Source organism: Sceloporus occidentalis, unplaced genomic scaffold (genome assembly GCF_023333645.1).
Source record: "Sceloporus occidentalis isolate IW3139 unplaced genomic scaffold, rSceOcc1.0.p SCAF_163, whole genome shotgun sequence".
Lineage (NCBI taxonomy): Eukaryota > Metazoa > Chordata > Lepidosauria > Squamata > Phrynosomatidae > Sceloporus > Sceloporus occidentalis.
Window position 1 is genome coordinate 1,611,261 of NW_028317143.1, and position 72,089 is coordinate 1,683,349.

The following is a 72,089-nucleotide window of genomic DNA, read 5'->3' on the forward strand; positions in this document are numbered from 1 at the left end:
CGATTAGAGGTTTATATTCCGAGGCACGAGATTAAACGCTTTTCTTTCTGTTACATAATGAAGCCATGTGCTATGTGTCCGTATCACGCGTGTTCTATTTTTAAGGAGCCTTAAGTAGCACATTAAAGAAATATTCTTTAGTTCGGCTTCTTTTTTACCCCAAGAATTTCTTTTTTTTTCAAGCTTTAGATAGAATTTTAAAAAGCTCAATCGTCTAATAGTATATAATTTAGGTTGAAAAAAGTTTTGGGACTTGATACAAGCCAACAAATTAAAATAAATGAAAAAAAAAAGTATAAAATAATTATTTAAAATTATGAAAAATATCTATATATATATATTGATTTTTTTTTTAGATCAGGAATAAGTGAAGTTACAATATTTTTCATCCTTAAAACAAGTAGCTGATATTAGCACCCTGTTAGACTCTGATTTAGTAATACGTGCTCGACGTCCGCTGGATAAAAACATTTCCAAAAAATATTGAACCCCCCCCAAAAATACATGATCTTGACATTATTAACTATGTATATGCTTTGTTTTTGAATACATTATTAATTTTTTGCAATATAGAAGTCTTGGAAAAATATAAGGTTGGGAAAATTAAGTTGTCACCAGAATAAGGTTTTCTCGAACCATTCTAGAAGTGTGTCTGGAAATTGTCTTTGTTCTTCACGGTATTTGTTCGGAAAGCATTACGCTCCGGAAGAGCATTAGGAATTTACAGGGTGGTCGTATAATGTATCGGTAGGTGTAATATTATCAACAGGCTGCCCAAAGGATATAATTTGACCTTTTTATTGTTTTTATTTAAAAACACTGGAAACGTTTAATTTATTTATCGTGAAGTGGGTACGGAAACACTTTTTTTTTTTAAGTGGGTGGTGAGAAGTAAGACATGACAGAAGGGCTGCAAAATCTATAATTTATTGAACAATCTTTACTATGTGCAGACATTTTTGTTTCCACTCATTAAGTTCCTTTTTTATATTTATTTAGTGTTCCGTATAAAATAAAAACCTTGGACAACAATGAGGGAGTTAATCGAGGCAAGGGGCATATTCTGAGTGGTTTTGTGCAAAAATATTGTGATTTTAGCTCATGCTCTACAAATGTATTTAACTCTGTCAGCTCCTCTCGGGAACGTCATATTATATTATTCAAATTAATAAAATAAAAATAAAAAAATAATAATAAATATAAATATATATATATTTATATAGATATATATATATATATTTATTATTATTTTTTATAGGTTTTTAGAGGCATAGCTACAACCTGCATATGTAGACATCATCGAATATATATATGTGCTAACGTAGATGAAGATAGTATGCCATATTGAATGCCTTGTGAAATTAGGTCAATTTAGAAACAGCTCTTGTGTAAGATGATCTCGAGATATACGACTTTGCAGAAGGAAATATGTAGGCGGGTGTGAAAATAATAGGTTTGATGATTTTTTTTTATTTTTTTAGACTGAAAACAAAAGGATTTTTTTTCCCTGAATGCAATGTACATAAAAAAAGATAGCATCCTATTTCAATTTTTTTTTTTCAATATTTGATTTCATGAAAGGAAGAACATTCCACTCGGAAACAACAACCTTGGCATTCTAAAATAGCAGAAGGGTTATAATGACTTAATTAATTAGTTTAACACTTTAATGGAATCTTAAGCACTTTAACGCAGTTCACAGCAATTTAGGAGGTATTAGCACTGTATAATATAAATAAAAAATGTGAAAAAAAAGGAAGGATAATAGTTTTCAAAACTTTATATTGTTCAAAAAACTAAAATAATAATATCCAATAGAGCTTTGATTAAAATCAGCTTCGCTTGCATTTCTGTATCATACAAAAAACGCAGATATCTGTTGAGACCTGAAAGTGCTGTATATGTGGTATTTTTGGGGGTTTTTTTTTAGAAATTTTGCATGTTAGGTACATAAAAAAAATAAAAATTAAAAAAATTAAAAAAAGACATATTTTAGATATTTTTGGATAAATGGTGGATAGGTCATATATGGTCTTTTCCGGCTGTGAGATGTGTGACTTCATATATTATATGGTTCAAATATATTTCACGGCGTTAGGCAATGGGCATTAAATATTTAGGTATAGCATCCAACTTATAACATATACAATAATTATGTATGTTCAGAGAGCCCTATTCTCTCGATGTTTACTGGCGCACAGAGCAATGAGATTTCCAATAGGAATCGATTAATTATTCTTTTTGACAATTGTTATTCAGAGGCGTACTAATTTTGGAACCGTACGATCCATATACAGAACAGAATAGTGTCATCGGTCATCTCATAAAGACTGGATACCCAATTGTTCTTTATCGAAAGCCATGACGCCCAGCCACCATTTTGATCTGACCACCCAATACTGTAACAAAATGGACGTACTTTCACACGCAATGCCATAAACGTCACGTAGAATTTTTGGCACAACTAGGCACAATTTACTTAAAATGTAAAATAACATCACATGATATTTTTCATTTGATACAAAAATAACGTTTTAATAACTTTTTACCCTCGCTTGAAAATTTTATTTTTATTCTAGTATTTTCCAGTATTTAAAACAAAAAAATTCAAAAATGTTATGTAAAAATACTTGTAAAAATATAATCCGAGTTATGGTTTAAGAATAAGTATTGGGTAGGAAAATATATCTGTTGTCTAACACAGTATCTGAAGGATTTTCAGTCTTCAGCCTAAAAATGGTGACCTGTTACATGCGCCAAGAACATAAGTAAAAACTTGTGCTTTTTTTTAAAGTAATAAAAAGTCATTGATATTGATGAATGTGGACCAATTCTGTACTTTCCTTTTCTGAAAAAATATTTATTAGGACCTTAGACACTTTTGAAAGAAGTTACCTATGTTGTAAATCTATAGGGTAAACCTGTGTCTAAAAATCAATTATTTATATATAAAAAATTTGTAAAATGTATTGTAATAATTTCTTGTTGCCTGATTCATAAATATTATATTATAATTATAAAAAAATGATATTATATTATATAAAATGCTATTGATTTTTTAATATTTTTTTTCATTGTCCAAAATATTTTTTTATAATAAAGTAATAAAACGTCTAATTAAGTATAAGGGTAATGGGTCACGGCGTCCTGATCATGGTATTAAGTAATGCACATTAGTAGTGTATGATATCACGCATGAAGATATTCTTTATTCAATATTTATTTATCTATTACTGTAAGAAATCACAGTCTGCTTAACTTATGTGAATTTTGTTGAAATTTATAAATTTTTATATATTCATTTTTTTTATTGGTATTTCTTATTAACTTTAATATTTAGAAATATTATATTGGTCAGTTGGAGATGAAAAAAAAGATACTTTTCTATGAGAAGGGAGATTTTTTTAGAGCCTTCTGCAAATGATTAACCTTAAAATAGCAAAAAAATAAAAAAGGGGGGAGGTCTGAAACGTGCACAGCCAATCAGATCCGAGCTGCGCAGGACGAAGGCTGGGGCTACTGCCAATATTAATTCCCTTAAAAAAATATATAAAAAAAAAATTCAGGGAGAATCTTGGGGTCAAAGACAGCAAATCGGTGCATCATCTCAAACAGCGGCTTGTGAACGTGTAATAAGAATGTTACGTAATAGTAACAATATTCCATTCAATATCTGAAGTGCTACGGATTCTCTTCAAGGAAAAAGGTGATAAAAAAGACAATATTTCAATTACAAAAGGACCCCTTTAATTATTAATGAACATTCCTTTAATTGTCTCTCGGAGGAAATGGAACCTGGAAACTCTTTAATTTCACAATAAATTGGAAAAAAATGTCTTATAATCTTGTAAAATCAACCAACTTTTAACTTAAATGCTTTTACTTAAATAGTTTCCCCAGTATATATATATATATATATATATATATATATATATATATATATATATATATATATACAGTATATGTCCCATGTGTATGTGAAAAAGTAAACATATCAGCACATTGCTATTTTTATATTCTAGATTTTTTCATATATTTTTTTCCTCGTCAAAGTGCTATTTTTTAAGCTGCCACTAACTAGCAGCTCATATAGTCTCAAGAAATACAATAAAAATAATCAAATAGTTGGTCTATGAAGCTTAGTTGAAAAAAAAAGTATTTTTTTCTATTCCCCCCCCCATACATTTCTACCCCTAAATATATATATATATTTTAAACCAAATAGATTAAAAATATAACAATACGTCATCCATTTTTCGTTAGATTGGTTACGTGTAAATTAATATATTAAACAGAAGAAAGGTCACATTGATGGCTATGGAGGGGGCTTCTCCTGGAGATGGGGTAGAAGTGGGTTCTTGGGGGGGGGGGCTGATCTGACCAGGACATATAGTTTAAAAGTAAATGTATGTAAGGACTATGATTGAAATATATTTGCATGCATATAAGTTATATATTATATATTATATATATATACACTCACCAGTATATCACACATGATATAACAGAAACATATAGGGGTGGCTGGCACGGTTTGGATTTATAGATGAATGATTGCATCATACCAAGCGGATGGGTGTATTCTATAGAAGAGGTTATATATCTATATGGAAGGGGGAGGGGCAGATGGTATATAAGCTGGGGATGTATTTTATAAATATTTAGAAGAGAGAAAAAAAATCTAAAGTATTTTTGGGAGGAAAAGAATGATTCTGGCACAAAAGTTCTGAGCCAAATGTAAGTGTTTATTTGGTATGTATAGATATGGAGGAGGGAGAGTCCATCTTATGCGGCTACTAAGAGGCAGGGACTGGTCATGTGGCACACCGGGCTAACCTGGCTACCAACAAATGCCAATGGCTGGATGCTGCCCCAATAATAAGGGACTCCTTGTGTTTACCTCTCGAGGGAGACCTAAAAACCCATAAAGTTACATTTTCAAACATAAAATTAGATTAAAAAATGGCCCCCGACGCCGGCGCTCTCTGTCCTGGATAAAGGCCATTAATAATATTGTTATTACACAAAAAGCACCAGCTTAAAGGCGACAATGGCATTTTTTAAGCTAAAAAGAATTGTGTGTAATCACTAAAGCCCTACCACCCTCCATTTTTGTTTTCGGTAGATTTCTTTTCTTTCGGTCGGGTTCGGATATTTAATCGTCGATAGACGGGATACATAAATAAGGGGGCAAAAACAGACGTCACACACAGCATGTTTCATACAGGGATACGTTCAACAAAATAAAAAAAAGTACTTATTTAGTTGCAGGTCCCACCCCTGCACGTCACTGATTGGCCCTTGAAGCAGCAATCATTAGCAGGAAAGTGTTCCCATTGAAACCAATAGGCGATAAGAATCATGTGCTGCGGAAAGTAGCTGGGGGTGGGGGAAGGGGCAAGTGCTTATGGGGGGGGATTCTCCAGAACCCTCCTATAAATCTGGAAGGGGAACACCACATATATTTAAAGGGGTCGCTCCATATCTAGGCATTAAAGTACATACGATGGCTGGATACTACATCTCTCCATCCAGCCTCCACTCTCCATACTACACCTCCCCATCCAGCCTCCATACTACACCTCCCTATTCAGCCTCCATACTACACCTCCCCATCCAGCCTCCATACTACACCTCCCCATCCAGCCTCCATACTACACCTCCCCATCCAGCCTCCATACTACACCTCCCTATCCAGCCTCCATACTACACCTCCCCATCCAGCCTCCATACTACACCTCCCCATCCGGCCTCCTCCTTTATCTTACATTCATCTTTACCTTCACCACCAGCTGCTCCTTCGTCTTCTACCAACTCTGAATGTAACTACTGAGTACTTGAGCAGAAAGACCGGCGGAAGAAGAGAAATCTAATTAAGTCCAAGGTTTTGCGCTTGGGGATGGAGGTGATCACATGACTTCACCGAGCTCAACACCCCAGAGGTGATGTCATCAGGCAAAATGCCCTACATTCATATTTAATATGATAGCGCTATATAAAACAATAAATAATAATAATAATAAGAGTTATGACTGCCTGATGAAGGATATGCAGCGTATAGTAATTCTTTCTTAACGATATTAGCAGTCATGCTATTTATAGTGAGGCTTCAGAACCGGACCTGCTCTAGAACCCAGCGTACCGGATCACTTTACAGCAGGAGAATCGGGAGGACTAGATGGGGCCGAATGGGGAGATTCTTGGGTTTCTATAATTGCTTTGATTAAATTTTTTCTGCTATGACACATATTATGGTCTAGCATACCTGCCAATCGTCCCATTTTCTGCAGGATAGTCAGGATTTTGGAGTACTATCTACTAACTGCCCTGTAAAAGCAGGGAAGTTCTGTAAAAAATTATTTTTTAATTTAATGAGAAGATGGTATATAAATGGAACAGCCTCCCAGCAGAAGTGGTAGAGGGTAATACAGTGAGGGTATTAAACATGCATGGGATAGACATACGGCTCCTGAATGTAAGACGAGACCAACGGCTGATTAAGGTTTGAGTCTTTAAAACGGGAAAAAAAAACTAAGCCTAATGGGTCTGATCTGCCGGCAAGGTTCTATATTTCTGTACATCGCTTTGGAGTATGTTGGCGCTTTATACATCAAGAATGACAGTAATAATGATAGGAATCATAGGATTCTGTAATTCGACTAAGTGATGATGCAATTCTAGTCCTTCTCTCATTTGAAATCACCCCTTCTTCAATTTCCTTTCATCCAGACAGAATTTTTACAGATTTTGTTAAATCCATCAAAATGAAGATTTTTTTTTAATGACAAACGCTGTTGCAGCACTTACCTCCTGCCCCCCCCCTCCTGATTTTAGGGTTTCTATGAATGAAGCTGGTCCTTCATGAAAAAGAGAGCTGCACATGTCTGACGGCACGCACTCACCAGGAGCGCTCATGCATGCGCATCCTACGCATTTCCCTTGCATTGGACGCAGATGGCACACATCCGACGGAATGGGGCGGGTCCAACAGCTATACATTGTCTAGAAATATGAACTAGATTCAATATTTTATTAATATTTATATCAAATATGTTACTAATATATATTAAATACTATTTTATATGAAATATATCATATTATTTATTTTGTGTAAATAAAATAAAGATTATTTTTTGTTTTATATATGTATATATATTATACAGAATATTATGTTATATTAAATATACTATAATCAATATTATTTTAAATTAAATATACTATATTCAGTATTATTTTATATTAAATATATAATATTAAATACTATTTTATACTAAATATTTACCGGTAATATTAAATATTATTTTATATTAAATATTTTTTTTTAAATATAGATTTTGGTAACAAACAATATTGCCTTTTTTAATGGAAATGTAAATTTTTTTGGCTTCATTTGTTACGCGTTTCAAAGCAAAATAATGCTTTTCCACAGAGATCTAGTTACGATGTTAACCTAGTTCTTATGTTAATAAATTTAAAAAAAAAAATCAAAATGAGGAAAAAAAAGTTGGAAATTGGAAAATTCAGAAATGCCTCATTCTGATTATTAATCATTATGCTTCTTTCTCTTGAGGTTTCTCTTCCTTTAAGGAAAGATGTGACACTGGTTGCCTTTTCGTAGTTGTCTTTTAGGACTTGCCGTAAAGCAAAGCAGCACATGCGTAAAGTACTGTCAGGGGCCAGTGGGTGGGGCTAAACACTAGCCCTTCTCAGGTTCTGTTTATGCCACGCCCCCATCCTGTCTCTGCTTCCGTATAATCTACATTTAAGACATTTAACATAGAAACATAGAACTTTAATCAACGCCCATCCCATGCATGTCTAAATCCCCTCACTGTATTAGCCTCTACCACTTCTGCTGGGATGCTGTTCCACTGATCTACCACCGCCCTCAGTAAAGTAAATCTTCCTCACATTACATCTAATCCTTTGACCCTCTAGTTTTAGCTCATGGCCTCTCGTTCTAACGTTTCCTCTCCTCTGTATACAGAATATTTCTTATTTACTGAAAATGGCTACAAAATAACATTTACCAAAAATTGCAGCATTTTCTCTTCTCATTGAATGAGCCCGGTGCCTAATGCAGACTGATGGACGGCCTATAACCTCATTTCTGCTGCCGTAGGCACTGGAGCTGGGCTAGCGGCCCACGGGGAGCCAATTGGCTCATCCCTCTATATATATATATATACATACATACACATACATACATATATATATGTATACCTTCAATGTAAAGATTCCAGGGCTTGGAGACGTTACACGGCCATTTTTTAGTCTATATTTTTACATCTCAGGGTAAAAGCATTTATTTGACCCAAAGACGAGAATTTTCACCCTGATCCGTACGGGCTACTGAAATCTGTCACTCTCCCTATACGTCATTGTCATCCTCCTACCCTCCCCCTCTCTGCTCTCCTTCTGATCTATTTTTATGCCTCTTTCACGCGTGGCGTATATACGGTTCTCTCAATCTTTTTATTTTTTTTCTCACGTGCGCGGTTTATAAGCAGCGACTGATCTGGAAACGCAGGATGTTATTTGGGAAAATATTTGATAAAAAGGAAAGAAAATAAAATGAGCCAATGGGAGCTAAGCAGGGCACGGAGACCCTCCCCCATTGGCTGTAGAGGGTTAATCAGCCCCGCATGTATGTTGTAGTCGTGGTCGATAGCTGCTCTATATAATGTCATTTATGTTACGGGCGAGCGTTCCAAATTAGAACACTCAGCAGCCAATGGGAGATAAGCAGGGCAGATATTCCACCTCTGATTGGTTAGCTGCACGGAGTTTGCGTCAAATGCGTCGAGTCATATTAACGTTACAATATAACATACAATGTCTGTCTATAGGTCAGTGTATTCAGCATAAGAGTCACAAAAGTCTCTTCTCTGCCGCAGAAAGGTTATTTTCATTTTTTTATGGAATAAAGTGAATTATGGCCTACAAACCTATTCATAAAAAGAATTACCGCCCATTTCCTTCTGAAATGTAGTTTGTAGGTCCCTGATATATATAGGGAAGTTTTACTTTATGGAAACGGTGGTAGATAAGCGGAACAGCCGCCCAGCAGAAGTGGTAGAGGCTAATACAGACATTTTTTACAGGCTTCCAAGATCCTGTTCAATCCATCAGGACACCAGACGGATGAGATAGGGGTTTGTTTAACGAACCCTACAAAATAATCTAACTTTTTTAGTAACAGGTTTTACCCTCAGGGGAGCTTCATGTAATAAATCAGATTTTCTGGTTTGTGGGCCGGGCCGGACAGACGTGTAATAGGCGTGTTAACAGGAGAAATGATTTCCCCGGAGCAGGGGTTGAGTTTAACCCGTTACATGTCATGGTGAGTTTCCTTCCCATCGCTATGGCAGGTGACACGGCACTCAAACAGGTGCCGGCCAGGTATCCCAGAACAGCCGAATCCACAGAAATACATCAAGGTTAACAGGATTTGGACTTTGAAAATGCATGCTGTAGGTATCTCGGGATGCACCTGTGCTGTAGGTTTCTCGGGATGCACCTGTGCTGTAGGTATCTCAGGATGCACCTGTGCTGTAGGTATCTCAGGATGCACCTGTGCTGTAGGTATCTCGGGATGCACCTGTGCTGTAGGTATCTCGGGATGCACCTGTGCTGTAGGTATCTCGGGATGCACCTGCGCTGTAGGTTTCTCGGGATGCACCTGTGCTGTAGGTATCTCGGGATGCACCTGTGCTGTAGGTATCTCGGGATGCACCTGTGCTGTAGGTTTCTTGGGATGCACCTGTGCTGTAGGTATCTCGGGATGCACCTGTGCTGTAGGTATCTCGGGATGCACCTGTGCTGTAGGTATCTCGGGATGCACCTGTGCTGTAGGTATGTCTGGATACACCTGTGCTGTAGGTTTCTCGGGATGCACCTGTGCTGTAGGTATGTCTGGATACACCTGTGCTGTAGGTTTCTCGGGATGCACCTGTGCTGTAGGTATGTCTGGATACACCTGTGCTGTAGGTTTCTCGGGATGCACCTGTGCTGTAGGTATGTCTGGATACACCTGTGCTGTAGGTTTCTCGGGATGCACCTGTGCTGTAGGTATGTCTGGATGCACCTGTGCTGTAGGTTTCTCGGGATGCACCTGTGCTGTAGGTATGTCTGGATGCACCTGTGCTGTAGGTATCTCGGGATGCACCTGTGCTGTAGGTATCTCGGGATGCACCTGTGCTGTAGGTATCTCGGGATGCACCTGTGCTGTAGGTTTCTCGGGATGCACCTGTGCTGTAGGTATCTCGGGATAAACCTGTGCTGTAGGTATCTCGGGATACACCTGTGCTGTAGGTATCTCGGGATACACCTGTGCTGTAGGTATCTCGGGATACACCTGTGCTGTAGGTATCTCGGGATACACTTGTGCTGTAGGTATCTCGGGATACACCTGTGCAGTAGGTATCTCGGGATGCACCTGTGCAGTAGGTATCTACGGGATACACCTGTGCTGTAGGTATCTCGGGATACACCTGTTCTGTAGCGTCCAATAAACGGCTCTGAACGCCATGGAGGCAGTTGGGCTCAAGCTCGGGGTAGGTCCATCCAAAACTGCCCACCAAGGTTGTTCAGCCATAAGCACTCACCACACCTGTCCAAAGGTGCCGAACTTCTACTACCGCCCTTTCTAGATCACCGGGTTAATCGTGCTGTGGGAGACACTTGTGGTTTTGTATTGAATTAAAAAAGGTGCCTAATACCCTACCCAGCGGCTCCGCTAAAATCCTAGAGGGGCCCACTATACGCACGGACACCGTCTGGGGGCCCAACGAACTTCCCTGCTGTAGATTTTGAGTAGACCCTAAGTGACGGCTTTGACATAAATTTTCCATTACATTTTAAGTGAATTATATACCATATTTATATTATATACGGTATATACAGTAATCAATTTCCCCCCAAAATTACTGTCGATTGCTGATTCAGTATTAAAAATATTAAAAAAATATAAAATAAAATCATAATTTATTATATTTTAAACAAATGACGTTAAAATGTGAGTTTAATTTTGCAGATATTTTTTTCGGAAACTCATTTAATAATAATAATAATTTAATTGTGTTGCAATCCTTCTTCTTGTACCCCGCACTGGGGGATCATGGGAAATGAGTTGGTTTTAATTACTACTTATTCAACAATTTTTTTCAGGGAATGCTCAATTGCCATGTGATACAAAATCAGACACTGATAGGTTGTTGCCATAGAATCTGGAATGGCTTCTTAAACATTCATGTGTTGGGTTTTACAAGGAAAGATTAAAACGGCAGGACTGCTGCGGCTTATTATGCGAGGTAGCAAGTGGAACGGCAGCTTCAAATGACCATTTTTTTTTACTGGGATCCCCTTTTTCCACCCCATGGAAGACGATCAGGTCACATGTCTATGCCTCAAGATAAAATCAGACATTAACAATTTCTTGGCTGGAGGGAATCATTTTCCCGTCGCACCATGCGCTTCCTCTCATTATGTGCTCATGAATTTGTGTGCAACGAGCTAAAGCTTCCCCCTATTTTGGGGAAATAATGTATTTTAGCCACAAAAACCATGCGTGAAGTAAATTTGTGTATTTTTTTCCCCCCTTAGATGCCAAAGGGACGATTCGAGAGATTGTTCTCCCGAAAGGCTTGGACTTGGATCGGCCCAAACGGACCCGGACGTCCTTCACAGCCGAGCAGCTCTACCGCCTGGAGCTGGAGTTCCAGAGGTGCCAGTACGTGGTCGGCAGAGAGAGGACGGAGCTGGCGAGACAGCTTAACCTGTCCGAGACGCAGGTAAGAGACCTCACCGGGGGAACAGCTCAGCGTTTGGCTACCGACCGGCATAATGGCTAGTAGCCAAAGTAGTTAAAAAGTACGCTGCCTCCCCCGTGCTGGCTGAGAGTGATGGTAGTGGCAGCCTGGCATCAGAGCTAAGGTCACAGGTTGCCTAAGGAGCCATAACCCGAGAACCTAACAGCGGCAGCCAAGTGGTCATAATAACGGTCGTTATGGAAACCAGGACTTGTCAGGAAGTAGAAGCTATTCTGAATGGAGTCACCTGCATTCAAGCAGGGATTCCAGCTGTGGAGAAAAGCACCAATCGGCATGCCGAGATATCATTAAATGGGAGGAGAATATGAAGGAATCGGCTTCAGACGGTGTGTGAGAATCTGCCCCTTTTACCCCTGGGGGTAAAAACCCAGAGGTTCCAGGGCAAATCCTGACACTTGCCATGTATGATGCGACAAATATCCTCCCTGTTCGGACTCTACAGTACGAGCGGACAGCCTATACCATGCAAATTTCCAAATGGAGACCCCTGTTTTTGGGGGGAGTGCGGCAAGAGAGGACCAGGAACAGGTTCATCCAGCAGGGCCGTGCTCCTGGGACAGTTGGGAGGTATGACTATACGGCACAGGATTGGGAAGACCATACCATACAGAGAAGGGGGGGTATTTCTAGATATTCCGGACGTAAAGAACATCCCCGTCCTTCGGAAGAATAGAATTTCACCCCCGGGGGGGGGCTGTTGGCAGGAGATCCGTGTTTGTTTATCAGATCAGGTAATTAAACCTCGTTTATAAAAACAGCAACAACCCTAAAAATCCCAATTACAGGAAAACCGAGGCCTTAATTACTCACCGTATAATTAGGGAAACTCAACTGTGCACGCTGCCAGTAATGAATGGGTTAATGGGAATGACCCCGCGCAGGCGCTGCGCTATGTATTTCTTAAATGCCTATTGGAAAATCAGTACATGCCGCCCAACTGTCTCACTTTGTGCGGGACAGTCCCGGTTTTGCTACTCTATCCCTCGGAGCCTACCATTGCAGGACGCGGGCAGAAGTGCCCTCCGACCTTGGTGGGTGGGGTACCGCTGACATCACAGGAAACACCTCCATTTAAAGGGGAAATGGGCGGGGAGCGGGCGTGTCAAGACCCCACGACCCGGGGGGATTCAGGTCAAACCCGGAGAGTTCCCAGGTATGTTTATAAGACTTTGGGCTTTTGTCCCAATTATGTTACGGTTGATATCCCTGCTTGAATGCAAGGTTTCCATGACAACCGGTAGTAGATCCATGTGGGTAACACATTTGAACGCCCCCCCCGGACCCACCACCCTCGGCCAGGACTCCCCCCTGTTGTAAAGTTGCTGATTGTTGCCGATTGGTTCAGGGAGCCTCTGTGAGAATAGGGGCAGGAGAAGCACAGGAAACTATGTAGACAATGCTGGCTTTGCCACGGGCTGCCTCTGACCTCACTTTACCTTTTAAACTAAATACCCACAAAATAATGGCGCAAAAAATACCTAAATGTAAAATATTCTTTTTTCACCGCATTATTTGTAATTAAATTCCAAAATCCCATTTTCTTGGTTCTTTTTTTGTGATGAGCGACACCGGGGCCGGACGGGCATCGACGGGTCGTCCCCGGGCGGTTTAAGGCCAGCGGCCTCCTGATGAGGGCTAGCAGCCCCGCCGAGAATACGCCCCGTGTGCCAGATGGCCGGGACTGTTTGCCGCCTTCGATTCCAGATTACGAGCGCTTTTCCTCCCCATGGGTTGTAAGCCGCATATCTATAGTAATAAGAAGCTTAGAGGCATCGTGCATACATACGTGTATCGTATGTTCCACAGGTCACGGGTAGGTTAATATACTCTTATCGGTTAGGAGTTTAAGGAGGGGGGGCGGGCAGAGCGCCAGCTGGGCGCAGGGTATTTACACCCAGTGCAGGCAGGGAGGCAGCTGCACGGAAAGTAGGTCGGAGAACGTGGACATTCTTCGGGGGGGGGTGCAAGAAAGCCCTCCCCCCACCGGTCGGGGGTATCACTGCTCCATACCTACGGGCTGTATGCGGACATGCGCGACCACCGGCGAACGTGTTCGTTTAACCCTTCGTGCCCCGCCGTCTAATGTACATATTGTAATATCTTGATGGATCGGTGACCGGGAGCTCGATGCGCGCGTGCACGGATATACCTGCAGGAACAACCAGAGAATTATATTTTAGGGTCTTTTGTATGATTATTAAAAAGATATAAATATTTATTTAAAAAAATATTATTTATTCATATGGCGCCAACACAGGCAGGATCGCTGTCCAACGGAATCATACAATCTACGGGTTGTTGGTATAAAGAGCCGATACTATGTATCGATGAGCCGTTTATCGAACCCGTGGCCCCAGTTAGCGGGGGGGGGGTAAACATTGAATATGGGGTAAGTATATATCTGTCACTGTCAGCTCTTGGTGACACATGCCGATACCGCGCATGTTTGTTAACGTGTTAACAGTCACGGCACTGGCTGGGTACACGGAGACACATATGTTGCGGTTAAATTCCCCCCGGCAGAGGGTTGCCGGTATGGGGCTTACAGCTTAGACGGATGAGGTCAGCGGTGTAGCTGCCGAGTAGGTCAATCGCTGGGCTAGAGCGCACCCCGCGCATGTACCGGGGCAGCACAGGCAGATCCATGATGAGATGGGAATCACCCCTACAGAGGGCAAATTACCAGTCCCCCCAATACCCCCAGTGACCCAACCGACCCCCCCTGCCAGCCGCTCACTGTGTGCGTAGATTATTGGGCGGCCAGCACCAAGGCTTTAACTATTTATCCCCCTGTTTAATAATTACAAGCATTTCCTTCCTTTAGAAAAGCAAAAAAAAAAATTAACAAAGATAAAATATTAAAAAATATATAACTATAATATCACAAATATAAAAATGATTAATAACATATTATTAAAACTAGAACAATTTAAAAATACACACATATATATATATATATATATATAATATCATAATATTCCAAATAAAATTATTTACAAACGAGTAATAATAAATGAATAATAATAATTCACATTTTTAGTAGTTTTACATTTTAGTAGGAGTTTTTCCCGTATCTAGTATGGTATATATCACATACGGCTAGTTTTTTTTTTTTCTTGCTTTAAAGGCCTTTTAATTTCTCTGTTTAATCTTTTCGTTGTAAATAATTAATTTTCAAGTTGGAAAAAACGTTACTTTCCTGTTTTAATGTTAACGCGGTTCAGCAGTTTTTACGATATATTTTTACTTATACTACATGGTCTTAAGACGGAAGGCACGTGACTTTATGTTGCAAATAGATTTATTCATTAAAGCTCTTAAAGTGATAGCGTTTACCACTTTAATTGTACTGTAAGGGAGTTTTACTTTAATGAGTGTGTGGTAGATCAGCGGAACAGCCTTCCAGCAGAAGTGGTAGAGGTTAATACAGTGAGGGAATTTAAACATGCATGGGATAGACATACGGCTCTTGAGCCGACTCCTTCCTATTCTACCCCCGCTGTGATCATATATAAGACTCCCAGTTGGTACTTTTACCCCCTTTATGTTATGGTTGATCTCCCTGCTTGAATGCAGGTGACTCCATTAAGTACATCTTTAAATAGTGACAAGTCAAAGTTTCCATGAGGACCGATATTAGAGCCATTTTGGTAACACATATGGCGATTTGTTAACCCGACAGGTTATTAAAGGGTTAATATTTCTAGAGTTTTAGAAAGTTCTGGGGTAATGGGGGTCGTGGAAGGAAGATGAGCCCAGAAATCATTCTATGTGAAAGAAATGACGTCCTGTAATGATTGAGTTTGACTGGATGCATAGAGTGAGTGTGTGAGTGTGTGAGCCCTATCTAGTCTGCCCGTTTATCTGCTGTATTGGCCTCTACCCCTTCTGCTGGGAGGCTGCTCCACTTATCTACCACCCTCTCAGTAAAGTCAAACTTCCATCTAAAAGACTCGTCTGCTCTGTAATGAAAACATCCTAAAAAAAGACAAAAGTAACAACTGGCGAGCGCCAGCATTCCAATATACAGTTTGTAAATTGGCTGCGTCTGATCACGCGTGTTCCGGTCCACGTTATCATGCGCGTGCGTGTGTGTAGGTCCAGAAATAAAAAGAAGCGCTGTTTGTTGGCGTTCCCGCCGACCGGCGGAGGTGAACATAACCAAGCGGCGTTTCTTTCTGTGCCCTCGCTAATGCCGAGATCCGGAAGGCTCCAGCAGGTGGCTCGGTTATAATAATAATTGAAAGCCGGCCAGCTGAGATCGCCAGCTGAGTCATTTGCCTGTTTATAAAAACAAGCCTTCGTTCCCTTCAATCGAGTCGCGAAAAAAAATAAAAATACCAAGCGTCGGCTCTTACGCTAAGTGCTTTCTCGAGACGCGGCGTAATAGCCCGGCCGCCGAGGCGCAAATCGCTGCATTTCCAGCCCTCTTTTGTTGGCGCTCCTTGCCTCGGACGCCATTATCCGCTCTCGGAACGCGGGAGACAGAATCTATAACATACGAATTTACTAAGGAGAGATAAGGTTTTAGTGCCAGACCAATGGCCCCATTTACTGTAAAAAGAAAAGCCCAAAGCTTAAGTCATTGTCGGCGTGTGCCACCTCTGACGGAAGCCTGCTCCAGGCGTTCAGAACAGTTTTTGTACCTGAGCCTAAAACATAACGTGCAGCCGCGCACATCCAGCCGTCGGCCGCACTTACATCTTAAGGGAGCCACCGGCCTTAAAGCCCCAGGCGCTGGTGGCTGAGGGCACCAAACCCATCGGTCAGTATTATGCCAGATGGCACCCCGACCAAGAATACTCTTTCGGCACGACCCCCCAATGTTTTATTTTCTCCATTTTATGTAGCTCATTAAGGGATGCGATGATGAACCGGAGCATCGCCTATCCACCCCTGTATCCAACGTCAAGGAGCAGAAGACCTCACCACAGCCGCCAAAGTATTTCTTTGCTGTCTCTGCCATTGTCCTGAATATTTGCCCCAAATCGGGCGCTCTCCATGCGCAAAAGTGGCTGCAGACGTGCCCCTTAAGCATAGATCTTTACAATGTGCCCACCCAACATAGGCAGACCGTGCTGAGACATCACAACGTGGTAGGACCTGTACAGTTGGGTGTCCTGCACGTTGGGTCCTGCGCCGTTGGGTGTCCTGATGATGGAAACCTAGAAGTTGAAGTCATCAGTGAAAGGGTTCCATTAGTACGTTAGTTACGCAAGGATCCTGTGCCTCCGAAATCGGCCCTTGGACCCCTTGGTCGCGTCGAAACCTATTCTGGAGGATCTCATGAGACAACGGGTCGTCCCACCATCGATTTCAGTGAAATTTCTGCATGTCTGTGCGGTACAGAGCCAGAAAAGCCAAACGTTTACCGGACAGCGAGAGAGTTAATCGGACAAATTTTTTTTATCATTATTATGTTTTTTTTATAAAACCCCGCTGTGCCATTTGTCCGTTGAGTACGCGCGGCCGTTTGTGTTAAAATATTGGGTCCGGACGTGACAACAACAAAAATAAATACAGCAGTAAACGTGGAGCAGAGGTCCCCCGGCGGTCCCTTTGTGTCGAGCCGGCCAAGTGGGGCGCGCGCCCGTCGGAGAAGCCGCTCGGCAGAACAGAACGGCGCGGCGTGGCTCAGCTTGTTAGCGGGATCGGCTCTTTGCAGAAACGCGCGGCCCTCGGCCCCCGTGTAATCAGGATCTCTGCGTGGTGCGGGGGCATTATCCCAACGCTGCGGAATGCTGGCGCCTTTCATTGTTCCGCTCTGAAGTGCGAAGCGGCGCAGGAGATCCAAAATGTAAAAAAATAAAATAAAATAATACACGAGTGCGCACGCGGGGCCCTACTGGGCGCACGAAGCCTAATTTTGATTTTTTTGTGGAGTTTTGCCAACAAACTAAAATACACGGAGCCAGGGCAACGGGCTAAAAGAAAGAACATTGGTATGCTTTTCCTACTAAGTAGACATTTGTTATTTTTTGTTAGGTTCTTCCCCGTAATCCGGAGGACAGCGTGACACGAGACTCTGAAAAGGTCGGCTCGTTAAGACGTGGAGAAAGTACCGGTTTCGCGAAACGCGTTAACTTACAATAGCGGCCCGGGCCGCGTTTTCCAGGCGGGCTGCGGACAGCAACGTTCCGAAAACACACAAAGAAAAGTTTTGGGTTTTTTTGTTTCGCGAATCAAACGGCAGAACTTTGCTCGGGGACGGCTGTGTCTTTAAGGTGTTGGACTCGGAAAGTCTTTCTCCTTCGGAATCTCGCACATTAGGGGGTGTTTTACCCGCCGAGATTATCCGAAATTGCCTCTTTCGAAATAAAGTGTCCAATTACCGCTCAGTCGCTCAATGCTTTTGTCCGTGTCTGTGCAAAGCATCATGGGACATGGTCCTGAGACAACGCTTAGATACCGTTAGTTATTGATCGGCGTAAAAGGGTACGTTCCTAACAACGTCCTTCCCAAACACGGCTCTGGTCCTTAGCGGCTATTTCGTATCCAGAGAGAAGCTCTTGGACCTGGGTGTTGGTGGCCACTGACCACTTCCACCCCAGCCACGAAATGGTACGTTCCCTTACGAAAAATTACTGCAGTTTTTCTGAAGTAATACTGCAGTTTTTTGGACATGAAAAAACTGCAATACTGCACTTTTACTGCACTTTTTTTTATATTGCAAACCTACAGTTGTAATTCAATGTACTGCAGCTTTATTGCATTTGTACTTCCTTACAAAAATAACTGCAGTAAAACTGCAGTACAGTGAAGTACAAATGCAGTAAAAGTGCAGTATTGCAGTTTTTTCATGTCCAAAAAACTGCAGTATTACTTCAGAAAAACTGCAGTCATTTTTTCGTAAGGGTTAACCCCGGCCGCTGCCGACCCAACTCGGTCTCTGTACATAGCAGCCTTTGTGGCAGCTTTAAAAAGTAACGTGGAACCTGTGATTAATAACCCCCAGCGCTGTATACAGTAATATACCCCCCCAGCGCTGTACACAGTCATATAACCCCCCAGCGCTGTATACAGTAATATAACCCCCAGCACTGTATACAGTAATATAACCCCCCCAGCGCTGTATGCAGTAATATAACCCCCAGCGCTGTATACAGTAATATAACCCCCAGAGCTGTATACACTAATATATCCCCCAGTGCTGTATACAGTAATATAACCCCCAGCGCTGTATACAGTAATATAACCCCCAGCACTGTATACACTAATATAACCCCCCAGCGCTGTATACAGTAATACGGTATATCCCCCAGTGCTGTATACATCATAGTGCCGGTAGCGTCCATTGAGTGTATGTGAGGAGGATAAGGATATACGTTCCTCCTGCTCCCTTTAAATATTCGCAGATACTCGGTGTGCCGAGCTGTGACATCATTATCTGGCACCGTTGAGTCTGTCATGGAGTAGAAGAAGTAAGAAGCGTAAATCTGGCCGAATACGGCTGATGGTTATCCATTAAAGCCAATGAGAGGTGATCTTTTTCTTGTGATGTCCACTTCAACCTTACCTAGTAGCAAACACCTGGTTCTTATGACGTGGATCCATAAAAGTCTAGCTTTTCCTTCTCCCTAGATTTAATTTAATGGCTTTTTCCATATGGAAAATAATGCCCCCCCCCCCAGCCCAGCTGTACCTGCCGCCATTGATGGAGCAGTGGTACGGTGTGACGGAGGTCAAAGCAGCCGTCGGCACAGACCTCTTCTTTAGCGTTTGCCAACCTAATGCCAGGATTCAGTATATAATGCTAGCTCCACATCCACTCTTGGAGAGGTCTGAGCCCATCGCCTCCATCTTGTTTTACAGCCTTTGGTGGCTTTTGAGAAGACCAAGGGACAGCTACCCTAAGGTAAGGCCTGTCCCTCATTAAGGATGGACCCGCCATTCTCTTTCTATAAGCTTCCCTATAGAACTTGTTCTGGTCATCCATACGTTGGACTTGTCCACATCGAGAGGTCCACCTTACTCCCGACGATGTCCAGTTGGAGACATAACATCACGAAAAGGTTTCCTCCGTCTACACACCAACCTTCTTTTGTATTTATTCATACGTTGGCAGATTTTTTCCGGAGCTCTTTACGTCCAGCCTGTGTTTAATGCCTCAGCATCTGGGCTTTGGGTCTGCGTTTATCCGAACGTACGTTCTCCACTCCACATTCAATGGACTTAAAAGCCAGGAGGGAAAACTGTAATTGTCCTTTCTTTAAGCCGCATAGAAGGAGTGATTTACTTAAACAACAGAGAATGCTTATGGCAAGAGTTTTCTCAGCGGGCGCCCTCCGTTTCCCTTTGTCGCTGTCAGATTTGCTTAATAATAATGGCGTTTTTTTCCTTAAATATAATGAATGATTACGGCAACCACTTCATTTCCGCGCTGTTTCCCGTAGTTCCCACCCCATCATTTTAATGTATATTTTGTAAAGCGTATTTTACACAGAAAGCTACATTTAGACATGAATCTCTTTATCTTCAGATTTAAATAAGTAAAAAAAAAAAATATAAAAAAGCAAATCCGCAGTAACCGTTTGCAAACGGAAAAAAAGGAATGACATAAAGATTAGAGCGATTTGGGAATCGGAATAAATGCCATTGTCGTCTTAATTGAAATAACTAGATTTAAGGAGGATGGAGGGTGAGAGATGGACCCTTAGGTGTGCTTCAATAATGAGCAGAAATAAGGTAAAATACTTGCGAGTTGATGAACGTGAAATCACATGTTCCCAAAAAAGAGTTTCTAAAAGACTAAAGTATATATATTTTTTTAAATAAATATAGAAAATTGGTAAATTTGTCATGGATTTTTTTCTTTAAAAAAACCCCCATTAGTTTAGACAATTTTTGGTCCATATAACATCTTTCTGCTAAGGTGAGTGCTCCAGCATAGCAATAGTTAAGGACTCTTCTAATAAAAATGTGCTGTTTCACACCAGCATTAATCACCTTAGAGCAAGGGTGTCCAACCTGTGGCCCTCCAGCTGCTGCAGGACTACATCTCCCATACTCCTCTACCAGCCATTGAGCTGAGCATTATGGGAGATGTAGTCCTGCAGCAGCTGGAGGGCCCCAGGTTGGACACCCCTGCCTTAGAGGGAGCACTGATGACCTCCAGGTAAGGTATCACCTTGGGTTAGCTGTAAAGACTCTGGTCAATGACGGTTGGAACCTTCTAGGTGAGACATGGCTGGGATTAAAAAGGGATCACCCCCTTTATTGACTCCTGTCCTTCTATTTCAGGTCAAGGTCTGGTTCCAGAACAGGAGGACAAAGCAGAAGAAGGATCAGAGCAGGGACTCTGAGAAACGCTCATCTTCAACATCTGAATCTTTCGCCACTTGCAATATCTTAAGGTTGCTGGAACAAGGCAGACTCTTATCAGTCCCGGCACCCCCCAATTTGCTTTCTCCTAGTCAAACCACCATAGGAACTTCTTCTGGAAATGGGTCCAGCCTTGGGAATTCAGAAAGCACGTCGCCGGTTATAAGGAGTTCTCCTCCCGGGGCAGGAACCTTCAACCTCCAGGTGCCATCATTAGCTCCGACTTCTCCGCGGTTACCAGCTCCTCTTTGTTTCCCGGGTCCTCTCTTGGGAGGTCTACATGAAATACCCACCGGGTACGGACTAGGGAGCTCGGCTTTCGAGCCCTACACACGCTTGGAAAGGAAAGACTCTACTTCCAGTAAAAAGCCAAGCTCCTAACTTCTTCGAAGGTGTCAAAAGCCACTGTGTTGGCTACCCAGTAACGCGATCCCGGTGACCGGCCGTTGGGAAGACTTTGTCTAGTGATTTGTGTTTGTTTCACAGTGATACAAGGATCTGGATGTGGAGGCCAGGAGATGGAGAAGGTCTTAGGACACGTGTGCAGCTGCTAGCACTGGTACATTTGGATGTGCCCACTTTTTAAATAATCCCTAAGCACTCTCGCCACATTGCTAAAGTATATCTTTCCCATCCGGCTTACCTGGGCCAACGTTGGGCCTCGTAGAAATGTCGGGAGGGTGGGGTGGTTTTATACCTCAAAGGTCAGCGCAAGAAATTGGACCAGTTCTCCCATTATACCCATTAATTACGCGGAATGATACTGGGAAACACAACTGAAAATGATCTAATGCAGAGGACGCCAATAGTCTACCGGGGTCGATGTCCATCAAACGTGGTGGAATTCCCATTTTTCAGCGCTACGGAGTATGTTGGTTCTTTGTATATAACGAGTCTTAAAAATCTACACCAGCAAATTCATCCCCCAAAATTCCCAGTTTCTCTTTTTTTATTTGGACGAGACATCTGACGGTTGATAATTATTATTCTCTATTTAGAAAGAACAATTGTGAGGCAAAATTGTGACAAAATTGCAAAGAATCCCTTATAATAGAATTGTAATCATTGCGCAATCAAGATCATATCATTATTTTGTATAAAAATAATTATTTTACAATTTTTTTTTGGTACCTGTTCTGCCACCTTTATGCGTTAATTTAACTGAAAATAACATAAATTGGCGTACTACTTTTTTTTACCCATTCTTGCAGATGTTTTTTTTATATATTCATAACTTTTTACATATATGGTCCATAAAAAATGTCTAATATTCAAATTTATAACATTTTTATTAACCCGTAAAAACAAAATCAATCTACAATAATGACGTATTTCTGTAACAAACTCCAATTACAGCCCAATTTTGGGTGAGAATATCATTTATTAGGTGTTTAAATATCCCCGTCTCTTTCAAGTGAGATTCAGATATTTTCGGCAGACGTAGAACCAACTGAATATTTTAACGTCATCAAAAACTAAAAAAACAGGTCTTAAAATTTTTTTTTTTAATTTCTAAAATTGAATGTCCTCAGCCACAGAATAAAACATAATCTTATAAATTAAATAAATTTAACGCAAAATGGGTTATTTACAAAGAGTTGGGGTTTTTCTGGTGCAAGGAAAATATTCCATTGGTTGCTTGGTTGCTATGGCAATTGCACTAGTTTTCCTATTTTTAACACCCTATAGCACCATTTTATCGTGAAATATGCTTCAAAAGCTCACGATTGACTTCTTTCATAACTTTGTTTAGTTTACCGCTAAAAGACCCCGATTCATACAAACAATTGGAATTTATTTTTTTTATTTAATATTACAAAAAAAGCGCTGTTGAAAATAAAAAAATATAGTTAAATAAATTTTTTTTTTTACACGTAACTTTTTCCATCCAATTTATATTTCGTTATATTCCAGCATTCCAGCATTTCATATATTTTTTAAGGGATGTAAGTCAATAATATTATATAAAAAAAAAATCTAATAAATGTGAATTGTAGGTAATTAAGATAAACGGCATCTCGTCCCGAAGGTGAGAAATGAAGTGCGTACGATGTCACTTGTGGAATGTGTTTTAAGAGACATCACTCGAATATTCTGTGATGTTCTAACCCAAAGCTGGTCTTTTGCGAGCCGTCAGCAATTACTGGGCTAAGCATTCCCATCATCCCAGGACGTAGAGGATGATGGGGATTGTAGTCCAACCATGAATGAGTGTCCTAGCCCTTTAACCACGGGGGTCCTGCATTTTTAGAACAGAATAAATAAAGCACTTTGGGAGGTGGCTGGGTAATTGGGGCTATTGGGGGGGTGGCAAGGACTTTAATGGAGGTCGGTGATCTGTCTCGATGTTTCGTGGCCAGTCCCAAATGTTCATTCGTCCTTTAAAAATGATAAAATTTATAAAAAAATAATAATAACGTTCTCTGTAATTTTAAGAAAATAAAAGTAATGTTGTGCTTGGTGCTTGGTACTGAAGGTGTTTCAACATAATGTTTTTTTCTTCATTCTCACAAAATAAAAGTTGTCGGCTTTCAGTAACGCAGAGTCCTGTTTTATTGGGGGGGGGGGCAGAGACACCGCAGGGGTGGTATTGAAGCGTCAGAGGTCCTAGGAAAAACTGGACTGTCCCCGCTAAAGGTCCGAAAGCGAGAGCCCATTGGCAGGGGGGACCCTATGGCTACAAACGCCCAGACCACTTCTGCTGGGAGACTGTTCCACTTATCTAGCACCTTCTCAAGTGATAGAAGAAACATTGTATCCGGAGAGAGATTTTGAGATTCAGCGGAGTCGTCTTCTTCACCTTCATCATCTTATTCCCGGTATAAACCGGCCCCGGCTGCCCGGTGTTGTTTACACAAAACTCTTTGCCGTTCTCCGTACTGAAGAGAGGGTTTTATGCAGGAGTTTATTTTAAGCACGGGTCAGACCTGTTCCTCCACCAGCCCCAGGCGAGGGGACGGGACGCGTGCTTATACATGACAAATATCCCCCACATGAAAAACAATAGAAGCCGTAATCTGGGACCTGAATGTATTATTATGCATTTATTAAATATATGGAATTCTAAAAAAACCCAAAAACCCACACTTTTTACATAAAAAGGAAAGGTTCTAAATTATTTGGTTTGGAATTGTCACATTTTGTGGAATATATCATCAGCCATGATATTTTTTTCTTATTAATGTGAAGATCAGATGTTGTTGGTCTTCTAGTGGAATGGCTGGTGGGTCAAGGGCGGCTAGAGGGGTCACTGTCCCTGGGGGGCCAGGCCTGGACTGGCTATCTGGCACACCATCGCTCTATACGCACTCGATCTGCCACTTCAGAAGTCATATCGGGCCGTCAGTCATGCTTATGCCGTTAGGTGGCTGCCGGCCTTAAAGTGCCAGGGCCGCCTCATTATTCTCAGTGTGGCCCTGCCGGGTTCTGTGAGGGGTGCCCAGCCGCAGCCCCCTGTGCCACCCTATGCAGCCCTCGCTCCTGGAAGTGGCAGGAGGTGGTGGAGGACCCGTGGAGAAAGTAGGACAACTTGGCCGGTGTAAGGGAGACAATAAAGGACATACCCTACTGTGTCAGGTCCAGAAGATCCTCCATTATGGCTGTATTTATTGGTAACAGGAACGCTTAGCGGCCCCCGAAGGTCTTATTCAGGTGCCGGTCGGTGTCCAGGGGAGCAGATGAAAGTCTCCATCATCCTTACCTAAGAAAAGCTGCAGCAGAACTTGCCTCGTGATATGTGGACTCTCCTTCAGAACGTTTCCTTCAGTGACGAGGCTGAGGAGGGCTCTGCTTCCCAGTTTTCCCAAATGAAGGGTCGCCCATCTCCTTGCACGTGATATACCAGCGAAGCCCCCACTGTGCATGCGTGGAAAGCCCTCCCATTGATTTCAATGAAGTCTCCAGTGGTCCCCATCTCTGGTGGATCTTTAGGATGTGTAGAGGTGACGGGGCAGATTGTCAGGGTCACACAGTCTGGAGCAGAATCCTTCGTATTCTACAATGATACGATGATACCTGAGTTTCCGGATGAGTAATTTTGCTCCCAGTATGTAATGGTTGATATCCCTGCTTGAATGCAGATGATCTTTAAATAATGGCATGTGGACCAGTATTAGAGCCATTTTGGTAACACATTTGGCGAGTCAATACATAGAATCTCCACAATGGGCTGGTAAAGGGTTAATATTTAAAGAGTCTCGGTGTTAGGAAGTTTGCAGGTATGCTAGCGCTGCATGTTCCTACGAGGAAGAGCGCTGGGATATGACATCATAACCCAGAACTCCGCATTAGGGATGGGGGGCTGCAGAAGTGGGTCCTGGGGTGGCTGGGGCTTGAATACAGCTGACACAGTATGTTTCTGCCAAGCACGAGGACGTTATTAGAACCATTCGCTTGATACAATTCATACGATCGCCATTATTTAGAACCCTCGCTGCTACACCGGGGAATCGGGATCTGGAACCAAAGCCGTATCGAGATCTAGAACCAAAGCCTTATCGGGATCTGGAACCAAAGCCGCATCAGGATCTGGAACCAAAGCCGTATCGGGATCTGGAACCAAAGGCGGATCGGGATCTGAAACCAAAGCCTTATCGGGATCAGGAACCAAAGCCGGATTGGGATCAGGAACCAAAGCTGGATCTGGAACCAAGGCCGATCTGGAACCAAAGCCGGATCTGGATCTGGAACCAAAGCTCTGTCCTCTGCCCGCCCGAGGTTTGTTTCCAGCGCACAGCGAGGAAAACGTATTCAGACCGTGTTTGGGGCTTTTCCGGAAGCCTTTTGTGAGGCAATCAGGGGAAGCGTTTACACACAGAGCCGGCCTTAGGCGTTGTGGCGCCCTGTGCGGACTACTCCTCTGGCGCCCCCCCTTCACTACCCCCCCTCTGCCCCTTCAAACTACCCCTCTCTGCCCCTTCAAACTACCCCTCCCCTCTGCCCCTTCAAACTACCCCTCCCCTCTGCCCCTTCAAACTACCCCTCCCCTCTGCCCCTTCAAACTACACCCCCCCTCTGCCCCTTCAAACTACACCCCCCCTCTGCCCCTTCAAACTACCCCCCCCTCTGCCCCTTCAAACTACACCCCCCCCCTCACTTACCTTGTTGCCGGAGTCCTGCGGTGAGAGCGGGAGGCATCCGTCTTCTCGCTCTGCCGCGGTGCCGGCATTTCATGTTGAGCACCGGAATAGTCCGACGCTCAACATGAGATGCTGGCACCGCGACGGAGTCACGGAGAGTAAGGGGCGCCGAGCGGTTGCTGAGAACTTCACGAGCAACCCTGCCCGGGACTTAGATTAAAGCATCGTTTTTTGTTTTTTTTTTACTTTATTTAACATGAATGATGTTAAATAAAGTTTAAAAAAAACCCGATGTTTTAATTTAAGTCCTGGGCAGGTGCCCCTGCTACCATGGCGCCCTGTGCGGTCGCGCCGGTCGCACACCCCTAAGGCCGGCCCTGTTTACACAAACACCGCGATAAACATCTGGGGGTAAAGTGCTTGGAGTCGCACGACTCGCTCACCCGCTTTCACTAGTGATCGCTCTCGCACGTTTCACTGAAATGCCGTCAATCCACCTCGCTATGCGAGATATTTGACCAAATTCTTTTTTAGTTGTTTTCGTTTTCTCCCCAAAATCAAACAGCCGGTCGAGTCCCGATAGAAGCGTTTGTCTTTGGGACTAAATCTATTTGTCTTGGTTTCTCACCCTGCTAACATCCGAATGTGTAGATAAATGGAACAGCTTCCCAGCAGAAGTGGTAGAGGGTAATACAGGGAATTGAAACATGCGCGGGATAGGGATACGGCCCCTGAAGAAGAGAGCCCCGGACAGATTAAGGCTCGAGTCTTTACAGCAGGATAGACGGGTCTGATCCGCTTTATACCTGTAAGTTGCGTTTATGTGGGGCCCAAAACCCCCCATGCGGGCAGAAAATTCAGGACTGTTGGCAGCTTGAATGAGCGTCCCAGTATTAAACCGCATTAATGTATTTGCTCAGTGGCATAATACAAAACCCCGGGGGGTCCCCAACACCGTAACAGCTTCGGGGGGGTCCCCAGGATTGGAGTCCCGCTGTCGTGGCAGAGACTGATTTTCCCTGACTGGCATTCTGAGAGTTAATGTTGGAGCCCACAGGGTTAATATAACCCCGGCGCACGCACCAGGCACCGGGAGGCATGAAGCAGCCGGCCGTGACTGTGTACAGTAAACACGGGGATGTTTGTAGCTGGTGAGACACGGACACGGCGCGGCCCGGGGCAGGGCAGTTCTACCTGGATCGGTGGAGCCGGGGCATGGGCATAAATAAACAAGGGGGCAGGATAAGTGCCTCCCGCACGGGCTATAAAACCCAGAGGGCGAGCGCTCAGGGTCACAGGCAGCGGCTGCAGGTATGGCGACCAAAGTGGACATCAGGCTGAACGGACACCAGGCGGACGCCGCTCCCTACAAGGAGCACATGCTGGCCGTCACCCGAAACTACATCTCCAACCCCAGGCTGTGTAAGTACCCTCACGCCCGAGCTTACGGGGCATTTAAACGCCACGGATATATATCCTCTGGAGCTCCGGCTTATTGTGGACTACAACTCCCATCATTCTTGCTCGCAGTCAGGGGAACAGAGCATTTTATTATGATTTATTGTTTTATATAGCGCCATCAAATTCCGTAGCGCTGCATATCGTGGGCGTTGTAGTCCACAGCAGCTGCAAAGGGTTAAACCAGGGCAGGAATACAACAGAAATCACTTAAAAAGGAATTCCGGAGCAAAAAAAAACAAACCAAAACAGAGCAGTCACCATGGCAACCGATGGAACTCCAACTGATTTCTTCACTTTCACAAGTTTGCATCATTTATACATAATACACAACAATGCCCCCCCCCTTTTGGTGTTCTAGTTTTTTAACCCTTTCTGTTAATGGGACTCGTACCAGCAGAGATGGACTAAAAAAGACCAAGCTGATGTTTTTGAGAGTGGTGGGTTGATGGAATAGCTTCCTGGCGCAGGTGGTAGCAGATATATGTCCATGTATTCAATAAATTGTATCCAAAAGAGGCTTAGAATGCAGGCTGAGTGTGAATTGTATGTTCTGTGACACGTATAAATATGTGTAAAGCTCCATCATACCGATATATACATTATTATAGCGCCATCATATTCCACAGTGCTGTATAATGGGTGTATATATTCATACCTAAAGTATATATAATACATTGTAACTGGAGGTAGTATACATATATATATAATACATAGTAACTGGATACAGTATATATATATATAATACATAGTAACTGGATACAGTGTATATATATATATAATACATAGTAACTGGATACAGTATATATATATAATACATAGTAACTGGATACAGTATATATATATATATATAATACATAGTAACTGGATACAGTATATATATATAATACATAGTAACTGGAGACAGTATATATATATATATATATATATATATATATATATATATATATATATATATATATATATAATACATAGTAACTTGATACAGTATATATATAATACATAGTAACTGGAGACAGTATTTATATAATACATAGTAATTGGATACTGTATATATATATATATATATATATATAATACATAGTAACTGGATACAGTATATATATAATACATAGTAACTGGAGACAGTATATATATATATATTGTAACTGGACAGGCACATTACTGTTTCAATGTTCTGTGTGTCTAAACCCTTTTGTCTCCCATTTACACTTATCTGGCACTCAAGGTGTTAACGTAGAAACATATTCTGTAACTTTTACCATTTCTGTAATGTTTTTACCCATTATGAGCTTCCCTTTGACCCCGAGCGGCTGGTGGGGATACTCGCTGCGGGCGGCAGCCGCGGGTTAATAGTTCATAGAAGATACATACGACCCATTCTTATTATTTATTGGTTTATATATCGCCATCATAGTCCGCAGCGCAGCGCCAATAAAGCTTTGAAGGTCACTCAAGGTCAGGTGTCTACGTTATAGGTGACATAAGGATTGTATACATCGTATACCTGCTTTGGATGGGGAGGCACAGGCTTGGGTTTGCCCTGTGGCCCCCAGATTAAGGGGCAGTTTGAGGCCCTCCGCTCGGAGCTGGTTGGCCCCCTGTCTATCGTGGGTGTTATATATTTAGTGGGGAGGGGGGAGAGACATTGGGAAAGGATGTAGAGAGAAGGGAGAGAGAGAGGAGGGTGGGGGCTGCTTGCTGAACAGAGGTGCCGCGGCCCTTTAAGCCACCATGTTTGGCCACTGGAGAGATAATTGGGCCGGCACCTTTTTACTCGTTGTACAGCGCTGCGGAGTGTGTTGGTGATATATGAGATGATGACCTATTTCCTCTTGTTACCCCGCTTTTGGCTGGTTGGGGGGTAGGGGGGAAAGAGGGCCGGGTAATAGATTTACCCCACATTACGATACGTAGATTGTGGTCTAACCCCAGAGCCAACATCTGCTTCTCAGACTCCTGCCAGGGGTTCCTGGGGGCCCTAAACACTCCGATGGGGCCCCTCCTTATCTAATAGCGCCCCGGGCACCGCTCTTTTCTGGGAGTGGTTTCTGGGCGTGGCCAAATGCTAAAGCTCTTAGGCAAATGCTGCTCCGGGGCCCCTTGACCAAGTGGGGGCCCTAAGGGGCCACTCAATCTGCTGAGAGCGTGCTCCTATGCGATTTGCTGTTATGTCTGTGAGACAGGGGGCGCTGTGCTGCATACCTTTGGCAGTGAAAGGGTGTAAACGTCAATTAGGAGGACTTGAATCTGCCCCAAAAGTTACCCCCTCGGCTACCGAAACCGATAACAAGCTGAACGCTGTGTTTGTTGTGTATACATGGAACAGCCGCCCGGGTCCGTCCGTCCGGAAGTTGCCTCGTGTTATTGGTTGAAACAAAATATTTTGTAGGCATTACCAATGCAGCAGGGTGGCAGTGCAATGCAGGGCAGTACCCAGGGGCAAGTATCCCCAGGGGCTTATCTGGAGGCTAGAATCATGGTGTCATCGTGGTGTGGCTTCAATACCTCCTACCCATGCAGGCTTAGATATAATAAAGGAGTTCTTTACTGACAAGGTAGTAGATAAGAGAAACAGCCTCCCAGCAGAAGTGGTAGAAGTACACTAAGGGAATGTAAGCATGCATGGGATAGAGCGGGACAGAGAGGAAGAAACAGGACACCTTGTCAGGATGTAAAGATATTATGAATGAAGCCACCTGTATTCAAGCAGGGATTTCTGCCGTGAGAAAAGCATCAGATATCATTAAGTCAGAGTAGAACATGAAGTCAGACTGTGTGACCCTGAGAATCTGCCCTTACACCCCGAGAGTGGGGTAAAGACCCTGAGAATCTGCCCCTACACCCCGAGAGTGGGGTAAAGACCCTGAGAATCTGCCCCTACACCCCGAGAGTGGGGTAAAGACCCTGAGAATCTGCCCCTTCACCCCGAGAGTGGGGTAAAGACCCTGAGAATCTGCCCCTTCACCCCGAGAGTGGGGTAAAGACCCTGAGAATCTGCCCCTTCACCCCGAGAGTGGGGTAAAGACCCCGAGAATCTGCCCCTTCACCCCGAGAGTGGGGTAAAGACCCTGAGAATCTGCCCCTTCACCCCGAGAGTGGGGTAAAGACCCTGAGAATCTGCCCCTTCACCCCGAGAGTGGGGTAAAGACCCCGAGAATCTTCCCCTTCACCCCGAGAGTGGGGTAAAGACCCCGAGAATCTGCCCCTTCACCCCGAGAGTGGGGTAAAGACCCCGAGAATCTGCCCCTACACCCCGAGAGTAGGGTAAAGACCCTGAGAATCTGCCCCTACACCCCGAGAGTGGGGTAAAGCCCCCGAGAATCTGCCCCTACACCCCGAGAGTAGGGTAAAGACCCTGAGAATCTGCCCCTACACCCCGAGAGTGGGGTAAAGACCCTGAGAATCTGCCCCTACACCCCGAGAGTGCGGTAAAGCCCCCGAGAATCTGCCCCTACACCCCGAGAGTGGGGTAAAGACCCTGAGAATCTGCCCCTACACCCCGAGAGTGGGGTAAAGACCCTGAGAATCTGCCCCTACACCCCGAGAGTGGGGTAAAGACCCTGAGAATCTGCCCCTACACCCCGAGAGTGGGGTAAAGACCCTGAGAATCTGCCCCTACACCCCGAGAGTGCGGTAAAGCCCCCGAGAATCTGCCCCTACACCCCGAGAGTGGGGTAAAGACCCCGAGAATCTGCCCAGCGACGTTACTTTGTGACATAGATTTCCAAATCCTGGCCGCTGGGAAAAATGACATTTCTATTTTTTTGAAAATATTCCAGAAAAAAATTCTTTAATCAAAAAAATCATCATTTTTTACCCCCCCCCAAACGAGGTCAACAAAAAAGAATTCCTCCTGACACGTCTGGTTCATTAACGGGGGTCCGGGCTTCAATGGGACACCATCTGGTCATTAGCGGCACGGAGGGGCCGGCCGCCCTGCTTAACGAGCCCACAACAATCATCAATGTGTTCGTTCCGCCGCCGCCGCGCCAAACAGCTTGTGCCCCCCCCGCTTAACGCAAAGGGTGTCGCAAAACAATGCGCTGCCCCCCACAGAAACGCCACGGAAAACACAACCACAAAAATCCTCAAAATTCTTTATTTTGAATTAACAATATTTCCTATTTCTGATAGGGCCGACGGAATGGTCGGTTGCTACGGTGATAAGAACACTTTCCACACTTCCAAAATCCTTTTTTAATTCATTAATTCAACGTTTTACGTTAAATCTTAAATATTTTAGAAAATATATTTTATTTATTTGGAGAATATATATTTTTAAAAGGGCAAATATTTTTGGTAAAAGCAAATTGAATTTTTTTTAAGATTCATTTGTCATTTTGAGATTTTTCCATTGGTGTTGTCTTCCAGATAATTCCTAATCCTACTTATGACTTCATTATTATGAATAATAATAATAATTTATTATTGTTATTATTATTAATAATAATAATCTCATCATTATTATTAAAAATAACATTATTATTATCATTATTATTATAATCATTATTTTTATTATTATCATTATTATTATCATTATTATTATTATCATTATTATTATCATTATTATTATTATTATCATTATTATTATTATCATTATTATTATCATTATTATTATCATTATCATTATTATTATTATCATTATTATTATTATCATTATTATTATCGTTATTATCATTATTATTATTATTATTATTATTAGCATTATTATTATCATTATTATTATTATTATCATTATTATTATTATCATTATTATTATTATTAGCATTATTATTATCATTATCATTATTATTATCATTATTATTATTATTATCATTATTATTATTATTAGAGAAAAGGAATAGAATTATTAAGATAAAGTATTCTTTTTTTAAAGTTATTCATTAACGGAGTTCTCTTTTATTTTTATTCCAAAGGAGGAGAAATGTTAGAACAAGAGACCGTAATCTAACTCTAGAGGGGTCAGAGGCTTGGATGGAATGGAAGGTTTACAGAGAGGGTGGTAGATCAGTAGAACAGCCTCCCAGTAGAAGTGGTAGAGGGTAATACAGTGAGGGGGATATAAACATGCATGGGATAGACATATGGCGACTAACTGATGATACCATCGGCATTGCGGCGAGCGAGTCATTTGGGGTCACCCCCGGTTTTGGCCCATGGGGGCCGTGGGGGGATGTACCTTATATTTATATACTGTAAGGATGCGATTGCCCCGCGGCACTCAGAGCTCTTTTTACGGTGGTTTGTGAGATGGAGGCTCCCAGCCTGTGTCCGGGGGGCCGGGGGTCCGGGGTTTGGCATCTGGCGGATGACCTGATTGGATGTGACATGAGTCCTGTAGGAGCGGGGGTCCGGGGGTTGCATACCGTGCCTGGTGGGTGTGAAAATAATTAACAGGTCATTACGGCTGCTTAACCCTTTACTTCATCATCCCGCCATTGTATGGATGGAAACGACCTCTTAACTCCTCTCTGCTTACAACTAAATGCCTTCTGGGGCAGTTTTCGGGGGCACAGGGGGTTATTCTTTATACATTATACTGCTGGAGAGCCCCCCCCCCAGGGACGCCCCCTTTATAATGCACAGTGAATCTGCATCTCTCCTGCAAACACTCTCTTTAGTGAATAAAGCCCGGTGGCCCTCAGCTATGAGTTGGCTGAGCGCACTGAGAGTTGCGTTCCTGTATTACTGTTAGGAAACAGCCCAGGGGTTCGGCCGGCTGAGCATGATGGGGTTTGTAGGACAACGTCGTTGGAGTGCCAGATATACTGTAGCCGCAGCTCCTATCTGAGGGCCACATATACCGTGCGGCCAAGGGTGTTGGGAGTTGTAACCAACGATTTGCACGACCTGTCCCTGTCCTGCATCCCAAGTCCTGTTTCCCCCCCCCCACTCAGTTCTCGGGACTCCTTGTTCTTCCCCGGATTCTCCTGACAGAGGCCATTACCGGTGACGTTCGGAGATCCTGATCGGACGCAGCACGTTGCTCTTTGAGTTTGCCCCGGCCCAGCGGTGGCAGAGCCGAGGGCTCCTGACCTCCTGACCCTCTTTCTGCCAGGCGTGAAGGCATACACGGAGCCTCACACCCTGCGGGCGGGCGCTCCGCACCTCTGCCCCGGCCCCTGCCCCCAGCCCTGGCCCCTTCACCGGCCCCCAGCCCTGGCCCCTTCCCCGGCCCTCTGCCCTGGCCCTCTGCTGACTTATTGTGAGTACATACAGTCATAGGAACATGGCAGGCTTTACATATCCCATTGTACATCGCTGCAGAATATGATGGCGCTATATAAAACAATACATATTCATTTATATTCCAAGGTATTAGTAAAGTTAAGAAATCATAGAAATCCTCATATTTCGGCAGGCGGGGGGGGGGGGTCACTTGAATTTCCCTAAAAAATGTCAACTGTAATATAAGAAAGTCCCTAATAATAATAATAATAATAATAATAGAGAGATAAATGTTCTTCATTTGATTATTGTTTTATCTGACATGTGCCTTTTAGGAGCGCTGTATACAGTAATATAACCCCCCCGTGCTGTATACAGTAATATAACCCCCCCGCGCTGTATACAGTAATATAACCCCCAGCACTGTATACAGTAATATAACCCCCAGCGCTGTATACAGTAATATAACCCCCCAGTGCTGTATACAGTAATATAACCCCCCCAGCGCTGTATACAGTAATATATCCCCCAGCGCTGTATACAGTAATATAACCCCCAGCGCTGTATACAGTAATATAACCCCCAGCACTGTATACAGTAATATAACCCCCCAGCGCTGTATACAGTAATATAACCCCTAGCACTGTATACAGTAATATAACCCCCAGCACTGTATACAGTAATATAACCCCCAGCGCTGTATACAGTAATATAACCCCCAGCGCTGTATACAGTAATATAACCCCCAGCGCTGTATACAGTAATATAACCCCCAGCGCTGTATACAGTAATATATCCCCCAGCGCTGTATACAGTAATATAATCCCCCAGCGCTGCATATACAGTAATATAACCCCCAGCGCTGTATACAGTAATATAACCCCCAGCGCTGTATACAGCAATATAACCCCCAGCGCTGTATACAGTAATATAACCCCCCAGCGCTGTATACAGTAATATAACCCCCAGCACTGTATACAGTAATATAACCCCCCAGCGCTGTATACAGTAATATAACCCCCAGCACTGTATACATATGAGACGCTTTTACCGAGAATTGTTTGGGGTTCTCGTAAAGTCTGAATTTCCCAGAATGCCGTGCGGGACTGGCCGTTGGCAGCTCTCCGGCGCCCGCGGTGGGAAGCCCTCCTCTTGCCTCCAGTTTCATTGTACATCCAAGTCAGTGCTCTCTGGCACCTAACCCAACGGCTCCTTGTAAATGCCCACCGCTCTCACTTGGCTCATCTTAACAGCTTGGCACCTCGGCAACCTGGCAGCCAGCCCTGGGCACAGCCTCACCCCCCCCCCCCCCGAGAGCCTCCATCCGCACGACCCAGCGGGCCCCCCTCCCGGCGATATTATTATTTATATATCGCCGTCATACTCCGCAGCGCTGTACAATGTGTGTTATTATTATTTATATATCGCCATCATACTCCGCAGCGCTGTACAATGTTATTATTATTATTTATATATCGCCGTCATACTCCGCAGCGCTGTACAATGTGTGTTATTATTATTATTATTTATATATCGCCGTCATACTCCACAGCGCTGTACAATGTGCGTTATTATTATTATTTATATATCGCCGTCATACTCCGCAGTGCTGTACAATGTGTGTTATTATTATTTATATATCACCGTCATACTCCGCAGCGCTGTACAATGTGTGTTATTATTATTTATATATCGCTGTCATACTCCGCAGCGCTGTACAATGTGTGTAATTATTTATATATCGCCGTCATACTCTGCAGCGCTGTACAATGTGTGTTATTATTATTTATATATCGCTGTCATACTCCGCAGCGCTGTACAATGTGTGTTATTATTATTTATATATCGCCGTCATACTCGGCAGCGCTGTACAATGTGTGTTATTATTATTTATATATCGCTGTTATACTCCGCAGCTCTGTACAATGTGTTATTATTATTTATATATCGCCGTCATACTCCGCAGCGCTGTACAATGTGTGTTATTATTATTTATATATCGCCGTCATATAATTTCTGTAGATTCCTATATGTTAAGTTGAGGTCACATGTATCATTAGCTCTTCCAGACGGCTAGGAGTGATAGAAACCGTGGTCTGGGAATAGTCGGGGGATATTATTTGAAGATCCGTGCCATAGTGGCATTTCATGATGAGGCCACGTGACGAGGGTGGTGAGTTGGCACGGGGCCCTCGATACATCCGCCGAGCCGGGCCACACAAATCGGGGCGAGACAAAGGAAGCGTCAAAACTCGCAAATGAATGTTTTCCTCAATGGAAGATGAAATCCGTGCGTATCTGTGCCGGGCGGCCCCGCCGTGTTTCACATCTCTTTCAGCCTTGTTCACCTTTCACGCTTGGCCAGGCTGCTTTTTTTTTTTTCTATAAGTTTTTTCTTTTTCCGCCCCACATGACTGTGCAGGTGTGTATGGGAACCGTGGTCAGCAGGCTTAATTAGTGGCATAGTGTGAGAATCCCCGCTGGGCTTTTCACCCGGGCGGCTGGCTTGTGATTGGCCGGCCGGTTTGATGGCCCTGCCCTAACTGACACATCGCACAATGAGCGCGGGTCAAAGGGCAAAATGAGAGGGGGGGGGGCACTGCCTTTCGGGGCATCCAAAACTTTATATTCTTCCTTAGTTGGGCTACAGAGAATCTGCTAAAGGCCAAAAAATCTTTTAAATACCCTTCTTTAAAACCCTCTTTGCATGCAAAAAAATAATATATATATTTTTTTTTTTTGTTTTTTCTATAAAAAAAGGAAATCAGTTTGGCCAAACACACCTCTCTCTTGCCATTGCATGCGCGATGTACTCACCGCTAGCCAGCATTGGTCATGTGAGATTTCATGTTGGGGACTCTTAAGACCCCCTCGTGCGCATCCGCACAAAGCACTCGCACTTAAACAAATAAACCCTTTCCCGACCCCAACCCAAAAGTTTTAAAAATGTTATAAATTAGTGGGTAGGTAAGGGGTTATCACTGCCAGGGCCAGACTGGTGATCACAAGGAAGCGCCGTCACTATAAGGCCAGCGGCCGCCTGATGACATCACCCAATCTGCTGCACCACTGGAGTGGGATATCGGAGGGGGTTGAGCACCTATGTAGATTACTCTAATCACGAGGATGTTACTACTTTTTTTTATTTTTTTTTCAGCAGTGGCTTCCAGCAGGGGTTAAAATGTTGCTGACATTTTTTCCCAATTTTTAATTGTTTTTCTTTAAAAAATTAAATTTTAAAAAATATATATTCCTTCTAAATGATCCCCTATAGTGAAAATGATACAAAATATAACACAAAATATATATAAAAATGATATAATATAAAATATATAAAAAATATATAAAAATGATATAAAATAATATATATATAAAAATGATACAACATAAAACAATATACCGTATATAAAAATGATATATAAAATTGATACAACATAAAATTATATACCCGGTATATAAAAATGATATAAAATAACATATATATATATATATATATATATATATAAAAATGATACAACATAAAACAATATACCGTATATAAAAATGATATAATATAAAATAATATATATATATATAAAAATGATACAACGTAAAATAATATATATAAAAATGATATCAAAAGAAAGACAACTGAAAAAAACCATACGAAAAAAACCAAACTTTCCCGTCATCAGGCTTTAAAGGGTTAATAAAGACATTCATATAACAATTCGGGGGAAAAAGTGATAGATCTACATTAATACAAAGTCAGCAGGAGGAAGATTTGGTCGCCGACTACTTTTTTTGCCGAATTTGCTGAGCTCATAGGAGATACAAATGTATTCATTTTTTAAATGATAGAAAGTATATAAAAAAAGGAAAAAAGAAAAATGAATATTTTTGGATTTCCAGCCTCTGTACCGATTTTTCGTAAATCAGATGCGCTGCTATGTATTCTGTACCATACGTGGCCAACAGATACATGTAATGATTATATGCACAACCCGTGTTCCTAGCGTGTACCGCTGAGATTATGATCCCGCCCCGGCTAATTAACATACAATTATATAACTAAACCGATTGATACGATCGCAAGTTTATCGATGGGGGGGGGATTATTGCAAGTAACACACGGAATGGATCTAAACATGTGATGGGGAGAGGGGAGGTTGGAGAGAAATGTTTAAATACAAAAAGGGAATTAACAAAGTACAGGAGAGAAGATTATTATTATTATTATTATAGAGGATCAGAGGCTGAGGTGGAATGGAAGGACGTTTTACTGAGGGGGTGGTAGATAAATGGAACAGCCACCCAGCAGAAATGGTAGTTTTTTTTTCTCCTGGGACTGTTTTATTGTTACAGTATAATAGTTTTTATAACGACTCAAGATTCAGGAGCCGTATGCCTATCCCATGCACGTTTAATACCCTCACTGTATTTCCCTCTATCACTTCTGCCGAGAGGCTCTTCCACTTGCCCACTACCCTCTCAGTAACTTTTCTTACATTCCATCTCGGGCCAGATGTGAGGTTAACGATGTATTATTCTCAGGGCTAATGATGATTTTATGTGACAGGAACTGTGAAATTTGGGTGGGTACGTGCGGGGGGGGGGACAGACATTTTTTCTTTCTTTCTTCGGAATTTAGCAATCACCATTAACAGCTTTCTCCTTTCCTCCTTTTATAATCTCAGCCCACCCACACTGCCGTTTTCCTCCCCCGTAAAGGTTTTTTTTTCTTTTTTCTGTGTATTGGCGTATTTTCTAATTTTTCTTATTCCGGGGGGTCAGGCTCTCAATGACTGAAATTGGTGTTTTTTTGCGGTGCCGGCCCTCGTGGGCCGCGATCGGCTCAGTTATTTTTCTGACACGCTCTGGTATTCAGCTGCTGGAATTCTGCAGATTAAAAAGTTAAATGGTTTTCGGAGAAGCTTTTATGTTCTTAGAAACGCCACGAATGGTGGTCCCTCCCAGACAAAAAAACAGGGCAGCTGCCACACGGCGGGGCAATTACACCCCCCCCAAAAAAAACCAACCCCTCCCGACTTATTAACTATTTATTATCTATAATAATAATAATAATACGGTATATATGAATAAATATTATCACGTGTCGTCTTTTCTGCCACCAAGTTCTCCCGGAATCTTACTGGTTTTACTGAAAATGACCGGTACTCCAGCGCTGGGTTTAACTGGGGCAAAAAAAGAGCGCTAAACACAATAAGCTGTATACAGAGCACAACTATTTGTAATGTATTTACAGGACAGAAGCATAGAAACTGACCGGGGAACGGCCCCACTCGGCCCCTCTAGTCTGCCCGTTTCTCCTTAATCAGTTGTTGGTCTCGTCTTAGATTCAGGAGCCGTATGTCTATCCCATGCGTGTTTAATCCCCTCACTGTATTACCCTCTACCACTTCTGCTGGGAGGCTGCTCCACTGTTCTACTACCCTTAAAGATAGTAGTAGCAAGGATATACTGTATGGTGGCGACTTGATGCCTCCAGGACTGTTCAGCACAGATCAACGCAGACATTTCTGTGCTTTATAGCTGCAGTTGCTTTAACTCGGCAAATCTCTGATGAATGCGCTGGAGGGGGCTTTGGAGACGAATATTTAGAGAAATGTGAAATCGAAAGGAATGGCATCGTCTGAATAACCCTCCCATTTTTTTGTTTTATAGGTTACCGAACAGTGTGCGGGGTCAACGGGCCGCTGGTCGTGTTGGACAATGTCAAGGTACGAGGCCATCTGTTCATCCGTCAGACTCCGAAACGCCCTAAAAGAAGCCGTCTTTAACATGATCTAATAGCGTGGACACGTCACGCCCCGCGCATGGGGGTCACAGATGCTCCAAACGGCAGAACACGCGTGGCTAAGAGACAGGAGGTGCTTTATGGCAATGCTAATGAAGTCTTTCTCCATAGACTTTCATTAGTCACAGAGTCTGGTTGGGTGATTAAGACTGAGTCATTCTATTGCCCCCCACAGGCAGTATGATAAGGAGTCGGGGGGTTTAGTAGATCGGGGCTCAGATAACAGAGCGAGAATCATACAAACGGCTGATATGCAGCTGCCTGAAAACATTATATTATGGGGCAAAAACTTTTTGTAAACCCCCCCCAAAAAACCAATATTTTTGGAAAAATAAATAAATAAAAAACCTTTTGGTGGGAGCTTCAGGGGGGCGCCCCTCACTTACCAGCTTTAGCAAAGTAAGCCGTGGTATAGAGCAGGAATATTTTTCTGTCCCCGGCTGACCCCAGAAAGTCGCGGACCCCCGAGTGTTCTTATCGGGTGTAGGAAGTCCTTAGAAGAATAATGCGTGTAATTGAGTGCGTGGGCCGGGTTTTATTCCATAGCATATAGCAGCTCACGGGTAATGAATTAAAAAGGAAAGTTAATGTACGGACGTGTCCAAAATATTACATTAAATACACTTTGACACCGACAGAAATATCGAGCCCCGATCTACTAAAAACCCCGACTCCTTATCATACTGCCTGTGGGGAAACAATAGAATGGCTCGGTCTTAGTAGCACAGCCAGACTCTGTGACTAATGAAAGTCTATGTAGGAAGGGACTTCATTAGCATTGCCGTAAAGCATCAACTCAGTGTGGTGTTTGAGCCGAGAAAGTCACCCGAAACATCACCCCCATTCCCAAAACCACCTTAAAGGGCCGGGAGCCGTTAATACCCCCTTCCACCCCCTTTGTGTCCCGCGCAAGTAATTTGAACCCACAAAGCCCCTGCTTTCAGGACACGGAACATCTTGCAGGGACTCAATGCCCCGACTTACGTCGCCGGCCACTGTGCCAATAATAATTGCAACATTATCATCTGAAGTAAATGGCGTGGCGCTGACGGCCGGGCACCAGCCGGTAATCTTATTAAATAGACCTTCTGGGGATGAAAACAAAGGTAACAATTCATCTGCGGTTACACAACACAATGCAGAGATTACCGCGGATTGGGGAAGTACGCAGAATCCGCAGCTGTCAGATGGGGGGGTATTTATTATGTGGGGGATTCCATGGACCAATCCCATCACTGTCAGCCACAGCGAACATGCCACCAGTACTGAATCTGGTTAACTCCTCTATATCTTGTATTGTGGAGACATTAAAATAAAATGGGATGAGAATTACATGCCGATGGCTCTCAAAATGGGGGGGGGGCGAGAGGTGCAATTGGGGGGCAAAAGAGGGGCTGTTCTGGTTGAAAAATATTGGGTTGCTATCTGAAACTTTTTGGGGTGTTTTACTTGCAATTCCACACCCAGCCACCAGGGTGTCATGAGCTTTAGGCAGACTTTTCTTGATGTCTGGATCCTTTCTGTGATACTTTCATTCTCCTTAACCCAGCGAGACAGTCCATGCGCAAGCAAGGAGACCAGAAGCATTTCTAATAAGGTGGGGTTGAACTATGCAATTCTATTTATGACAAGCTTTGAACCCGTAGTTCAGTAAGATGACATCACGGAAGCGAGTAATTTCACATAACTGTCCTTCTCGCCCCGCAGTTTGCGCAGTACGCCGAAATCGTCAACTTCACCCTGCCAGATGGCACCACTCGAAGCGGTCAAGTCCTGGAGGTTGTGGGAGCCAAAGCCATTGTCCAGGTATTTTGTTAATAAGAATGTTTGTTTCTTCTGTCCTTCTTCTCAATGTTAAGACTAGAGGACCCGAAAGGCAACAAGCTGGTAACCCAATCAAAACGTTAGATGGGCCTGTTTACATGTCTACGAGAGACCTTCTACCAGCTTCAGGGTCTTCTTGAACCTAGGGTAGTAGGTCCAGAGGAACGCAGCCCCGGGGACCTCTGCTTTACTAGGGGTCTCTCATCATATTGTTGGCCTTTGGTGCGTTTGGAGGGGATACAAGCACCATAAGAACTAAGACGGGGCAGCTAGAAGAAGACATGCAGTAGAGACCCCAACAAGGTAGGACTGAGGAGGGTAGATAGTGGCGCTGCTGTGGGTTAGGCGAAGGGCAGCGAAGCACATAATCCATCACCTCTTCCATTATACAGTCAGAACCTTTGTTGCCTGTGTCTACCTAGCGTATGTTCCTCTCCCCAAATCCCACCCATACCCCATCCTATCACCAAGGTCGGCTTCCAATTTGACCTCCATGGGACCTGTCATGGCAAGCCGCCAAATTTCTCTCTTTTAATCCCAGCGAGACCTTTCTAGGGCCCTCATAATCCCATTAGAGAGTCAGCCTCAGAGCCGAGCTGAGCAGAAGCAGCTTAGAGCCGGGCCCTCGTTCACACACAAGGGCCGCTTTCTGCAGATGTGCAAAAGAAACGAGCTTTGTGCCAACGCATTCCTCGGCGCTCTAAGGCAACACGGATCTAATTAAATCTACGGTGCGAAGGTTAATTAACACAAACGGTGTCAAATATTATACCAATCACATCTCCATTCCTTTACACCGAGCCACCTGCCAGTCCCGCTCCGGCCCTCGCTCATCAGGCTGATGTCGTGTAAATGTTCTTCTGTAATGAGCGGAAACCCTTCCCAGGAACAATTCTTTAATCATGTCAAATTCTGCCTCGTTCGTTATTTTTGCCAGGAACCCTTAATTATCATGTGACACAAAAGCCGGCACTAATTGGTTGTTGCCACAGAACTCCCCCTCCAAAAAAAAAGAATCTGCATTATTTGTATGTATTTAAACCTTTAGAGGGAAGATTAAAGGGACAGATCTACTAAGGTGGAAGCACACGGCACACCTTTAATACGCGCTGTCCATTCCTTCATTACTTCTTCTGGGAGCCTGTCCCACCTATCCACCACCCTCTCAGTAAAGCAAAACTTCCTTCCAGTCCATCTAATCCTCTGACTCTCTTCTTCTATGGTTTCTCCTCCTTTGGAATAAACTTCCCTCCTGTACGTCCCCCCCCCCTCTCTTCTCTTCTCCAAGCCGGACATATTGAGCTCCCTTAGTCTTTTCTGGAGAGACCAGAATGTTGGGTTCCAGAACCTCTGCTCCTCCGTTTGCCCCGATGGTGGGCATCTGTGATGGAGCAGAAGGCCTGTGAACATAATGGGGCTCCATTAGCAGAACGTGAAGGCGCCCCCGCTAGGTCTCGAGACGATGAACCTGACCATTCCACCCTGCTGACTACAGGAATTGGGTATCCAAGTGAACTGCCCCCCCCATTCTCTTTAATTATCCTCATAATAATGTATGAACGGAATGTTAATGTATCGTAGTAACCACCACCTCATTATCTTCTCCTCTGCGTAATTACCGGGCCTTTACCGCACACCCGGCCTCCCTTCCTGTCTATCTGACCACGAAATGAAACGTCTTATTTAACATCGAGACGGGCCGAGTCAGTCTAATACCGATCTCTCGGGGGGTAGAATTATTACAAGTAAGAATGAAACTTAAAAAATTGCCCTTTTTAGCGCTGGCCAATGAAATTCAGGTGTCCTTTTTGGCGCTGGCCAATGATATTCAGGAGTTCTTTTTAGAATTCCAGTGGGTAGAGGTGGGTGAACCAGCTGGTGGCGCTGCATGGGTTAAGTCATGGTAGGACCATGCATGAGGGATGTCAAGCATGTCTTCTATGTCTTGACCAATAACAAGTCGAGCCAGAAATTGGTCTCGACCCCCTGCATTCCCGTTAATGTTTCAGGCGTCCACGTCGGGGCCCCAGTGTTGGGCGATGGAGGCATAAGACTGGATATGGGCAGGGCTTGTTGAGGAAGTGGGCGTGTACACTTCACAGGAAGAGCCTCAGCTACAGAGTGACGCAAGGTGGCCTCGGGCTCCCCGGGGGCCAGTCAGAGGAGGTCAGAGGATCTCCTCAACCGGCCCACAATCCCCATAGCCCGCGGTAGCAGGACAGTGGGCCAGCCGCCCAGAACAGGAGGGACGGTAGTCGAAAAGCAGTACTGTCCCTCCAAAGAACCAGGACTGTTGAGATCTCTGACTCGATTGTAGTAAAGAGGTTAACCCATCGTACAGCGCTGCGGAATATGATGGCGCTATATAACACAATAAACAATAATATCTCTAGTGAATAGACCCTTTTTACACCCACAGTCCTCTAGCGTTAGGTGAATGTTCGTATTTTTTCTTCATTTCTTGCATATAATTTTTCACATTACTATTTTTTGGGGCAATTCTTACACATTTCATGACATAAAGATGAATTTCAAATCGCCCCTTTATTGGCGTACTATGCATTCTAATTACTCGCCATTGCTTCACCGCCTCCCTTTGCCTTCAGATGCATTTTGGGGGCAAAAAATGCCTTTTTTTTTTATCACTCGAATGGGTCAAACCTGTGCATGCTTTACGGGGATTACAAGAAAAAAAAAAAACACAAAACAAAAAACCACTCATCCGTTTAAAACTGATTAACTCCTGTAATGCCGCAGAGCTTGCGCCCGCTGCCGAGAGTTTAAAAGCCTCCCCTCCGGCAGCCGTGGGGTCCCGCGTGTGTAAAAGAAAGAGCGCAGAATGCCTCCCCGCTTTTAAATCCCTGCACATTATCCCTCCGCTTTCACTCGGACCTGACTCACCCCCCCCCCCCCCCCGCCGCGGCCGCTCTAATCCTCGCTAATTGCCAATAATTGGGTTCTTGCCCCGGGTCTCTGCAGGTGTTTGAAGGCACATCTGGAATCGATGCCAGGAAAACCACATGCGAGTTCACGGGAGACATCCTCAGGACACCTGTTTCAGAAGACATGCTGGGTACGTAGGATGCTCGGGGGGTGGGGGGGCTTTAATACCCCGGCCGGTGTATTAACGCAAGTCCGCCGACGTCTTCTTATATCTCTACCTTTCTATGTGTTTTTTTTTTTCTATTAAATTGCCCCAAATACTAACTTTAAAGCAGATCTACCACCTCTAACCTCTCTACATATATGTGATAGATCTGCGTGATTATTCCTCCTCGTTATCCCCCCCCCGCGGTTAAGTTGCTGGTGGTTGCTGATTGGTTCAGGCAGCCTTTGGGAGGAAGCGCAGGGAGAGAACTTCAGGACGGGATATCGATCAGATGATGACGGCTCTGCCGAGAGGCACTTAGTTCAGCTTCAGTTACGCTATTTGCCCCGGAATACGACGGCACATAGGAATCGATGAATGGTAGACCGCCGAGGTCCCCGACATCTCACTCTACATCCTTCTCTATGCTAAACTAAAACATATTATTTTCAGCTATATGATTGTAATGTAAGGACTTTTTAGCACGGTGGATAAGTTGAACGGCCTCCCAGCAGAAGCGGTAGAGGCCGTCAAGGTTTCTTTTCAGCAGGAGAAACGGGCAGACTAGATGGGCCCGATCTATTGTACGCCTCTCTATCCATTTTCCTGATCAAACGCTCAGCGACGAGACCTAGAGCTTGAACATCAGACCGAGAACCGGCTCTATTAACGCAAAAAGCCGGCTGACACCATATGCTTTCTGAGACACCTTAGTGAGCCGGCCCCTGGCGGAATGTGACTCCCAGCATCTGCCAGTCCGAAGCTTTATGATTCTTGCCATCGCGACGTCCCAATAATAAATATCAGCATTGTGTAAAATGGCTTTAATTGGGGGCATACCTCCAGCCCATCCCCCACCCCACCCCCTTAATTAGTTTCACAACATTTGAAGAAAACACTGAAATTAGAAAAAAAAAAAAGACTTCATTTCCCATTTGTAAATCCCTTTGTTTGGCGCTAATAGCGTCTTTAAATAAAGTGAATTATGGGTCGGTGGGAGGCTGTTAATTAGGTTGGAGATTTTGAAACGTAGGAGCTTAATGAGAGCTGGGATTTTTTTTTTTCTTCTATTTTTATTATTCCTCCCCAACCTAAATAAAAACCATTGCAGGCTCTTGGCAGGACGGAGAAGTCATTCACGGCGTTTGTCAATGAGAGGCTGTATTCGCAGATCGAATTTGGACGGGGAAGGGGGAGCGGGTTTTTTTTTCAGGCTAGAATGGCTCTAGTTGTTTAGCCGGGCTGATACGGATTTTAAAGGAACACCCCCCCTCCCTTCCTAATCAAAGTACCTGCTTGGCAAAGGGGGGGGGGATAAAAGCCTTGGGGGGTAGGTCATTAGAAGATGTTGCACCAAATGGCAAGGGTATAATCTGAGCATTGAAGAGTCATGGGTAATGTGTGAAGGCGTAGTAGATACCTGGAATCAGGGCTAGTAGTCCAAGGTAGCTGCCTGGGGTGCCTTAAACAGGAGGGAAGATCACTGTTGGAGGAGCCGGGCCGAGTGGGGAGATCATGGATCCTCAGCTAACCGGCGCAGAATTAAGGGAGAGAGAGGAATATAGAACTCTGCTTCAGTGCTCCCTCACACCGGGAGAAAGGAAGAGGAGAAAGGGATGATAGTGAGAAAAAAAGAGATAAAGAAAAGGGGAGAGAAGGGGAGGAGAGCAGAGAGAAAATGAAAAAGAGGAGAGATAGTGGGGAGAGATAGTGAGAAAGGGGAGAGAGAGAGAATGTTTGTGTCTTGAAAGTGTTTGTACGTTAGGGAAAGTGTGTGTGCAAAGGCAAGTGTAAGCCAGGATGAATGTGTGTGTATGGGCAGGCGTTTGTAAGGGCGGTGTATAGTTGTGTATCTTGACATTCTATCTGTTACTATTGCTGTTCAGCACCTTAATGGAATAGGATGACTCCCTCTGCGTTTAAGCCAAGGACGCTTCAATTTACTATTATTTAAAAGAATTCAAACAAATTGAGCGAGTCCAGAAACAGTGAAAATGTGTTGGGTGTTGGTTTACAGTGCTCGACTGGGTGGCCATGAATATTGTTAGTGTGTGTGTTAGTGTACATTATTTGAGGGTCAGTGTTCAGTGTTAGAATGTGCATTAGTGTTTAGCGGTAGACAGTGTGTGTATTTGCATTTAGAGGACAGTAGATAAGTGGAACAGTCTCCCAAAAGCAGAGGTAGAGGAAATCTAAACTTGCGTGGGATAGGATATGGCTATAAGAACCATCCGGCCCCCGTCTAGTCGCCCGTTTCTCCTGCTGTAACGACTCAAACCTTAATCAGTCGTTGGTCTCGTCTTAGATTCAGGAGCCGTATGTCTATCCCATGCGTGTTTAATACCCTCACTGTATTACCCTCTACCACCTCTGCTGGGAGGCTGTTCCATTTGTCTTTTACCCTCTCAGCAAAACCTCCTTTCATCTAAGCCTCTGACTCCAACGTTTTAGGTAAATGTCCTTAGAAGAATAAAGGTAAATGCTTCTATTTACACACCTAAATATCCTGAATAAAGAATGAATATGGACATTCATGTGGATAAAATGATTGGTTGGCTCTTATCTCGTATCAAAATGTATACTTTTTTAAAAGAGGTAGTAGATCCTTGCATTGGCATCTCAGTAGATGCAGTACAACTAAACACAATAAAATATTAGAAAAACTAGGATATACAGAACAGCTATCCTGGAGAACAAATAAGAAATGGTCACACTAATGGAGAATGTTTGTATATTTTTGTGTTTATTTTCACCATTTAAGATTTATATGGATGAATAATCCGCACTGTAACGCGTTCATCTGAAAAGGTGGTAGCCCCGCCATCTCCTGTTACATTTATGTGTTGAGTACCCGTTATTACGGAGAATTGGCCAAAAACCACCCAAACCCATGGTTTATCGTGCTGATGTTTCCCACTCAATACTGCCATCTAGTGTCGTGTTGTGGAACGACTGCCTCCCCACTAAAAGTCCTGAAGAAGACACATGAATGGCACGTCCTTGCGGTCGTACCAAAAATTTACCGGCACTTCCCCGTTACTAGTCCCTGGTAACTCGTCCTCAAATGTCATTAACGAAAAATAAATGGATTATTTATTATGCCCGGTCGTTCACCATGTGGGCGTTGGTGTTAAGGCATCACAAACTCCGCATGTATTTCCATTTCTTAGATCTGTTACAGTAACTTTGGGCAGCGTTTAGCTGATGCTTCGTGTTCTCGCATCTAAACGAGTCCATATTTTAGGAAACCTCTCATGAATGTATAGGATTTTACCCAGATTTTAGTTTTTTAATCGCGTGTTGATACATTGGTAGATTATATCTCTTCCCGCGGTTCCCGTTACCCCTACATGTAGTATCCTGCAACAAAGAAATATGTCAACAAGATGGCGAGAGGTTTTTTCATTCTTTTTGCACATTGACGTGGTGAGGATGGTCCCTCGGAGATGTGATGGGGGGCAAAACAGAAGGGGAACAGTTGGCATGTTTGAAACACTCCTTACTGAGGTTACCTCTGATGAGCTCCATCACGCTGAAGAGTGCATACAGAATTTCAAGGAGTACTAATTCCCCCCCACGTGATTATATGAATGTACAAAGTTAATATTGAAACGTAGGATTTGCCAACAGATCAGCCCCGTTCGGCCCCCGTCTAGTCTGCTTATTTGTCCTGCTGTAAAGACTCAGTCGTTGGTCTCGTCTTAGATTCAGGAGCCGTATGTCTATCCCATGCATGTTTAATACCCCTCACTGTATTACCCTCTACCACCTCTGCTGGGAGACTGTTCCACTTATCTACCACCCCCTCAGTAAAATGTTCTTACATTCTATCTAAGCCTCTGACTCTCTAGTTGCTATATTTTGTTTTGGGAGTTTTACATCCCAAGTGCATTATTTTACATTTATCAACATGAAACTGCAGCTGCCGCACGCTCCAGCGTTCTTCTAGTTTACTTAAACCGCCTTTGTGAATAATATATATTGTAGGTCTCCTAATTAAAGAGATTCATTGTGTGGATCAACAGCCAGATGTCAACCTGTTTTCAGCTTGTTTGGAAAACCCATAGAAATCGCTTAAAAAGACCTTGACCAAAACTCCATGTGGTGCACATGGCACGGCATCTCTAAAGGCCCAATGAACAGCTGCATAGAATGTTGGAATAAATGGGATTCACTAAAAATCCCTGGTCTGGTCAAAAAGTTTCGGTGATTACGGTTTTTATAAACTATTTATGATAACAGACGGTCTGGAAGCAACATCCATGGCATTAATTAGCAAAAAATAGCAAATCCAGTGAAAATCTGCTCTAAACGAATTAATTATATGAATGAAAATGATTATAGCTCTAATTATAAAATTATCTAAAACTTTTGAACTTTTTACAAAATTCTGCCCTTATTCTTCGATTCCTTATTAAATTGCCCCCCCCCCCGGACCCCTGAAATGCTAAGGCTTATTTAACAAAGCTGGTGATGATGAAATAAAAACGCATCGTTCTGTTAAGCTAAACCTTTCTCTAATACTAGTTGTTTCTGGATCATTTTATTGGATGACCGGGGTCTTTCTCCTATTTTATTTTGTGAATTATTCTGCTTTGAGGACTTGTAGGTCCTCAGAGCGTCGATGGCCGGAGGGGGGGCGAGTCGATGTTCATGTCCTGCGTCTGTCTTATTATTTTGCTTTATTATGTTATCTGCATCAGTGAAACATAACAGAAGATCCAAAGTTAAAGAAAGGACGTTCCTGTGCCTCCCAGGGTTACTGACCTTTCATGGTCATTGAGCGTCCTTTTAGACGTCTCCGGGAACATTATGTGCTCTGACAATAAAGAGAGGCTTTCTGTCGCTGAGCTGCTGTACAAAGACCTGACATTACACTGGGGTAAACTAAAGCAGGTCCTTGTGTGGAACAGGTACATCGTGGTGCCTCTGCCAGGCACCGGCTAAGAAGAAAAAAAACAAACCCAACATGGTCTTCTTCACGCTAATTAAGCCAACATTTCATGGTTAGCTGCGTGATGATCCATGGGACTTCTTCTTAAAACTGAACTTCTGCCTTGTCGGCCATTCTCTGAAGTTTTTCTCCGCTCTGGCCTGGTGGCTGCAGAAACTACGAGTACTAGACCCGATTTTGGGTTAAGCCTCGTCGTTTTTTGGGGCGAATTCCGCTTTGTCGCCAACATTCTGAGCGCTAGTGTTTGTTCGTATGGAAGCACTGGCTCTAGATCTGTCGTAATCGGAAAAGCGAGGTCCCATCCAGAAGGACAGTGCTGGAAGTCCTTCTCATTTAGAGACCAAAGAAAGATGTGGTTTGTGGTCCCAACAAAGGTTTTCTGAGGTCCGAGCGCTGGAGAGAACTCTAGGTTAATGGTTTCATTACTTGACCGGTTACAATGTTCGATCTCATAAGTTTCCTCCTAAAAAGCTATTCGTACTTTTCATTATGTCTCATGCACGTTATAATGAACCGATCTGTGAGAAGACCCTGTAATTACGGCTGAGAAACGTCTGTAATCGATGTCCGTGGCCCGTACACAGACCCCTCACGCTTTCATATTTCGCAGGTCGCGTCTTTAATGGTTCCGGGAAGCCTATTGACAGGGGACCCCCCGTGATGGCTGAAGACTTCCTCGATATCAACGGTGAGGAGGAACGTTCCTATAACCCCCCCCGCTCGCGCCTCTCTTGGTCTACCCAGGACTTCCTTGGACTTCTGCGATGCTCGCTATAACGATGAAAAGGTCCCTTTAAACACACATTATAGATACATGAGTTGACTTTGATCGCCGTAATGCCCCTACAGGTCAGCCCATTAACCCTTTTGGCCGAACCTATCCAGAAGAAATGATTCAGACTGGGATTTCTCCTATCGATGTTATGAACAGCATTGCCAGAGGACAGAAGATCCCCATCTTTTCAGCTGCTGGGCTCCCCCATAATGAGGTAGGGCTATATACTGCACATGCTTCTCATATTAAGGTCTGCTCAAACGGGTGGAGTCCAGGAAGTGGCTTCCAACTTCCTGTTTGGGCTGACGGGAGGATTCCAATGCAGTCTGCACTGGGTGGTCATGGGAAAAGAGGACATTTTGCGTTTTTAAGTGTATAATTTTTCTCCCAGATTGCTGCCCAGATCTGCCGACAGGCTGGGCTGGTAAAGAAGTCTAAAGATGTTATGGATTATCATGATGACAACTTTGCCATTGTTTTTGCTGCTATGGGGGTAAGTCATACCATTGGGTATAAAAACGCAGCCAATAGAACCACCGGCTCAGACGTTTCACTTGTTACAATGTTTATATCGCCCAGATGTATTTTTGTAGCATAATTACTAGTAAAAAAATGTGAAAGATGTATATTTCTTATTTTAACGACATTTTACTATATGTTCATGAAATAAATTATGTACATTTTCCAGAAATATAATTTATAGTTATTTTTTTTAAAACATTTTTTTAGAATTTTGCAAAGTCTGGGGCTGGAATCATAGTAAAAATACAACTTATCATAATTTGCCTGTGTGGTTATTTTGAAGACATCAGGATACAACCTTAAATCGATCTAATTTAGTGGATTTCCCCAATTTTAAAAACATTTTAAATTAAGTCTTGAGAATTTCTATACCCCATGTCCAGCACCAAAGGTTTGGAGACAGCTCATTTTTTTCCCCCCTATTGAAAGGTGAACATGGAGACAGCCAGATTCTTCAAGTCCGACTTTGAGGAGAATGGCTCCATGGACAACGTGTGCCTCTTCCTGAATCTCGCGAACGACCCAACGTGAGTATGAGGCAAACACGGGGCCCGGCTTGTAATGAAGAGAGACGGCCCCGGCCGTTTAAAGCCGATGACGTCAGTTTGGCCAATGGCTGAATATGCAGGGGCACTCGCTACGTTTTTATCTTCACACTGCACACCGTCACACACTACAACACCCAACCTGCCTCTGGAGCGGCCGATGGAATGACTATGTGGCACTGTTGGCCAGCATTGGCCCAGTGTGCCGAATGGCCAGTCTGGTCCAAAACAAACACCATTTCCTCAATCTTCACACACGGATGGCAGCCCCCTATAATGTTAAAATCATGGCATTCTTTATAAATTTCCATTTTATGTGTTATATTAATTAAAAATAACCTCTACCTTGATGCTATTTCCATTCCGCTAAAAATTCTTGCTGTTTGTATTTTTCATAGCTGCTTAACACTTCACATTTTTAATTTTTAATGTTAATTATAACAGCAAAATATGCTAACTTCAGGTAGTAAATCCTGAGAAAGGCCACAAAGTGCACTTCAATGGCTTTGTTGGTTTTCGGCAGCCATCAACAATGATATATCCTGTAGGCCTTTCTGGCCTCATCCTGATACTGTGCACTAATGCATTCACACATCCCTTTTACAGGATTGAGAGAATCATCACCCCCCGTCTAGCTCTGACCGAAGCCGAATACCTGGCGTATCAGTGTGAGAAACACGTCTTGGTCATCCTGACTGACATGAGCTCTTACGCCGAAGCCCTGCGCGAGGTAGGCGCCATGTTACACCCTCATTCTAGATCTCTGGCACCCCATGGAGTATTTAATTACCGGTAACAGGCCAAATGTGAGTTATGTTAATCTGAATCATTCTATTTTTGTTATAGGTATCGGCGGCTCGAGAGGAAGTCCCTGGTAGACGTGGGTTCCCCGGCTACATGTACACTGACTTGGCTACGATCTACGAGCGTGCTGGTCGGGTGGAGGGCCGATCGGGTTCCATCACACAGATACCCATTCTTACCATGCCCAACGATGGTGAATTTCTCCCCAGTGTTTCCTATTTTTGTCCCGTTTATTATTATTATTGTTATTTGGAATCTGTCTCGTTGGTGCCCACTTCCACCATATACTTAACACGTAACATTATATTTTAAAAAGTTCTTATATCTCATATTTTCTTCTTCCAGACATCACTCATCCTATTCCTGACTTGACCGGGTTCATCACAGAAGGACAGATATACGTGGACCGGCAGCTCCATAACAGACAGGTCGGTTGATATCCAGCATATGCCTTACAAAACATATTATTATTATTATTATTATTATAAAAATAATAATTATTATTATATATATATTTTTTTATAAATTTATTCTGAAAATATATTCAAACATACAGGTCCAAATAAATATATTAATATATAAATACTACATACCATATCTGTTTAAATATTAGTAAACCTTAATATTCAATTATCAAAATTCCATAATAAGACACCCCAAAGTCATGCCAATAAACCATTTATTCCGCATGACGTATAAAAAGCAAACGTAATAAAACAATGACGTGTGACAAGGAGCTTTAATAAAAAAGAAACACAATGTTTCCAGTAATTGAAGAACAAAAAAAAGCGTTACTTAGTCAAAGGTTTTCACTAATACTTCTAGTGTTCCGGAGCCTCCAGGTTGTGTTTAGGAGTCAATACTGACAGCAAATCCATAAAGTTCTAAATCAAATAATCACAACTTGTAGGAAGAATGAAAGGACCTGACAGGAGCAGGAGATCTTCATCCCCTAAACATTATGGAAAATATATTCCTTACTATCTGTAATTTTATAAAGAAGAACCAAGCCTAAAACCTCCAGTTTGGGCTCTCCCGTCGGCCCACTTGTTGGGTTAGTAAGTTTGAGACGTAAAAACGAAACCTGGTTCCTCTTCCTGTAACGTTATTTGTTTCTAGATCTACCCCCCGATCAACGTGCTCCCTTCTCTGTCTCGTCTCATGAAGTCTGCTATCGGCGAGGGCATGACCAGAAAAGACCATGGAGATGTGTCCAACCAGCTGGTAGGTGCAGGACCTGCTCCGAGATGATCCTCAGCCCTTATAGTGTATTAGGTTTTGAAGTCCCCTCTGTTATCCCCTGTTGGGCGGTATGTGGAGCCGCCATCTTGCTGCCCCCTCTCATGGTGTCAATCGCGGCTCTTCTCCCAGGACATCGCCGTTAGACCCTGTTGATGCTTTGCGGCTCAACGTGTAATGATTTCCTTTGCCTAATGTTTGAACAGTATGCATGTTACGCCATTGGGAAGGACGTCCAAGCGATGAAGGCCGTGGTTGGTGAAGAAGCTTTGTCCTCCGACGACCTTCTGTACCTGGAGTTTCTGCAGAAGTTTGAGAAGCAGTTTATCGCACAAGGTAGTTATTGAGCGCTTCACACGTTGCACTAGGAATACAAATCTATGCTTTAGTGTCTAGGAGGGTTTACAAACACAACTAAAGGGGCAATCCAGTGTCGCGTGCAACTCCACCAACATTCACCTTGAGCAGAAACTGCAGCGCAAAGCATCCAACGTGGTCCAAGCTTTTCTTGCCAATTGAAGCAGCCTGAAATCATTGAGAGCGGTTTCTGTGCATGCGCTCCCAGTAACCCTTGCCAAACCAGTGATGAAGCTAATTGATCGAGGAGGCCATCACCTGGCAGGAGATGTGTTTGGCCAAAAACAACCCCTGCAAGCCAGAAATGGGGGAGGGGGGTATTACTATTATTTATTATTATTAATAATACAATTTATTGAATAAGCTTTTGATGGCTGGATTGCCCCTTTAATCAGTAAGGTTCGAGGACTTTGTGCCCGTATATATATATATATATTATATCGCGTGAGTTCCGTTCACTAATATCACGGCTGCTTTATTTTTTCTCCCCTAACCCGATCAGGGGCTTACGAGAACCGGACGATCTTTGAGTCGTTGGACATCGGCTGGCAGCTGCTGCGCATCTTCCCCAAGGAGCTGCTAAAACGTATCCCAGAAAGCATTCTGTCCGAGTATTACCCCCGAGAGTCCCGGCCACAGTAGATGTCTAAACCCCCCCCCCCATCCCGCTTCATGAGACACCGCCGGAGCGCGCCTGCAATATCCAAATATATATTTATTATAAAACCTTGTAACGTTTACTTGTCTGATTATTAAATGTTTGTGGAAATTCTAAATTCTAAAAGGAATATCCGACCTATTATTTTATCGTTGGTTGCCCTGATCTGGTAGTCAAAGTGCCCCCCCCAGGAGCGAGAGTCTAGCGCTCTTAATGGCTGTGAAACAAACCGTGACGGCGTCCGTCCTGTTTTTCACATGAACTGTGCGAGACGGGGAGCTGTGTCTGGCTGGACAGGTTTCCTGACGCTCCAGTTATCCCGAGACCCGTCCGCCGGGAGATAAAGTGTTGGAGTCGCTGCGCGGAATTTACCGGAAAATCGAGCTCTTTGTTCCACGTCATTCTCATCATTTGGAGACAAACATGTCTCCTGCTGTAACGACTCAAACCTTAATCAGTCGTCGGTCTCGTCTTAGATTCAGGAGCCGTATGTCTATCCCATGCATGTTTAATGCCCTCACTGTATTACCCCCCTACCTCTTCTGCTGGGAGGCTGTTCCACTCATCTACCACCCTCTCAGTAAAGTAAAAACTTCACAAAATCCTTTTACACATTGATGTGTTTTCCAGTACTGCTGAAGATCGAGATGTTGGCGCCTGAAGCCCCCCTAACTACACCCCTGCAGAACAAAGATTTGCTTTAATCACTACAACCCGAGGTCTGTGTCAGAAGCATCACAGCTTTAGTCATCGTAGATGTCCGGGAAAACGTAGTAACTGGAGGGGCTGCTGATGTCATTAAAGAACCGTGTAGGTTTCTAAGTCATTCGCCAACGCTTATGGAGTAGTTGGGTGGGGGGTCTTCTGGTCACCTAAATGGCTGTGAGAACCTCGATCCTCTCACCTTTAGTTCGAGACACCTGGAAGTCCGAGGTGCTTCACACCCTCCAAGGAGGTCCAACTGGGCTGCCCTCCATTGTTGTGGTGTGGAGGTGGGGGGCACAAGCTGTGTATGTGCTGGTAAGAGCGCTGAAGCACCTTTCATCTACCCCCTTTTTCATTTTGGCTTATATTTTTTTTTAATGGCAGGCAATTTTTATTTTCCAATTTCTCTCACGAGTGTTGGACCCACAAAGGTACCCAATGAGACTCTCAGGGGGACCCCGATCTATACCTGCCCCAGAAAACACGTTCAAAACGACCCAAACAGCCAGGGGCGTAACTAGACGCCTCAGGGCCCGGGTGCGAGAATCTGTTAAGGGCCCCCCCACCTCCTCACCCCCCCACCTCCTCACCCCCCCAAAAAAACATGATTTTTTACCCAACAATTTTTTTTCAACTAATTCAATTTACATATTGAATCATATCTGTAAAAAAATCAAAGAAAAAGGGGCGCATGTACAAAGGGCATAATCCAGGGGTGTCTAAGTTTTTTCTGCAGTGGGCCACTTCATCAGAATTGTATACGTGCGCGGGCCGCACTCATTTTTCACTGTGACAAAAAATATGGCCTTTAATTAAATATGCAGATTAAAATAAAGTAAAATGACACAAAACCTTTACTCTTCCTCTCACTGATTTCTGGGCCTTGAAAGTTTTGCGACTACAAATTCAGGATTCCCTAGATTTATTCTAGGGATGAACTAAAATGAAAATTCTGGACCAAAACATTCAGGGTTCACTTAGCCAAAACCGAAAATGACCCCCACCTTTAAAAATAATAATAAAAACTCACATGTTTAATAAAAGTAGGTAACACACAATTGGACAAAATTAGCAATATGACTTGGCATGATAGGAGTGTGATTGCTAACAGCAATCACACTCCTATCATACCCAGGCAACCAGTAAATGCTGGTACCTAGGCATGATGGGACTGTGCTCGCTGTGATTGCTGTTAGCAATCACACTCCTATCATGCCAAGTCAGCCAGTACATGCTGGTACAGGGTGGCTGTAAGTGATGTGCACACCCCATACTGCTGGCAGCATCACTACACAAGGGGGGCAGCTAGCTGGGTTTCAGCATGTACTGGCTGACTTGGCATGATAGGAGTGTGATTGCTAACAGTAGTCACAGTCCCATCATGCCTAGGTTCCAGCACTTACACATCCATGCTATCACACACACACACACACACACACACTCATTTATTCATATAATCATTAATTCACAGATTCATTCCCTCAATCACACACACTCATTCAAACACCCTGCACACCCCCTTACCTGCACTGCAGCTCCTCGATGCCGCTCACAGACTTCAGCAGGGGGCGCGGCCTCCCTCTGCCTTCTCTGCTAAAGCACAGAGGAAGTAGGATGTCACGTGAACTCCGCTTCCTCTGTGCTGTCCAGAAGACCCTCCCACAAGTAAGTAGCAGGGCTTGAGGTGCGGCTCGTGTAAGATCGGTTGCCCTGGCTGCTGATCTTACGCGGGCCGCACCTCGAGGTCTCGCGGGCCGCATGTTGGACGCCCCTGCCTTATTTAAAAAAAAAAAAAACGTAAAAAAGATTTCGGGCGGCCCCTTGGCTTGGGCCCCCCTGCCGCCGGGGCCCGGTCGCAGTCGCGACCCCGGTAGTTCCGCCACTGCAAACAGCCAACAGTCCCGGTTATAAATAAATAATAATAAAGAACTGTGTTGGGAGGTGACAGCCCCCGGGTTCCGGTGCCTGAACCATACGCTACGGAGACGGCTCTGTTATAGACACATGGATTGTAAATATGAAAGTTAAGCATTTCGATGACATCATACCAAATGGTGCCCGGGAGTATGAATAACACATAACACATAGCCCGATCAAAGCGTCATCCCTCTCTCTGTCTCTTGGGATATATAGCTCACCTTTACCCCGAGCACAGAGATGCCGGTGCAGTATGAGTAAAATTGCCCCGTTATTCGTCACATGCCCCTCCTTACTTAACTACATCGCACAGCAGCAATTGATTTAGTGTGAAATTAATTTAAAAGTATCTACATTTTTGATAAATTTCAACCAAAACTATTCACAGTCCTATTAAGATAAGAATAACGAGTTACTTTATCAATAAATACAGTATTAATGGATCTACGAAGGCAATGAGAAAAAGTTACTTCAAACGGATCTCCAGCAACTTTTTTTATTCTTCCTATCAGATTAAAAATATGTTTTCTAAAATATTGAGCTTTTTTTCTTTTACCCCAGTTGTAGTTTTTTGCCCCATAATATGAATCAGCCGTTTGTATGATTCTCGCTCTGTTATCTGATCACCCGATCTACTAAACACCCCGACTCCTTATCATACTGCCTGTGGGGAATAATGGAATGGCTTGGTCTCAATCACCCAGCTGGACTCTCTGACTAATGAAAGTCTATGGAGAGACGGACTTCATTAGCATTGCCATAAAGCGTCAGCTCAGTGCGGTGATTCAGCAGGAAAGCCGCCCAAAATATCACATGACTGACAGCAACGGCGGCTCCAGGTCTGCAGATAAAGGGAGTTTTTTGGGGAAAAATGAGATAAAACCAGGATTTTGTCACCAACCCCGCTGGGGGGTTATATTACTATATATAGCGCTGGGGGGTTATATTACTGTATACAGCGCTGGGGGTTATATTACTGTATACAGTGCTGGGGGGGTTATATTACTGTATACAGCACTGGGGGGTTATATTACTGTATACAGCGCTGGGGGTTATATTACTGTATACAGTGCTGGGGGTTATTACTGTATACAGTGCTGGGGGTTATATTACTGTATACAGCACTGGGGGGTTATATTACTGTATACAGCGCTGGGGGTTATATTACTGTATACAGCGCTGGGGGTTATATTACTGTATACAGCGCTGGGGGTTATTACTGTATACAGTGCCAGGGGTTATATTACTGTATACAGCGCTGGGGGGTTATATTACTGTATACAGCGCTGGGGGTTATATTACTGTATACAGTGCTGGGGGTTATATTACTGTATACAGCGCTGGGGGAGGGTTTTTTTCTGTATACAGTATGAATGTCTATGTATGCCCCTCTTTTCTAGGAGGTCAGAGTGTTTGCTGGGTATGAGGGGATCGCAGGGTTCTACAGCCCTAAAAGCCCCGATAATGTGTATAGAAACAGCGGGAAAAGGGTTAATAAAGTAAGGGGGGGATACCCCACTATTCTTCTTCTAAATTCCGCTCTCGGTTACACAGATCGCTATTGTTAGGTCGAACATGAAAAGTTATTATTTTTGTGAAGGGCAGAAAAAAAACAAGAATTTCAACTTTTTTTGTTTTGCTGACAAAGAGTTAACGAGAGAAGAGACGATGGAATTTCAGTTCCTCAAAAACATGAAATGAAATCCAGCTGAGATCATAAGAGATCATGTCTTGGACGCTGGAGGAGTGCGACACGGCGCAGAGCGCAGGAGACCATCACCCGCCAGGTGATTATTACTTATTGATCTATATAGCACCACCATAGTCTGTAGCGATGTACAGCAGCGACGACCAGACTTAAATTACATTTATTGCGTTAAAAATAATGAAGCAAGGCGTCTGATATAAAGTGCGTATATAATCGGCAATGTCTGTCCGTCAAGAAGGTGATAGCCTCAGAGAGCTAGTGCCTTCTTATTCCTCCCCATTAAGTCTCCTTAAATCTTAAATTGCTGATTGTTGTTGATTGGTTCATACAGCCTTCATAAGGGTCTGGGGAGGAGAAAGTAATGAACTTCAGGACTGGACATTGATGTTAGAGGGGCCGACGTTAGGACCCGAAGCTCAGCTTCTGTTCAGATTTCAATGAAATCAATAAAAACAGTTGGTAGATTTATAAAAGGAAGCGAAGCTGAATGCTGGATTCAGGACACGCCCCCTCCACGTATAACGCTATGAATGAGAAATGTAAGCAATGAATTAAAGAAGAAATCATTCTTTTTTTTAACTCTTAAACGGATTCTACTCCCCAAAAAAACTTAACCCTTTATTATACAGGACGGGGGATAAAAAAAATGGGAAGCCGTTATTCTTGTGACTTCCATAGATTCACTTCCCCAGAAAGTAAGGAATGAACGTTTGCTTCTTGAATGAGCTTCCCTTTTATGTTAATGTATACGTTATATTAACACCGTCTGTGAATATGCGGTATGTCACTTTAACAATTAAACTGCGTTGGGTTCTCTCTTTCCTCTTTTGTAGTTTGGGCATAACATAATTCTTGCCCCGTTATGTCTGATCCACCATCCCATCACCTCTCTTACATGTAACTGCTAATTAGAAATGGTAGTAGATACCTGGAAAAGGCTCCCAGTGCAGACGATACAGATAACCACCAAGATTCAAGAAGCATGGGATGGGGTTAAAGCTCTTCTAAAGAATTAATCAGAGGGATTTGTAGACAGGCAGATTGTTTTTTCTAAACTGAGATTCATAAAATTTACATGTGAAGGGTAGGGTAACCGGTGCAGACTTACAGGAACAACAGGATTTTAGGAATTGCCAACTAAAAACATGTCTGGTAGAGGCCATTGGTATCAACCGGACCCGCCCTTGTCCAAACTCCATTTCAGGGAAGAAGACTCTCTGCCCCCCCCATATTCTTCTCCATTTTCAGTATTCATTTGTTTTTACAGAATTTAATTTATAAAACCGTTTCCTGCTGTTTCTATACACATTATCGGGGCTTTTAGGGCCGTAGAAGAAAGAGGGGCTTCAGGGAGGGAAGAAGGACACCAGGGGAAGAAAGAGGACTTCAAGGAAGGAAGAGGGGGCTTCGAGGAGGGAAGATGGACACTAGGGGAAAAAGAGAGGCATCAGGGAGGGAAGAGGGGCATCAGATGAAGAAAAATAGGCTTCAAGGAGGGAATATGGGCACTAGTGGAAGAAAGAGGGCTTCAGGGAAGAGGGGCAACGGGGGAAGAAAGAGGGCCTTCAGGGGCAGAAACTGGGGCTTCAAGGATGATGAGGGGCACAGGTGTTTGGGGCCCATCTCGTTAGAGTAATCGTTCTCTTTCAAATGCCAAAGGGCTGCCACCACTTTAGGCACCTGTGACAGGGCCAGGCTAGCTGGCTCATATGTCATATGAAGTTTAGCCGGGTCACGGAGCACTTTTGTGTCCGGTTCTGTATACCGTGACCCGGTAATATATTATATTGTGTATTATTGTGTAACCGGCCCAGAGACTGATGTGGATTCAGCCCCAGCCTTCAAAGAGACGATCCTATAATCTGGCTGGGGCTCTTAATCAGCCAACACAGCCCTGTCTGCCCAGACGGCACCCGCACTACAGGGGGGATAACACAGGTGGGGGAACCCATTGTATTCTGTAATCCCCTCACCTGATACATCCCCTGTATACTGATGGGATTTGTGATGGGATGTGGCTGATGGGATTGGGGGTTGGGTTCGGTACTCATTGCATTGAGATTGTATATAAGTTCTGTGTGTTTGTAATAAAGAGAGTTCTTCTTGGTTTACTACGAATGGTGGTCTGGATGATCCGTGGATAGCTGAGTGCTATCCGTATGAGGGACTGACTGGTGATTCCTCAGCCCTCAAACAGGGGTACCCAGCCTTGGGTACGGTGACCCTGTAACAGCACCTATAGGCAACGAGCTCCTATGCACATCCCGCATGCATTATGGAGGCTCCTGGGGCTCCCCTGTCAGGACCTGACCAAATCTACCCATTGGAGGCAATTTCCCCCGATAGAAGGGTTAGACTGTGCAGCCTTTACACTCATACCCTCAGCTATTAAGATAGTATAACTATATTCCCCCATATAGAATTCCCATCACGTAGAATATACTGTATCGTTACATTCAGTATCGCTGGCAGAACTTTATAAAAACCCATGTAAAAAAATATATAAAAATCTCTATTATCAGATATTATGTTATTTTTGAAATGTATCCATCTGGACCCCAATCACAGGATCCTCGTAATTCATTTTGCTGAAAATATTTTTCTGGATTTTCTACGTTTCAAACGCATTTTTATCTAAATGATGAACTTCTGTTTCTTCAGATGTTCCCGATGAGCGTGATACGGGCTCGTCTGACACTGAATTTGAGGTAAAATACAGAGAAACCGCCCCACCGCTTCCACAAAGACGCAACCTTTCGCTTTTAACTCAAATTCGTTCTCGTTCATTCCCAGGACGCAGAAAATAAGAAAGAGGAAACGATGAAAAGGCTGCACGAGTTTGAAGAAAGTGGGTACCGATTAAAGAAGACACCTAAATTCTATATTTCACAATTCTATTCGATTCCACCTTCAGATTAGAATAATCAACATAGGAATGTATGCGGAAGGTAGCTTAACTTTTAAATTAATTATCTCCAGAATAATTACACTTTCTGCCAAATGGAAAAAGCTAAAGGTCGATTTAAAAAGTTAATCTGCTAAAAAAACATCATGATATATATATATATATATATATATATATATATATATATATATACCAGTAATAATACCGGTAATAATAATAAATATTTTTTTACAAATAAAACTAAAAGATCGGGTTTGTACAGAATTGATTTTTTGGACAACTAATAGTTTGTGTTATTATATTATTATAGCTAATGATAATAGCTGATATTATTGCTGAACAAAGGCAAATCTGTATCTGTTTTTGAAAAAATATCCAGGGATTTATATAATTAAATGGTTCTAAAAAGTGTTTTTTTGTTGTAGTATCACAAAAGTTGCTGGAAGAACTGTCGATTTTGGAAGCCGAGTTTGAAATAAACAATGTGTCCCTGGGAGAGGAAGAGGTTTATCCAACCCAGGTGTGTAGAGTATAAATTTATAGAAAAATAGACATAAAGATTAATCTCCCCATGCCTACGTACGGCGGAGGGCTGGCATCGGGGGGATCCACCCCTGGGGTTGTTAGCACTGCAGTCGAAACCATTTTCAGCGACTAGGGTGTCTAGAATAACAGGGACTGGCTCTGGATCAGGACCAGACTGGGGATGACGTAGCATATAAGTGTATGTGCGGGTGAGTGTATGTGTGTTAGCATGAGTGTGTATGTGCGTGTGTGTTAGCATGAGTATATATGTGTAAATGTGTGAGTGTCAGCATGTGAGTGTATGTGTGTGCAAGTGTATGTGTGTATATGTGTTGGCATATAAGTGTATGTGTGGGTGAGTGTATGTGTGTTAGCATGAGTGTGTATGTAAATGTGAATGTGTTAGCAACGCGTTTCGTGTTACAGAGACTTGATCAGCTGTAAGGGCTCCTCCATTAACATCCTATTTGTTTAATATGCAATATATCTATATTCTACTCTATATTCTATAATCTATATGAATGGCGCCTGGATTTGCCCGTTATTTTGTTTGTGTACAGTCCATCATTATATTAGCTGTCTTGTACTCATCCCGTTTTTACATCTGCATATAATGTGCGTGTTTGAATATTTATCCGTGGTTCTTATATTTCTTATTTCCCATACAGCTTACCAATGAAAACTCAGCATGCTCAGAATCCGCTGACACGTTACAGGACCAGCCTGAAGTGACCCAAAATCAAGTGGCTGATGTGGATTATGGCGTTTTGGAACGAGATAAAAGTAACTCCACGTTACATCTTCTAATGTCTCACTTAGTGACAGTTTGGTTCAACACTAAGGTCGGACTGAGGATGATGAGGTGGCCCTGGCACTTTAATGCCGGCAGCCGCCAAATGATGTTATTGTAGTCGAGGGCTAGATATGAGAAGCCCCACATTACGTTCTTACAGCAAAGTAGCGGCCAAGCATATAAAGCCTGTGGAGCGGCAGATCGGTTTCCTATGGCGTCATTCAAAGGACCACCGCGCATTTGCCCAATGTGCCAGATGGCCAACACCAATCCTTTCTTTGCTTACAGGTTTTCTCTAGTATAGATTTCATATAAAATGCTTGTGATTTTATTATATTTATATTAATATATGATTTTCCAACAATTCTGCATGTTATTTTTAAATCTCCGAACATAGAAGGGCTTCTCCGGTTAGAAGAGCGGCCTGAAGGTATACAGAAGTCTAGCAAAGAGGACCAGGAGGTGACCGAGCCACCAGTAGATAAAACCAATGAGCAACTTACTAAAGGTAATGCGTGTATAATGATCACACTTGGTACAGGAATTCAGAAAGGTCACATCAGTATGTAATAGTATTACTTTACTGATTTTACTTTAACAGCAGATGGATAGATAAATGGAACAGCCTCCCAGCAGAAGTGGTAGAGGCTAATACAATGAGGGGATTTAAACATGCATGGGGTAGGCATTTGGCTCTTTAATGTAACACGGTACCAAGGATTAAGGTTTGAGTCATTATAGCAGGAGCAATGGGCGACTAGATGAGGCCAAACGGGTCTGATCTGCTGGTTAATTCTATGTTTCGATGCTCTGAGTGTATTTCTTGTCCAGTACACAGGAGATCAGGTTGCCTTGAGACTAGGGTAAAAATGTTGAGACTCAGAGGCAAACCCGGGAAGTTCGTGGGTATGATCCTCTTATTCATAATTGTCACACATTAAATTAACAGGAGGCTGACCCCGAAAGCTTTTGGAGCTTGTAATATTATTCTCGATGTGTCAGACCACCATGTATATTCTTTAGGAACCTTGAGGTTGTATTTGATTGTAAGAGTGATGTCAATGCCTTTATATATATATTGCAAATACTATTGATTCCTGTGCACAAGAAATGCTTAAAGATATATTGATTCGGGGTGAAGATGACCAGGAGTTACCAGATCACCGAGAAGACAAAAGCCATGATAGTCAACAGTTTACTAAAGGTAATGTGATACTGCATGCCACACTACTAAAATAATAATGATAAATAATAATCGATATAGAGTCCCAAAAAACTCAAGTCCCTAGGTCTGGCCCAAGGTATCACCCCCACTCTCCACCTCCAGGTCCGAGCTCTTCATTGCTGTCATATCCTACCGCTCTGACTCTTATGGACGTGAACCTCTTGGGCAGGATCGGTAGGTTTCACGCCGCTGTGTTTCTCAACTGACCTTGGGTATCTACACATGCCAGCTAACTAAAAGCAGATAACCAGGGCTGGGGTATAGACAGATGCCTGGTTGATGGGCTTGGGTTCTTGGGACATTTCCCAATGGTCATTGTAGATGAACGGCTCAAGACCTAATTAGCTGAAAGTTTAAAAAATCAGAATTCCCTGTGCCTTAGAAGGCTGGGTGTGGAGGTTTGTACTCAGCATATAGGCATAGACCTTCCACAATTCCCTGTTCCTTATGCCATAAGATCCAGCAAGATGCTATAGCTCACAGAATTCCCTGCTCCTCGTGGGAGGAACCCCTTGATAACCTCACATTTTATATGTTCCTGCTCCTAATTGGACTTGTTCAAACACTGTCCATGACATGCTTTACAACAACAACAAAGGTAACCCAGTGACGTAAAGATCTGCTGGAGGGCATACATTTTCCTAGGCTCCTTCAACTTCTGTTAGCTGGTGCCTCCTAGATTGCACTTACTGGAAGCCCTGGAAATGTGTCCCCTAGAGATATGTGACCCCACCAGAAAAAGACCCCCACAGAATGCTTGAATTCAAGAATTATGTCTACAGCAGAGGGAGACATACTTGATACGTACAACTCAAGGTTGTCCTCTAGCTCCCTTACTATTATAAAATGAGCCATTTATTCTCTTACAAAAACCTGTCATGTTCCGGGGCGCTGTATAAGCCAGCAATCACCTTCAGTCATGTTTCGTTATTTGAATTATGTGGGAAAAAGTTACTAAATCTGTTAATATATTTATCATGCCAATAGATCCGATGCCAGAAGTGCTGAATGAAGACTTATCAATGTTAGACAACCTGATCCAGGAAGTTACCGAACTCAGCAATGATCCCGCATTTCAACCTCAGCAACCAAATAATGGTAAAGCGATATAGTAGTTATCTTACCCGTTCCTATGACAGCATATGACTACCGAAACCTATGACAGCAATTACCGGTAAAATACAATTAGTATAAAATCTTGTATGTGCAAGGAGATGTTGTTCAAATGCAATGACGCTGGATAAGCTAAGCAATATTTGCCAGCCAAAGAAAAGATGTTGTATATATATGTTTTATATAGCGCCATCATATTCTGTAGCGCTGTATTTTATTATATTTAACGTACAAATAGATCCTGTGCTGGAATTACTGAATGAAGACAAAGAGAACCAGGAAGTTACTGGCGCCACAGACTATCCGGCATTTCAACATCAGCAACCGGATGATGGTAATTGTTACTCATTCCTTTGATCACGGAGCAAATTCAATGACACCGTTAGGAATACAATCTTCAAATTAACAAAATAAAACAGAAAACTATTTTTTTGCAAACATTATAGAGAGCTTCTAACAATATCTCCTTCCTTAATTCTGTAATCATTTTCTCTCGATCATATTTTTTGTTGGGTTCTGATTGGTCATTTGCATAAAAACTGATCAAGCTTCTTAAAATGATGTTGCTTCAACTCAAACCCTCTCTGTCTAAGTTCCTGTATTATAAATTCATGCTACATTCCTACGACTCTGCTCCTCGCTAAGGAAACCTACCTTATCTCCCTTATCCCCTCCCTGTCTCATAACCCCAAATGCCAATTCAATACTTTCAATTCCCTTCTTCGCCTTATCACACCTACCCTTTCCGCTAACCTTAATGCCTCTGACTTTGCCAAATACTTTAATAATACCATTGAAACTATCAGATGTAAAATGACTCCCCACTCTCCCATCGACTGAAGTCTTCTTCCTCTTCCACACCAATACCCTCCTGTCGCTGAAGATGAGGATTGTGCTCTACTTTTTTTGTCTTGTCCAGCAACATGTCCCCTCGATCCTGTCGCCCCTCATCCTTCCCAGTGTCTCTCATCTACTCTTGTATCTACAGTAGCTCACATCTTCAACCTCTCCCTCACTAGTGGGTCCATCCCATCATCCTTCAAGCATGCTACCATAACTCCGATCCTGAAAAAGACCTCCCTGGACCCGACTTATCTGCCCAACTACGTCGCGTCTCTCTACTTCCTCTCTCCTTCAAGCTTCATGAACAAATCACCCAAGTTTATTGACTACAACTCTTTACTCGATCCTTTTCAATCTGGATTCCGCTGCCGAAGTTCTACTGAGACTGCTGTTACTAAAGTTACAAATTACTTCCTCGCTGAGAAATCCAAGGGCCACTACTCCATGCTAATCCTACCAGACCTTTCTGCTGCTTTTGATACTGCAGACCACCCTCTTCTCCTTCAAACTCTTCATGATTTTGGTCTCTGCGCCTCTGCCCTCTCCTGGTCTACATCCAACCTTTCTGATTGTGCCTTTAGCATCTCCATCTCCAGTAACACTTCTTTTCCCCTTCCCCTCCCGTCAGGGTACCCCAAGACTCAGGACCCCTTCTGTTTGCAAATGACTTTATGTCTATACCATGCCTGTTTAAATCCCCTCACTGTATCAGCCTACAACTCTTTTGATAAAGTAGAACTTCATACATTACCTCTAAACATCTGACTCTCTCGTTATAGACCATGACCTCTTGTTCTAACATTGTGACTGATTTTCAAAAAAGCTTCCCCCCCTGTTAAATCCCTTTAAGTATTTAAAACTTTCTATTGCATCCCCCCCCTCTCTTCTTTCCTCCAAGCCGGACATATAATGACCCCTTAGTCTTTCCTTATAATTTATATTCTTCAACCCAGCTTCCAACTTTTTCAATTGCCGGTCATCTGACGATTTCTCTACTTAACGTGGTAACTGCCTACAGGTGGAGCAATGTATACTTTTATAAGGATATATATATGTTACATTTTATATTATTATTTCAGTTTTGGTCATGACGCCAGTGTTTCAAGACGTTTCTGAAGTGATGGGAAAAGGGAATGAACATGCGGCTGACCGAGGCGTGGACAACGACCAACAGATTAAAGGTATCATGGCATGGAGCATCTCACATCTTGTATCTGAGTCCCACCTGCCTGCAAAGATTTCTCACAGAAATCCCCGGGATTTCTAAGAGTCAGAGAGCGACGCGTTTGTTTTGAGGGGTGTATTCAGGCGCTTTAGGTGTCATGTTGAAAATTGTGACTTTTTAAAAGTGGAATAATGTATTTTATATGATTTATGATGTGACCTAACGGGCAGTATGACGAGGAGATAGATACGGCCCATCTTAGAGGCAGGAGCCATATGCCTATTCCATGCATGTTAATATTCCCTTTATCAGATCTGCTGGGAGGCTGTTCCGCTTATCTACCACCCTCTCAGTAAACTAAAACTTCTTTAACCTCCATCTAAGCCTCTGACCCTCTAGTTTCATAACATGGCCTCTTCTTGTAAAATTTTTCCTCCTTTGAAACAAACTTCCCTCCTGTTCTTTGTTAAATCCATATACGGATTTAAATACCTCTCTCCCACCCCCTCTCCGCAAGCTGTACATATTGATATCCTTTATTTTTTCTTGATAATTTTTTTTTTTTTATAAAAATTTTTATTAGATTTTCAATTAAGAAAAGATTGACAAGTTTGTATACATGTACATAGGTGGTATATCAGTGTATGGGGAAAGAGCCTGTGATGGTATCTGGTTTGTAGTGTTTAAGGGTTATAGGAGTTGAGATAATTTTTATCCTGAAAACCATTCCCCATTTTAGTTGCCCTCCTCTGAACTCTCTTCAGATTGTCAATATCCCTCTGGAGATGGGGGTCTCCAGAACTGTACACAATAAATTGAGCCCTAAAGAAGGACTGACCAAACTAAACAGGGACACATGGGTGGTATGACTTTATACAATTTCCCAAGGCCTGCCTCTTTGCCTGTTCATTTTATGACGTTTTAATCCTTTATGAAACAGGAAATATGGTAAAAAATGTATATTAACATAATCTATGGGTATCTCTCACGCTGTATTGGCGAGTGTTTTGTGATGGCTCTCCATTAATCATAGAATATTGTATTCCGTATTATAGAAAGTACGGCTAACACCTTATCCTATCACACGGCGTTATACATTACAGTCTGTAAGGTTACAGTTTGTAGTTATATTTACAGAATTGCAGGAGACCATCACAAGTCTGATGAAAGAGAAGCAAGAAGCTTTCCTTGAGAAGGAAGACCTCAAGGATCAGATAAGAAAACTGAGCGAGGAGGTAAATCATTTATTAGCTTTCCTATTATACTTTAATTATTCTCCCCACTAGATGTTAAACAGAGACTAAAAAACATTCCCGCGACCCTCCACCTGGCTTAAAGGTCTATCCTCTATTTAAATATTGACGCTCATTCTGTGTTTTGCAATCAGAATAAACATTTTTATCTTTATTTTCCTCCTCCTTCTGCCTGTTTTTACTTAAAGCAGGAAGCATACTTAAGTACACTTCCTGTACAGCGCCACAAAGTCAATTGGAATCATTGTGCAGAGGCAGCCAATCACATCCATTTTAGCCTCACCTGCTCCCATCTGTAGGGGATATAATTAGGTGGATCTTGGTGTAAATTGGCAGAGCTGACACTCAAAAATAGAATTCTAGCTTTCTTACAGAGAGGTTAGAATGAAAATCTACTACTATCACACTTTATTTCTGTGCATCGTCAGTGCATCTGGGCATTGAGTAAACTAGTGTGTATAATATAAAAAAAGGTGACATCACTGAATTCATTAGAATTATGAGACACGTGAACCAAAAAAAAAGTATATAACAAATCAATGTTATCTAGAAATGGTATACTTTAAATTGAAGCGTATCACGAGAACAGAAAAAGTTAAAATTGCTGCAGATCACTTTTTAATTATTATTTTTTTTAATTATGTAGATTGAAATTGAACGGATGGAAGGAAAATCTCTTTTAAAAGTATTGTCTAATAATGAGAAGACATTTAAAAAACTAAGCAGAGGTGAGTGAAGGCTGAAATGCATTACACTACAGCATCTTAGCTAAAAAATAAAGGGACTGGATTTTATTAAAAAAAAACAACCCAGAAACATGAAAATTTACACTAACGTGTCTATTTACTAAGAATGCCCTTGTATGCCAAGCCTGCAAATTCAATAAGTTGTTTTTGTGTACATGCGAGCGAATGTGCACTGCATTTTGTGTGTTTCAGGCGAGGGCATGCTGAACAGAAAAATTCAATTTTTACAGAAAATATTATTTATATTGTTTTTTTACCCAGAAACGAGTTGGCTTTAGTGAATATGTAAGTTGGACTATTTTTAGTCACCTGGTTTGTACTCACAGCTTACTGAATAGACCTCTGAGCAATTAGTTGACATCATATTCTGTATCGCTATTCTATATTCTAGAGTATTCGATTTTATAATGATGGGCATAAAAATTTCTCTCAATGAACAGTTTCTATGATGGTCACCCACGAATACAATGAGATGATGCAGCAGCTGGAACTGGAGCAGAGTCTGCGTCAGGAGGCAGAGCTTTTTGCGCATGCGGTAAGACTACAGAAACAAGGGCGTTGAATTATGTTTATATTGCATTGTGTTGCGTGTTACATCATATGGCGCTAGCATCTGCAATAAGATTCAGGGGTAACCAGTAGCTGGGTCCCCAGAGACTGCTTTTTGGTGGTGGGGGGCTTAAGCCTTTTGGTCACTATCACCATGAGAGGACTTCAGTCCACCTAAAAGATCCAGCCCTCCTTGAACAAGAAAGGGGCTGCATATTCTCCTTAGGGGGGAGTGCATACTCTGAAGAAGAAGATTGGGGACCTGGATTCCCTGTGGCCCAAAACCACTTGGAGCATTAGTCACCACGTTTTGTTCTTCACAATGACGGTGGGAGTCTGCCTTTCCGGTAGCTACCTTTAAAGGGACACTCCAGCCATCATATGCATTTTAATTTGCTGCCACTGGCATAAAAAAAACATTGTGGGGGGGGTTAGAGCTGCAACTTCTCCATTATGTAAGTCTTAAACTTACAAACTTTGTTTGTTTAAATCTGTAAAAAAATGCTTTGTAAAGTACACATTATTCTTTGGTTTACACAAAAGGCTTAGCATGATCCAAATTATTTTTTTTTTTATCTCCCAGATGCTAAAAGAGCAACAGGCAGCGAACAGACAGAGCATGATACTGATGCAGAACCTGGAACCCAACGTCATGCTTCTTCGTGCTCTGGAAGAAGTCCATAAACTCACCAACTCTTTGGAAGAAACCAAACAGGATCTAGAGTCAAAGGTGAGAGTGCAGTCCAGTCCGCATCCAGCGTTGGCCACTATCTTCTTGTTAGCTTTACATAGTTAGCTGAAAAAGACATGTGTCCATCAAGTTCAGCCCTTCCCATATCTGTTTATTTCCGGCTGTTGATCCAAAAAAAGGCAAAAAAAACAAAAAAAAAACAAAGGCAGAAGCCCTGCAAGCGACACGTCTTTAGGTTTACACCATATGATAAAGGCTTTTTCTGTAGCTCCCATAAGAATTAAGACCAAAGCTGGTTAAAATAATAATAACAAAATAAAAAATAATAATAACACAATAACTAAAGTATTTGATTTAAAGGGGTAATATAAACTTGACAATCCTTCTTTGCAGTGATACATTCTGACATTTCTAAAAATATATATATTTTCTTCTAAGTTGGTGAATCTGGAATCAGAATTGGTTAAAAGACCTTCTCAAGAAGAATTTGAGTTGATTCAAGAAGAGTTGAAAGCAGCAAATATGGAGAAATGCCACCTTCAGCATCACCTGAAGAAGATAGCTCAGAGATATTCTCTTCTGGAGGAGAAAGGTGAGAAGGTTGGAAGCTCATCCAAAGTTTGGCAGATATCTATGCTAACTTTTTTGGATTTGTAACCAGTTGTTTACCGAGACACATTTGTGGATTTTCCCCTCAATCTAGTTAAAGTCATGGAAGAAAAAGTAAAAGAAGAAATTGGTAGAACTGGTGAACAATTCACAGCAGCTCCGTCACCACCCATTCCACCCCCTGTCCCTCCTCCGCCTCCTCCTTGCCGATCCTTCAAAGTTACAGAAAGGTAAGAAGGTAATCTCGTGCTCTCATGTCATTGTCTGGGTTTGATTTTTTTTTTATATACACATTTTTTTATAAACTATATAATCTAATACCCTTATTGGTTTTGAATGTGGGTGGTGGACCAAACACATACCTGGGAACTCTCTGAGTTTGACCTGGAGCCTCCTGGTGAACCCTGCTCCCTGGGTCAGTTTCCGCATTTTGCCTACTTTCCTTTGCTCCACACCTAGTTCCCTCCCACTAAAGGCTTTTTGGTCTTAGCTCCACATCCACAGACAGGTAGCCCAAACTCCATGAAGCCACTCTTCCGGGAAGTGTTAGAGCTCCGGGGCAGCCTAGATCCTTGGTATACATGCCAAGAACACAAATAAATACAAGCATGGCTCAATTCTTGTCCATAGGTGTGACAGGGCCAGGTTAACTGGAGTTGCCTCGGACCTCCTGTCCCTGTGGAGAGACATTTTCGTGGAACTCTGGGTCGGGTTGTCTGGGGGAAGATTGCACAAAGTGTTTCGTTGTCGAGTGTTTTGGGGGTCTTTGGTGGGGATTCGGATGCGGTTTAGCCAGGTCATGGATCCCGCGACCCGGTATTATTATTACCCCCCCAGTATTATTAATACCCCGTCCCCGGGCAGAGGCAGTTTAGCTGGGTCATGGAGCATGTCTGTGTCCTGTTTCTGATCCCATGAGG

At 43.1% G+C, this 72,089-nt stretch overlaps 2 protein-coding genes across 2 annotated transcripts in view; both read left to right on the forward strand.

Annotated features, from left to right (window-relative positions):
• Window positions 1-21,533, forward strand: part of LOC149279529 (ventral anterior homeobox 2a) — a 23,091-nt gene extending 1,558 nt beyond the window's left edge. Inside the window, exons 2-3 of the mRNA XM_089501103.1 lie at window positions 11,605-11,792; window positions 21,072-21,533. Of these exons, the coding sequence (XP_089357229.1) occupies window positions 11,605-11,792; window positions 21,072-21,533 (650 nt within the window). The remainder of the gene's footprint in view (window positions 1-11,604; window positions 11,793-21,071) is intronic.
• A 6,010-nt stretch (window positions 21,534-27,543) lies between these two features.
• LOC149279530 (V-type proton ATPase subunit B, kidney isoform-like) lies at window positions 27,544-54,406 on the forward strand. The gene is made up of 14 exons (XM_089501100.1): window positions 27,544-27,652; window positions 39,524-39,579; window positions 41,364-41,462; window positions 44,460-44,553; window positions 50,133-50,210; window positions 50,372-50,511; window positions 50,689-50,790; window positions 51,249-51,346; window positions 51,971-52,094; window positions 52,211-52,361; window positions 52,514-52,596; window positions 53,288-53,392; window positions 53,614-53,743; window positions 54,267-54,406. The coding sequence occupies exons 1-14, from the start codon at window positions 27,544-27,546 to the stop codon at window positions 54,404-54,406; spliced, it is 1,509 nt and encodes a 502-aa protein (XP_089357226.1).
• The last annotated feature ends 17,683 nt before the right edge of the window (window positions 54,407-72,089 follow it).

Bases quoted from the DNA above. Each gene is read 5' to 3' on its own strand.
- LOC149279530 (XM_089501100.1), top strand. From the start codon at position 27,544: ATGGCGACCAAAGTGGACATCAGGCTGAACGGACACCAGGCGGACGCC. The intron at 39,580-41,363 runs GTACGAGGCCAT...CTCGCCCCGCAG, and splicing joins TCGTGTTGGACAATGTCAAG to TTTGCGCAGTACGCCGAAAT. The intron at 50,211-50,371 runs GTGAGGAGGAAC...ATGCCCCTACAG, and splicing joins AGACTTCCTCGATATCAACG to GTCAGCCCATTAACCCTTTT.